The 72,089-nt window shown below is 34.5% G+C and overlaps 4 protein-coding genes across 9 annotated transcripts; all 4 read right to left on the bottom strand.

Annotated features, from left to right (window-relative positions):
- Positions 1–27,241: 27,241 nt before the first annotated feature.
- LOC120081360 (uncharacterized) lies at positions 27,242–31,005 on the bottom strand. Its single transcript, XM_039036152.2, has 2 exons — positions 30,785–31,005; positions 27,242–29,315 (listed from the first exon to the last, which is right to left on the bottom strand). The coding sequence occupies exon 2, from the start codon at positions 29,296–29,298 to the stop codon at positions 27,361–27,363; it is 1,938 nt and encodes a 645-aa protein (XP_038892080.1). The 5' UTR covers positions 29,299–29,315; positions 30,785–31,005; the 3' UTR covers positions 27,242–27,360.
- A 4,656-nt stretch (positions 31,006–35,661) lies between these two features.
- LOC120081433 (uncharacterized) lies at positions 35,662–51,842 on the bottom strand. 6 transcript variants are annotated; one of them, XM_039036285.2, is made up of 13 exons: positions 51,733–51,842; positions 46,585–46,885; positions 45,879–45,933; positions 45,504–45,539; positions 45,353–45,397; positions 45,039–45,122; positions 42,351–42,413; positions 42,175–42,213; positions 41,524–41,623; positions 39,512–39,662; positions 38,214–38,331; positions 37,204–37,298; positions 35,662–35,913 (listed from the first exon to the last, which is right to left on the bottom strand). In XM_039036285.2, exons 2-11 carry the CDS (start codon positions 46,761–46,763, stop codon positions 38,295–38,297), a joined length of 789 nt encoding a protein of 262 aa, XP_038892213.1. In that variant the 5' UTR covers positions 46,764–46,885; positions 51,733–51,842; the 3' UTR covers positions 35,662–35,913; positions 37,204–37,298; positions 38,214–38,294. The 6 variants fall into 6 exon arrangements, with proteins under 6 accessions (XP_038892213.1, XP_090171882.1, XP_038892214.1 ...); XM_090315756.1 differs by lacking the exon at positions 51,733–51,842 and having other exon boundaries at positions 45,879–45,928; XM_039036286.2 differs by lacking the exon at positions 35,662–35,913 and having other exon boundaries at positions 37,078–37,298.
- LOC150035198 (Tetratricopeptide repeat (TPR)-like superfamily protein) lies at positions 48,790–51,469 on the bottom strand. Its single transcript, XM_090315754.1, has one exon. The coding sequence runs from the start codon at positions 51,237–51,239 to the stop codon at positions 48,924–48,926; it is 2,316 nt and encodes a 771-aa protein (XP_090171880.1). The 5' UTR covers positions 51,240–51,469; the 3' UTR covers positions 48,790–48,923.
- Positions 51,843–53,908: 2,066 nt separating the features above from the next.
- LOC150035197 (uncharacterized) lies at positions 53,909–55,296 on the bottom strand. Its single transcript, XM_090315264.1, has 5 exons — positions 55,179–55,296; positions 55,054–55,115; positions 54,574–54,961; positions 54,322–54,417; positions 53,909–54,168 (listed from the first exon to the last, which is right to left on the bottom strand). The coding sequence occupies exons 1-5, from the start codon at positions 55,294–55,296 to the stop codon at positions 53,909–53,911; spliced, it is 924 nt and encodes a 307-aa protein (XP_090171390.1).
- Between the last annotated feature and the right edge of the window lie 16,793 nt (positions 55,297–72,089).

Here is a 72,089-nt window from a genome sequence, read left to right as displayed (position 1 = left end):
TATTATAGCGCTAAGTTATAAAATAATGCAGGATTACGATGGTAAAAATATACAATATTGCATCCAAAAGCACTAAGTTCACAACATTGCGATTGCATGCGTCCATCGCATTAAAACAACTAACTTATGTATTTTATGCAGAAAATATGTTGACGCAAGACGGAAATGCGATCCAAAGAAATTAACGTCCGAACACATAAGAGATTGCAACTGCAAGGCTATGCGATCGTTTGCACTCGCGAACATCTACTCAAGATTGCAACCATAAGGCTACGCGGTCATTTGTGATAAAAAATCTGCTCGGGATTGCGACCGCAAGGTTATACGATCGTTTGCGTTCGAAAATCTGCTTGAGAAGATGGCTGCATAGAGTCGGCACATCAAGGTGGTCATATCTAGGTGAAAGCTATATAAATCACGATGGGACAGAAAGCTGATGACGGTCGATTCCAAATTAAGTTAACAAGTCATTAACGACCTACTGTAGCAAGTACACTCAACTTTTTGGTGACAATTATTCGGCACATCAGACAGAGAATTAATGTCCTCCCATCAGTGCAATCATAAGAGAGAAGAAGCTTCTCACCCTGAATCTCTATAAATACAGAGGGCCATCTTCAGTGAAGGAGTTCGTGCAGTTAGTTAGTTCGCCCAGTCTTAGAGTTCTTGTTCTTAGAAGGCGGAAGCGAGAGAAGGGAAAAGACACCGGAAGATCGTCCTGGTTAGCTCGAGAGAGAACCCAAGAGGTATGGAAACACAGAGAGAGGGCCAACTCTTACAAGAGCAAGAATATCTTTTGAGCAGAGTAGAGAAGAACGGTGTAAAAGCCCTGAGAAGCAAGAAATTGCTACCAGGCTCTTTATTCTTATTCCGCCTTATCATTCTGTACTTCGATTATATATCTATAAAATGGAACTTGCTTATCTACATTTGTTCACTCTCTTTAAAATACACATGAGTAGTTAAATCTATCGAATGGGTTTAGAAGTACTTAACTAACATGACCTAGGATCTTTATTGCATGCGATCATCTTGTCTTATGTTGCGCCCAACACCCCTTTAGAGGTACTCGAGAGAGAGTCTAAAGAAAGAACCTAAGATTTGAGAGAGCTAGGTTAGAATCTAGACTCGAGAGAGCAAGATTAGATCTGCATAAGCAAGAGATAGGGACTTAGAGATAAGCACTGTTTACCAACATGCATCACATGCACCCTAGAGATAGGTTATAGTAGTATGTAGGGGTGGAAACGACTCGGTTTGGTTCGGTTTGGTGGCCAAACCGATCTATTGGTTCAAACCGAACTGAACCGAACTGCATATTTCGGTTTCAAATTCGATTTTGCCATTTTTAAAAAATCCATGTTATATTCTTTTTTTAATTAAGAGCAGTTCGATTTTAAATTCGGTTTTGTTCTTTAAATTAAAAGTGGTTCGGTTTTACTCTTTTTTTAAATATATATATATTAGTTAAAAATGGTTCGGTTTGGTTTCAAATTCGGTTTTCGAAAGTGAAACCGAACTGAACCGAATTTTTTGATTTCACTGAGTTTTCGATTTAGTTTTTAGAAACGGTTCGGTTTTTGCGGTTTGAATGACCACCCCTAGTAGTATGCAGTCGCCTTGTATGTGTGTGTGTCAATCATCATCGCATAGACAAGAATAGAGGCTTATGTGTAAGTCCTATAGACATCATCGCATATATCACATCGTTCTAAAACTAGAAGCCGTAGCATTTACATTGAGAGATGGTTTATTGTTGTGTGTATGTAGCATGATCGCATAACAATGAAGGCAATCCTAGGAAGTGTTAGCTAAACCCCTTCTCAACCCGTTCCCCCGCATATTCATCGCATCTTTCGTATTATTAACTATTTTCTTAACTCCGCCGCATACATTTTATACTGTAAATAACAAACCAACCAACCACTTGATTTATTTGTTACCGCAAAGTGATCTAAAAATTACAATCGCATATTGTTTTCCTTAGTCCCTGAGTTCGACCCTGGGCTTACCAGGTAACTCGATAGAATTTATACTTGCATCTTATTGAAAAAACTTGCATGCTCAACGCATTTTCCACCAACGCAATCCTTACCATTATTTCATCGCATATAAAATAACACATCAACCACCGGGAGAATTTAGACACCAATCCGAACAATAATATATTATTATACATGATTAAATTACTTAAAGCATGCTCATGCATCATATAATATAAGAGTTATAATATATGCATGCATTATCACATATCCATGCATCATTTATATTATAAATGTTATAATATAAGGTTGTATTTAGCATGGAATGCTTAGTTCATTACTTTATTATATAAAAGTTATATATTAGTAATGAATGAACATTGCATGAAGCATGACACTTAGGTTTATTTATAAATGTTATAAATAACTTATGTATGTCTAGCTAGCAATGTGGAATGATTTTAGTTATTTCATTTTTTGTAAGAGTTAGTATTAATGAAATCAGAATTAAAATCAACAATAAAGAGTTGCTTACACACCTTAGGCTTTAATCATCTTTTAAAAATGTTTTAAAATTTGATTGATATAGACCTAAGATCACATTTCTAATGAGATTAGAAATCTAAGTTTAATCTTTTAATTCGGTTTAATATGATTAAATTGACTAATAAAAGATTAAATATCTAACAAATGTATCTATAAGGGACCTTTTGGCTAAGGTTGGTTCTTATCTGGAAAGATGAATTAGATAGATTTTTTACATGCATGCAAATTTGATGAAAGTCTATTAAAAAGTTTAATAAGACTTGAATCAAACTTGTTTAATCGTCAAAAGCAATTGTTGTTTTTGAGAAAATTAAACAAACCACTTAGTTAAAATCAGGTGACTTGAGGATGTATAAATCAGTAGACTTAGGAGGTGGAGTGAGTTGAGGATGCACCGCAACAATTAGTTAGTGGAGATTGTGGCATATTTTATGCTAAGATTTTTAGTATGTTGTAACTGTTGGTGTTAACATTTAACAAACGGAAGCACAAACGGGAGCAATTAGGATCTTAAGCACTCTAATTACATCAATTTTAGAGATTAAGCATGCATGTTCATAATGAAAATTAGGGTTTGAGAAAAAACAACCTTTGAAGAACTCAAAATTCTAGTAATCTCTCCTTGAATTCTGATCACCAACTGTTCGTGGACCATTGTAAGAGTCTTCCTTGCTATCCTCCAGCCTTAGAACTGAAGACTCTGTGAAGTTTCGTAGCGGGAGCGGGAATCAGACCAAATTTTAATTTCATAGAACAAAAATTTTATAGAACAAAATTATGCAAAATTTCAGAAATTATATAGCATGCAATTGAAGAAGAAGAAAAAGTAATTAGGGTTTAAAAATAAACATACCCTTGAAGTCATAAAATCTTCACGAATTTCCTCTCCACAAACGATCATGAATAAACAAACAAAATGGCCACCACCATAAGATTTTCCTTTATATTCTCCTTAAGGTGAGAATAAGAGCAAGAGTTGTAGACTTTGCTCTTAACTTTTGTAAATGTGAGGGAGAAGAATTCTTGAGAGGATTTTAGCAAAGATCTTCACAAAAATACACGCAGAGTGTCTGCATGAACTACAAGGGAGAAGGAAGAAGAAGGTTGCATAACTCCCTCTACCTTATCCCACGATTCATGAGAAAAAATAGGGGAGGGAAGTTATTTTAATAACTCCCTCCATTTTTATTTAAATTTAAATTTAAACAAATTTTAATTTAAATAATAAAATATGTTCTGTGTTATATCAAATATAATACATAATATGGTTTATATCATATCAAATATAATATAACCTATAGTTTGTAATACTCTCAATAATTTATGGTATTTGATATTAATCAAATTTATATTAAATACATTCATATGAATCCAATTCATATAATTAATATTAGAATCATATTCAAATATTTATATCCTCTCAATAAACTTTATATTATAATGTATCAAATACATCATGTTAATTTAAATTAATTATATCATATATAATTAATCCCTCAATTAATTTGAATAATTCAAATTAATCCAAAATTAATTTAATTCTTAATAATCCAGTTGAGCTATAGAGGGGACTTTATGGACTTGTAAATTGAAGCTTCAATGATACTCTAATAAATAATTAAACTTCTTTAATTAAATTACTCAACATCCATTAACTGCTGGTCACTCCACTAAAAACTGGAAGTTGCACTTTTCACACTACAGACATATTTTTGTGTCCATTGGATATAACCAGTTAACTATGCGACGACCTTTCACAAATTGCTTGTAAGTATAGCTGGACCAAAATTACCGTTTTGCCCCTGTAGTTACATTTAACTTCTTAAGTACCACTAATCCCTCTAATGAACAATAAATCATAGTTCAACTATGACCAAATCTCTTTCGGGCCAAGAGAGGGTGTTACACCACATTGTTCAAGCCTTGGAATCAGCCCTTAAGGGAGCAATTTATCTACTTACCTAAACATCAGGGAACGAGTGAATTCCGTCTTATGTAGTTGTGTTCCCAGCTCTCCAATCAGACGAATCCCCAAAATTGTAAGCTTGTTGAGTCGACAATCTGATCACTCTCACCCATAGAAATCAAAGGACCACCTTAATAGGCAGGAGTTCACAACTCACTCAGGATTCAGGTCATGTCACCTATGGTCATCTTGGTGAAATGTAAGTCTCTATTGTTAACCGTGTTATCTAATGAGACTAGTCATTTCGTGGTCCAGTCTTATACAAACTCCTTTATATAGAACACCTTCGCTCACATGTCTCTACATGAATGATTAAGATCATATCATTTGTAGTACTTTACAACAATTGTAACATCTACAAAGCAAGCCATATTCGTAGTGTCACAAGGATAAAGTATCCAACCTTACCAATCTACTACAAACCATTTAGGCTATCAATTAAACATGATTCACCTGTATGTCTCTACATACATGTTTAAGATATAGATGATAATCTTGGATCTTAGTTTATTGGTTTGTGGGTTAATGCTACTAAATATCGAATAAAATATCTCATATTTTATTAATAAATAAAATATTTGTACATTACAATTACAAACTACATAACCCACGAGATTTAGGGTATCAACCCCAAGAAGAACGGATTGTGGGATCCAATTTATGGAGAAATTTAAGGGAATTTTGAGGAAAACTGAGTTTTGGTGGTTAATGTTATGAGAAACAATTTCTCTTCTAATTTTTAGTTTTGCATGAGATTTTTTCTCCAATTGAAAATCTTCTATAAGATTTCATGCAATATAATTGCACCAAAAATTGACACAAAATCATATTTAATTAAGTTGGATTTTAGGTATAGATAATAGTGGGTTTTGTGGGATTTTCCCACTATTTCAAATTTCTCCTTTTTAAATTGGTTTTCATAAAATCAACTAAAATGAAATTTGATTTTTTTTAAAATGAACTTCATAAATTCATTTTTTTTATTTTAAATAAAGTTAATTCAAATAATTAATTTTAAATAAAATTAATCATAAATAATTAATTAATTTAATTTAATATCAAATATTAAATTAATAGAAAACCAATGCTGAACGTGAATCTCCATTCACATGTATACTATTTAAATTGAATTTAAATATTTATAACTCTCTAATTTGTTTAATTTATTATTCAAACGTTTTAATTATATCGTATATAATTAATACTTATATTCCCTAAAACAAATTTGAACAATTCAAATTCTCTTAACATATTGTTCCAAAATTTAGTCTGATATGAGCTAGGAGGAGGACCTAATGGACCTACAGATCATGAGCTCCAACGATCCGAGATCAACTGGCCAATCTCATTGACCCAATTAACCAATATTCATTAACTACCAGGACACTCCATTAAGGCCCAGTAGTTGCACTCTCCTTACTATAGATATATCCACTTGATTTAACTATGATTAGTAAGTTGATCCTTCACAGGTTGTTCGTAATCACAGATGGATCAAATTTATCGTTTTACCCCTGTAATTACATCTTGCTTCTTAAGTCCCACTAATCCTCTAATGAATAATTGGTTTGCGGTCCAACCACCAAACTGAGTCCCTCTCAAGCTTTAGAGAGAGCGGGGCCCCTTGTTCAAGACCTAGATTCAGCACTTAAGAGAACAACCTATCCACTAACCCTAGAAGCGGACAAGAGTAAATTCTGTCTTGTAGGACTATGTCTCCAGCTATCTACCCGGTCTTACCCCTAAAATGGGAGGCTTATTGAATTGGCAATGTTGGTCTCTCTCACCCATGCAGATTAAAGGATAATCCCAAATAAACAAGAGTTCCTAATTAGCTCAGGATTAAAATCGAGTTACCTAGGTTATCGATGTTAGGATTGGTGTCCTAATTCTCCCGGAGTCCATTGTTTTGTAAAGATACACATTGTTTAATGAATAAAATAAATGTTATTTAATTCTAGCATTTACTCATATCCAATAAACAAAGCTCTTTGGTTATCTTATGTGAACTTAAGCATGTATATTTGATATACATGTGAATCATGCCTTAAGTGATAACCTAAATAGGTCTGTAGTATAAGGATTAAGGTGGGATATCTGATCCTAGTGACACTACGAATATAGCCTGCTTTGTAGAGGTTTGCAAGTGTTGTAAACTACTACAGATGGTAGATCGTAACCATTCATATGGAGACATGCGAGTGGGGGTATCCTATACAAAGAGTTTGTTTAAGACATGGACTACGAGATGACTAGACTCTGTATATAACACCGTTAATACAAGAGACTTACATCTCACCTAAACGACCATAGGTGACACGACTTCAATCCTGAGTGTTTTAGAAACTCTTGCCTTTGAGGGCAGTCCTTTGATTAGTACGGGTGAGAGTGGCCAGATTTCCAACTCAACATGCCTACCTTTTTGGAGACTTGTCTAATCTGGGAGCTGGGAACTCAATCTACAAAATGGAATTCACTCATTTCCCAAAGCAGGGATAAGTAGAGAGATTGCTCCCTTAAAGGCTTATTCCGGAGATTGAACATAGTGGCCACAACTTCTCTTTGGAAGAGAAGACTCAGTCATAGTAGAACTATGACTTTTGTTCATAAGAGGGATCAGTAGTACTTAAGGAGACAGATGTAACTACAGGAGCATAACGGTTGTTGGTCCAGCTGTACTTACGAGCGATCTATGAAGGGTTGTCGTACTACTGATTGGTTAAGATGGACACATAATATATCTGTAGTAAGAAGAGTTCAGCTGTCGGTCTTTGTGGAGTGCCTGATAGTTAACAGATAGTGGATCCTGTGACTAAAGAGTTTAGTCAGTTATTCACGTATAATTGGAGCTTCGAGTTATAGGTCCATAAGGTCTCCTTGATAGCTCAATGGGTTTAGTTGAAGATTAGTTCTTGGTGTTGATTTGAAATGTTCATATTGACAAGAGGTATTTTAATTATATATGATATAATCGGTTTGATGTATGAGATACATCTAGTAGATGATTGATGTAAATGAGATTTACATTAAGTACCATGGAATAGAAAAAGAACTATGGTTTCTATGTTTCATGAGATGAAATATTAAAACTATAGGTTATAAATATAGTATGATAAGTTGGTTATCATTTATATTTATATAATATTAATTATTGAATAATTAATTCTTTTTCTTTAATAACCAATTGAGTGGGTAGTTATTGGATTCATGGTAACCGTGAGATAAAAGGAAAATGGTTTTCCTAATTTTAGTAAGATTTATAAACTTTTGAAAAATTTTCATAAAAAAGTTTTTAAGATTTCTCTCTCGTGTAAAGGATCTCACGGAGTCGTCAAGTAAATATAGATTTACTAAACGACGGCTAGGGCGAGCTAAACAATCGTGTAGTGACGAGCTAAACGATCGCACAATATTTACCAAATGATCGCATAGTTTTGCTAAACGATCGCATGCCCAAAGTAAACTATCGTGTAGTGTCTGTAGGTGACAGACCGAGCTATGCGATGAGCTAAACGATCGCATAGCTTTTGCTAGACGATCGCTTAGCTTTAGCTAAACTATTGGGTATCGACCTATGCGATAGGTCTCCGCCATCTCCCACTTGCCCAATCGTGTACACAATCAGTGTTTCCTCCTTCGTCTGCCTCATTCCAAGTCCGAACAGAGCCCACCCTCTAGATTCTCACACTGAGAATATCAAGGTAGCCTTGTTGGTGGTGTCAAACTCAACTCGACACCGTCGAGGTGCTGTGGAGGTCGTTCGTGCTGTTGCTAAGGAGTTCATGACCAAGGCAATCGTTGAGGATGAGTGCGAAGTGTTCATGCTGTGTTGAGGTCGTGTAGATCGAGTGTTCGAGGTTACTATTGTTCGAGCGGTCGTGCATAAAGGAGTGTGGAGATGCATCTTCAAATGTTCGTAGAGTATTCTCTTTGTTCATTTGAGTTTTCATGCTGTAATTTCTATATCAATTGCATAACCGTTTGTTTTGAAGTCGACTGTAAATGTAATGTTCATTCATGATTGTAATTTGGAATAATCTTATTTCCGCTGCTCATGGAAATCTTGAGTCCGATTTCCTTCAATCGAATTAAAATAGTCAGTCTTATCAATAAACTGTGTTATAAAGTAAAATTGACTATTTCGTGGTTTGGTCTTATGCAAACTCATTGCATAGGATGCTCCATTTGCATGTGTCCATATGAATGATTTAGGATCACATCATTTGTAATATTTTACAACTATCGTAACAATTATAAAGTGCACCGCATTCATAGTGTCCCCAAGATAAGGTACCCAACCTTATCCTTATACTATAGACCATTTTGGCTACTACTCGAACTTAATCCACTTTTATCTCTCCACATAAAATTCAAGTATTCATGCTATAGCCAGAGGTTCTTAGTTTATTGGATTTAGGTTTAAAAGGTGCAATTCACATATTCAATAACAACTTTACTGAATAAACCTCAACAATATCTTTATTGTAAATAAAAATATGTTTAACGTCTACAAACCACGAGTTGTAGAACATACAACCTAACAGTAATTGGGTGTAATATATCCACGTTGACCCAATCAAATATGGATTTCTTCAGACGTTAGTTTGCTGTACAAATATATGTGAACAAAGCTATTTATTAATACATTTGTTTGTCTTCAACGGTGTTTGTTTTCTATTTAATATTAACACTTCGTTTGAGATAATTAAATTTACACCATCAAGTTAGTTATTTACAGGATGTTACACCGTAAATAACATAAATAAATTGGATTCATGTGTTTGTCAATAATTATCGGCATGTTACTCGATTGTTGCCATGCATACCTCACTTAGTACATTTGTGGATATGAGTGACCTCTCCTACAGATGGTATTCTTATCTCTTGGCGACTGTCAACTTGAGCAACACGCATCGGGGGCAATATCTGGATGTCTTCATAATCATCACCCGAGGCCATTATAAAATAGGATCTACAGAGAAAATGAATTCTGCATATGATCCATACACAACCTGCATGGTGTAACAAGGGGAGCAAAGCGTGTATGGGTCAATGTTCCGGTAACTGGCTGCTGCAATCGCATGGAAGCATGAGATGTCATAATAATCGAAATCTTTGCACATACACGTACACGCATTCAAGTCAACAACTCCACCAAGGTGATTATCAATGACCTAAAAAATGTTTGATCAATCGACCTCACAAAATTCCTTCTAGATCTTTACTCTACTATCGCCATCATCACTTCTGCATAATCTGAAAGCATCTTTGACAACTCGATGTATAGGTTCTTCACCGATGAAACCAGTCTTGCAACAGACCCTTTATGTGATCAAGAAATTTAGTTATTGGCAATGTTCTAGCATCCTTCAATAAAATGTTTAAACTCTCAGCCACATTAGTAGTCATATGATCGAACCTTCGTCCACATTGAAATTCCTAGGCCCACTTTTCAAATCCAATTTTCTCCAAATATTGAGTCACTTCTTTGATTGGGTTCATTTTGGCCCAACGTACTTGAAAAGTAGTCTCACGGGGTGATTTTGCAGCTAGGAGCTAGGAAAAAATCGGGGAAGGGAGCTTTTTTCCCTAAATTCTTGAGTAGGGTTAGACTTATATGATGAATGCAGAAATAATTGAAGACAGAAGGAAATACCTTATTGATTTCCTTGCCAATGCTTGCTTTATTATCCAATACAATGACAGGTTCAAATATAGCCCCAACTGCCTCTTTAACTTGTTAAAAAAAAAAAAACTATGTCCACGCCTCTTCTGTTTCACCATCTATAATGGCCAATGCAATTGGATATATTTGATCATTCCCATCCACTAAATTCGCACTTAACATGACACCTTTAAACTTACCCAGTAAATGTGTCTCGTTAGCAACCAAAACATTCCTTATGCAGTTCAAGAAACCTCGTACTGACGAACCCAAAGCCATGAAGACGTACTTGAAGTACCTATCATCCTGAAGCTTCAATTTTTAAATAGTGTCGAGGTTCGTTATCTTCAAAGCTTCTCCGTAAGCATGTAATTGGTCGAAAGACTCCTCTGAGCTACCTTAGACCATTACTAACGCCTTTTCTCTAGACTTTCAAGCTTTCATATAACTAATATTGACACCATATCCCTCCTGCATATCTTGCATGATGTCCTTCGACCTATATGTCCTACTAACATTCGTGAACTTAGACTTAATCAAATGACCAGCTAACTTGCAACTAGCTTGACGGTGGTCGTGATCCATTAATTGCTATGAGCATGTATGGACATCTTGATACCTTGTTATTTTGTCAACTCTGAATCCTTAAGCTTTTGAGCCTAAATCCTCTAATGACAGGCATCGTGTCTACACTTAACAACCAATAGTGATTTGGTGGATTTGTTAACCCTATGTTCAAAATTCCGACGTATAGCGAAAAGGGACAATGCGAGTGAAAGTTCTTCCTTTGAGAGAATATCTACCCTACCTTAATATCAATGTCCTTGCTCTCAAACATCTGACCTAATGCAATAATTGTCACTTCAGGACATGAACTCGAAGGTTCCGCATGAGTATTTCTTACGTACAGGTTGGTATCCTCCCAATGACAGTTAACACACTTACCTTCCATTCGAATGTCTCTATCATCCTCTTCAGTCATATCATCAAACTCATAAGACTCATTAGATGCATCATCCAATTCCTCTGGCAATTACCATTCGTAGTCTGAATCGTCTTCAGCTATGTTCTTCTCTTGGTTCACATTATCCTCTCCTACACCATGCTAAAAAACCCCTTCAACACACTTTTTCATCTTCTATCTCATTCTCCTCACATACATTATGCCCAAACCCCTCATATGCACAAACATTATCCTCCTCCGTACATTGAGAATGATGGATCATTATCCTCGGGATTGTATAAATAAACAAAGAAACTATCATCAGATAAGTTATATGAGGCAATATTAATATCTAACAGGGTTAGTAATGTAGCATAACCTGATGGATAATTTGTTCTACGGAAGTTTGTGTAGGATAATAAGGGGATGAATATTCTGTTGGGATTAGTGTCCTAATTCTTCTGGAGTCTCGTTGTTTGTTATGATACACATTGTTTTATGAATAAAATAACTATTTTTCATTATGGCATTTACTCATATCCAATAAACAAAGCTCCATGGTTATCTTATGTAAACTTAAACATGTATATGAAATATACAAGTGGATCATGCCTTAAGTGATGACCTAAATAGGTCTGTAGTATAAGGATTAAGATGGGATACCTGATCCTGGTGACACTACGGATACGACCCGCTTTGTAAAGGTTTGCAAGTGTTGTAAACTACGACAGATGGTAGATCCTAACCATCCATGTGGAGACATGCGAGCGGGGGTGTCCTATACAAAGAGTTTGTATAAGATCGGGCCACGAGATGACTAGACTTTGTATATAACGTCGTTGATACTAGAGAATTAAATCTCACCTAAACGACCATAGGTGACACGACCTCAATCCGGAATATTTTGGAAATTCCTGTCTTTGAGGGCGGTTCTTTGATTAGTATGGATGAGAGTGGCCAGATTGCAAACTCAACATGCCTATCTTTTCGGGGACTTGTCTGATTTGGGAGCTGGGAACTCAATACACAAGATGGAATTTACTCATTTCCTGAAGCAGGAATAAGTAGAGAGATTGCTCCCTTAAGGGCTGATTTTGGGGCTTGAACATAGTGGCAACAACTTCTCTTTGGAAGAGAGGACTCAGCCATAATAGAACTATGACTTATGTTCATTAGAGGATTCAGTGGTACTTAAGGAGTTAGATGTAACTATAAGGGCATAACGGTTATTGGCTGAGTTGTACTTACGAGCGATCTGTGAAGGATTGTCGTACTGTTGAATGGTTAAGATGGACACATAATATATCTGTAATAAGGAGAGTTCAATTATCGATCTTTAGTGGAGTGCTTGACAGTTAACGGATGGTGGATCCCATGACTAAAAGATTTAGTCAGTTATTCACATACCGTTGGAGCTTCGAGCTACAGGTCCATAAGGTCCCCTTGGTAGCTCAATGGATTCAAGTTGAGGATCAGTTTTTGGTGTTGATTTGAAATGTTTAAATTGACAAGAGGTAATTCGATTATATATGATATGATCAGTATGATGTATGAGATACATCTAGTGGAGGATTAATGTAAATAGGATTTACATTAAGTGCCATGGAATAGAAAAGAGCTATGGTTTATATGTTTCATGAGATAAAATATTAAAACTATAAGTTATAAATATATTATGGTAAGTTAGTTATTATTTATATTAATATTAATTATTCGATAATTATCTCTTTTTCTCTAATAACAAATTGAGTGGGAGGTTATTGGTAGTTTCATGGTAACCGTGAGATAGAAGGAAAAATGTTTTCCTAATTTTAGTAAGAAAAAGATTTGCAAAATTGTGAATTTGAGATTTTCAATCTCGAAAAAATTCTCACGGATAGTTGTCAAGTAAATTAGATTTACTAAGCGACAGTTTGGAGTTAGCTAAACAATCGTGGAGTGTTCTTAGGTGATAGACACTCAGTTAAGCAATGAGCTATATGATCGCATAGCTTTTGCTAGACGATCGCTTAGCTTTTCCTAAACGATTGTGCATCGACCTATACGATAGGTTCTTCCATCTCCAACTTACTCAATTATACGATTGTGTTTCCTCCTGCTTTTTGCCTCAAACCAAGTCCACACAGAGCCCACCCTCTGGATTCTCACACCGAGAATACCAAGGTAACCTTTTTGGTGGTGTCATACTCAACTCGACACTGTCAAAGTTCTGTGGAGGTTGTTCGTGTTGTTCGGGGTGTTTATGACCAAGGCAATCACTTAATTTGAGTGCGCGGTATTCGTACAGTGTAGTGGTCGTGTTGGACGAGTGTTCGTGTGTTGCTATATAGTTGTGATCGAGCGATCGTGATCAAGGAGCTTTATGATGAGTCGACAAAAGTGTGTTACTGTCCTTGATCATTTGTATAGCATACTATAATTTCTGTTTATTAGTATAACCGTATGTTTCTGTTTGCGATTGTAATTGTAAAGTTCATATACAATTGTAATTTGGAATGATCTTTCCGCTGTTCATGAAAATCCTCGTATTCGATTTCCTTCATATTCTTGAGCTAAATTGTATGGAAAGCTTGGTTGGTATGAGCAACTAGGGTTCTATAAATCATTGTCGCCATACATAGGTTTCGACTTTGTTGATAAATAGATAGGGGGCCTACATGCGTCCTCACCATTTGAAAAGAACCTAAGTTTTTTATCATTTCATATAAGGTACATAAGAACCCTGGATCCAAAAGTGTATAAACATCTTAGGGTGAGATCGTGGTTGTTTGAGTCAATCCCACTTAGGTTATAGCACTCCAATAAGAAGTCCTAAAAGCAAATGTCACTTCTTACGTCCAAAGCCCCTAGATTATCGCCTGCGTATTCTCGCTCATCCTCATTCCAAATACTACCATAGCAAATAAACACACGAGGCATTCTGCAAGTGAAGATAAAACTTACTGGTTGAAAGAAAATGTATAAACAAATAATAAAAAAAAAAAGGAGAAAGTTGACTTAAGTTGACCAAGTCAACTTTATGAGTGAGATGACCTGGTCAACTTTACGAGAAAGTTAACTTGGTCAACTTTCCAAGAAAGTTGACTTAACCAACTTTATGATAAAGTTGACTTAGCCAACTTTATGAGACAGCTTGATTGGTTCAACTTCACAAGACAAAAGTTGAACAAAGGAGCTGTCTCGTAAAGTTGGACAAAGTCATCTTCACGAGATCACGAGACATCTACATTGAACTTTACGCGACAAATCACAGAACACCAATAATAACTTTTCCATGTTCAACCATGTTCCAGCACTTTTCATTTTTTAATTTTCTCTCCATTTTTCTCCTAAAACGTAAAAATTCTCCTTTATAACATAAATATGAGAAAAAAAAAGTAAGAATTTCGTTGGTTACTGAAACTTTCTTTAAAAAGTAATTTTTTGACTCCATTTTGCCGACTTTCTAAAAAAATAAAAGATTACTTTTCAACATACCTATATCTTTTGGAGCTTTCAAAAAGGAAAGAAATTATTCTTCTGAACTTGGGACCCTCTGAAAAGGATTATTCCTATGAAGTTAGGACCCTCACGTAAAACATTTCTATATTGAAAACAAAATGTGAAACTGAAGATTGAAGTTTCTAATTTAAGATATGTCAATTAGGTAAGTTGGATGATTTTATATTTAAGGAACTGAATGACCATTTATTGAGGGGCAAAATGGTATTTTCACGCGATGAGTTCCTCCACTTAAAGACTGAAAAGATGGGAAAAAAGGCTAAAAAAAAGTAGATTTTAAAAATGTGATTACTGTTGAATTGGAAAAAACTTTTTGGGTCAAAATCGGCAATTTTCCAAAGTCTTGTTGATTAATATTTTTTATCTGGATTTCTTTATTATTTTTAAATGACTATTTTGAATAAATAAGACTCCATTTGGTGACCATGTTGTTTTTTTTTTTTTTTTTTAATTAAGCTTATGGATACTACTTTCATCTCCAAGTTTCTTCATTTGTTGTCTACTTTTCATCAATGATTTAAAAAATCAAGCCAAATTTTGAGAAATAAAAAAAAAGTAGTTTTCAAAAAGTTGTTTCTATTTTTGGAATTTGGCTAAGAATTTAACCATTATCCTTAGGAAAGATGCAAATCATTGTAAGAAATGTGATGATATAAGCTTAATTTTAAAAAATAAATAAATAACCAAATGGTTATCAAACGGGACCTAAATTAACTTATGACCTTTTATAAAAGAAAATATTACTTTACTTTTGATATATTGATGATTTAAAAACTTACAATCTTTTTCGTGATTTTATATATGTAATTGAGTGCAAGTTATAAACTGGATTGTCATTATTATTATTATTATTTTCCAAATAGGTGCAATTATCAACTAAATCGTAGGTTTTATTCAAAAAAAAATTATTTAAGGAGTTTATTCCATTAGTATAAACATCGAAGACATTTAATTTTATATATGTTGTGAAATTGAAACTAAAAAACATAATTGATGTATTTTAAAAGCTTAAGACTAAATAGACACAAAATAGAGTGGAATGAAGTTTGTAATTTAACCTTACATTTAATTATATATATGTTGTGAAATTGAGGAGCACAACGGATATGGAGAAAATATAATATAATAATATATAAATATAATATAATATAAGAATAAAATAAAATAACTAAAATTATGAAAATTTAGTGGAAATTTGAAGTGGATTTGTCACCAATGTGTGTGATTTTAAGATCCACCAAATGTCACTATTTATAGGCAAAGTTGCAAGTAGGATGTGGTCTTACATGGACACCAAGCATGAATAACTATAAGACACATGGACAATATGAAGATTGACACATGGCTTTTAGGACACTAAGCAATGAGCATTTATTTATTTGTAGTTATTTACGATTTTGACCTTAGGGTTTAGAGTAGTGCGCTATATAAACTCTCTAACCCTAGAGGCGCCGTTATGATGTAATTTCTAAAAACATTCTCTCAAATAATATTGTTCTCCCTCTGCCCGTGGACGTAGCTAACACACTGTTAGTGAACCATGTATATCTGTGTATCGATCTTCTCTATCTCTACGTTCCTTTTTGTGTTCTTTAATTGTCGATTTCGTAACCATCATAATATTTATAATACTTTTCCTTCGATGCCTAAAATATGCCTAGTTAAAACCTTACTAGGAAAAACCCAACGGGAAAAAACCTAGTAAAGGAAAAAGATTACATATTTCATATAATATATACTTCTAAAAGAATACAATATATTTACTCCCTCTCATGAAAACGTCACTTAAGAACTCTAAGTCGCCGCATTCCAATGTTGTGCACCAATTTTTCAAAAGTTGAGGTTGATGATGCCTTTGTAAATAAGTATGTCAGGTTATCATTCGAACAAATTTGTTGTATAATGATGTCGCCATTTTCTTCAAGATCATGAGTGTAGAAAAGTTTTGGTGAAATATGTTTTGTTCTATCTCCTTTAATATACCCTTTTTTGATTTGGGCTATACAAGCTGTGATGTTTTCGTATAATATTGTTAAAAGATTTTTATTAGAAGACAAGCCACATGTTTCACGAATGTGTTGAGTTATTGATCTTAGCCATACACATTCTCGACTAGCTTCGTGAATTGCAAGAATTTCAGCATGATTTGAAAAAGTGGCCGTTATGGTCTGTTTCATCAATCGCCTGATAAAGTAATTTCTCTATATGTGAATAGATAACCTGTTTGAGATCTAGCTTTGTGTGGATTAGATAAATATCCAGAATCTACATAACCAGGCTACCAGCTAAGTCAAAATTTGGTTTATTTCAATAAAACAAACTCATATCGATTGTTCCTTGAAGATAACAGAGTATATGTTTAATTCTATTCCAATGTCTTTTTGTAGGAAAAAAACTATATATAGCTAATAAATTTACTGAAAATGCAATATATGGTATTCTATTATTAGCAAGATACATAAGTGCACCAATTGCATTAAGATATGGTACTTCAAGACTAAGAAGTTCATTATTGTCTCGAGGTCGAAATATATCTTTCTTTATATCCATGAACAGACTTCCATTGGAATATTTAATGGATATGCTTTGTCCATATAAAATCTTTTCAAAATCTTTCCTATATAAGTTGACTGATGAATAAATATTCCATCAGTTAAATGCTTAGTTTGCAAACCAAGGCAAAATTTTGTTTTTCTGAGATATTTCATCTTAAATTCTTTCTTAAGATATTCTATTGCATTTGAAAGCTCTTCAAAAGTTCCAATTATATTTAAGTCATCAAGATATACAGTTATAATAGCAAATTTTGATTGTGATTTCTTTATAAGAACACATGGACATATTGGATTATTTTGATATCCTTCTTTAATTAAATATCCACTTAGGTGATTATACCACATCCGTCCTGATTGTTTCAATCCATATAGTGATATCTGTAACTTTATTGAATACAATTGAATTTGATGTATATGTTTCAGGTATCTTAAATTCTTATGGGATTCTCATATAAATATCATTATCAAGAGATCCATATAAATATGTTGTGACTACATCCATAAGATGCATATCTAGGCTTTCATACACAGTCAGGCCAATTAAATATCTTAGTGTAATTGCATCCACCACTGGAGAATATTCTCCTCATAATCAATACTAGGTCTTTGTGAAAAAACCTTGTTCAATTACTCTTGCTTTTTATCTTATGACCTCATTATTTTCATTTCTTTTTCTCATAAAAACCCATTTGTATCCCACAGGTTTGACACCTTGTGATATTCATACTATTGGTCTAAACACCTGCCATTTTGAAAGTGAGTTTAATTCTGCCTTGATTGCTTCTTTCTACTAAAGCCAATCTTTTTTATGTCAACATTCTTCAAAAAAATTTAGTTCAGGATCCTTATTTTCAGATACAATATCAAGAGCAATATTATATGCAAAAATGTTGTCAATAACTACATTAGTTTGATTCCATCTTTTTCTTGTCATGACATAGTTTATTGAAATCTCATTATTATCTTTAGGTATTTCACCTTCCTCACTAATCATGTCGAGGATTTCAGGTATTTACATCCTCAACCAAGTCTTTTTTACTATTAATTATTTTTTCGTTTTCAAGGATTTTTATCTTTGGAACCCACTGGTCTATCACTCTTCTAGCGTGTTCCAGACTCATTAGTGACGACTTGTTATGTTGGGATATTAATTTTTTATGGAACATTTGTTGCTGGTATATGTGACTTAGTTACTTTCTTTGCATCTATAAATGCATATGGTAATTAATTTGCTATATTTTGTACATGAATTATTTTCTGAACTTTAAGTTCACATTGATCTGTAAGGAGATCTAAATGAGACAATGACGATGAATTCCATGTAATTTATTTTTCCAATTTCTTAATGCCCCCTAATGTTGAAAATTTTGTCCCATTAAAATGGCAATAAGCAAATTGTATAGTAAATACATCACCCGTCAGGGCTTCAAGATATTTAATAATTGATGGAAAATTATATCCAACATATATTCCTACCATCTTTTAAGGATCCATCTTAAAGAGTTGTGGTGGAGCAATTGGAACATATACTGTACATCCAAAGATTCTCATATGGGAAATAATAGCTCATGACCACAAGATAATTGTAATGATGAATACTTATGATAAACTATTGGCCTAATGCGTACAAGTAACGTTGCATGCAAAATAGCATGTCCCCATACAAATGAAAGAAGCTTAGCTCTCATAAGTAATGGTCTTGCAATTAATTGCAAACGTTTTATAAATGATTATGCTAAACCATTTTGTGTATGAACATGAGCTACATGATGTTCAACACTTACCCATGTTCAACATTTATCCCAATCGACATACAATAATTATCAAAAGCTTGTGATGTAAACTCACCATCTTTATCAAGACGAATGATCTTAATTGTATAATTAGAAAATTGTGCGCTTAACTTAATTATTTGAGTAAGTAATCTTGCAAATGCAAGATTTCGAACTTGATAATAAGCACATGTGTGACCATCTACTAAATGCATATATTAATATCATAAAATATCTAAATGGTTTAGTTGGTGGGTTAATAAGTTCACATATATCACCATGAATTTGTTCTAAAAATGCAGGTGGTTCAGTTTTCACTTTACCTGGTGATGGTCTAATTATTAGTTTTCCTTGAGAGCAAGCATCACATGATAATTCATTAGGTTGAAGAATCTTCTGGCTCTTCAATGGGTGTCCATTTTAATTCTCGATAATTCTTCTCATCATTATAGACCTTGGATGACCCAATCTATCATATCAAATAGTAAATATATCGGGATTCATGAACTTCAAATTCATCGTTGCATATGTTTCAATTACTCAAATATGAGTATAATACAATCCATAAGATAAATCAGACAACTTTTCCAATATACATTTTTCATTTGATAATATAAAGATAATATATAGATATTCCACATTATTTTTACTATCAGTCTCAATATGATAACCATTGCAACGTATATCTTTAAAACTTAGAAGATTTCTCTTTGATTGACTAGAGAACACTGCATTGTCAATAGTAAATTTTGTTCCTTTAGGAAAAATATATTTGCTTTCTAAAACCTTCAATCAAGTTTGCAAAACCCGATATTGTATTTACTTTTGCTTTCAGCATTGTCAATTTAGAAAAGTATTTTTTATTTGTAAGTATTGTCTGTATAGTTATATTGTCTGCTAGACATAAATCTTCTTTACTTATTTTTTTAATCACCCAACATATAAAATGATCCACGTTTCTTCATAAAAGAAAATAATTACAATAAGAAAAATAACACTTGAAATATACAAAAGTTACTAAAAAAACACGAAGATAGATAAAAGAAAACAACAACATTAAGTCTAGATATTCTCAAAGTCAAAAGAAACACTTGAAGCTCCATCAACTGTGCCAATATTCTCTTCGGGAGACTCAAAGAAGTTTGCCACATCCAAATTGTCATATGGAAGGGTCAAATATGTCATTATCCTAGTATGCAAAATTTGCTTCTACATTTTTCTCTATTCCTTTAGGGAGGCTTGATAAAGGTCAACTAAGTGTTTTGACGTATGACAGATACGTGACCAATGCCCAGTCATTCCGCATCGGAAGCATTTATTTTCAACACTCTTTGAATTCTTATATTGTGGAGCTTTTCCTTTGTGATAATCATTTTGTTTGATCCTTTTGAAATTTGAGTGATTTGAATGACCACCAAGAAAATAACAATTATTTCTTCCTCTGCCACGGTCACAACCTCGACCACGAACACGAGCTCGACCACGATTATTAATATTCACAGCATTCACTTTAGAGACTGGTGTTGTCCTAATTGATCGAGATTCGTGGTTCTTTATCAATAACTCGTTATTTTGTTTGCCACTAGAAGACATGAAACTAGTTCAGAATATTGTTTAAAACCTTTCTCTTGATATTGCTATCGTAGGAGCATATTTGAGATATGAAATGTAAAAAATGTCTTCTCTAACATATCAACATCAGTCTTTTTCTCTTCACATAACAACAATTTTGAACTAATTTTAAATAATGCGAAATTGTAATCACTTACTGATTTAAAATCTTGTAACCTTAAATGCATCCACTCATAAGGAGCTTTAGGAAGAATAATTGTTTTTTTATGATCATACCTTTCTTTCAAATTTTTCCACAAGATACAAGGATCTTTTATTGTAAGATACTTCATTTTTAATCTCTCGTGGAGATGATGATGAAGAAAAATCATAGTTTTTGCTTTGTCCTGACTGGATGTCGTATTTTCTTCTTTAATTGTTTCTCCCAAGTTCATAGCATCTAGATGAATTTCGACATCGAGCACCCATGACCAATAATTATTGTCATTAATGTCAAGGGTTGTGAATTCTAATTTTGTAAGGATTGTCATGGAAATACTATCACAAAATATTGTATTTATATTAGAAATTTAATATGTACTAAATATGCAAAATAACATTTAATTTATTAATTATAATAAAAAGAAAAAAAACCGACCTACCTTTAAGACCTACCTTCAGCAATGGAGGCAATAAGAGCTCGTGCTGATAAGGTATTGTGAAATTTAGGAGCACAATAGAACACAACAGATATGGAGAAAATATAGTATAATAATAATAAATGAATGAAATGAAATAATCAAAATTATGAAAATTTGAAGTGGATTTCTCACCAATGTGTATGATTTTAAGATTTACCAGATGTCATTATTTATGACAAGTAGGATGTAATACTACAAGACACATATGAACAACATGAAGACATGACTTTTAGGACACTAAGCAATAAGCATTTATTTATTATTATTATATTTTTTAGGTTAAATTACAAGTTTGACCTTAAAACTTTAAGATTTATGTTTACTTGATGGCTTTCAATTTTGTATCCAGTTATTTGTTAGATATCCAATACAATCATAAATTTACAACTTTTTTTCTAAGTACAATAATTGCAGAGTGGAGAATTGAACCTCTGACATCTAGAGACGATATGCATGTCAATACTATTGAGCCAACAATAAATTTACAATTGAATGTCTAATAAATTCATAAATTATATATAAAAGAGTTTAAATGTGTAATTTAAACAAATTAATAATATATACATGAAAATAAATTATTTATTATAAATATGATAATTTTATAAATGTCCATGCATAACCTCCATAGGATAAAACTCATTCATTAACCTCTCCAATTAATCTTCATAATTATCTTGTCCCGTCTTTATGTTTCATTCTTGTAACCACCTCAATTGTGTATAATACATATATTAAAATAGAGAGAAGAGAAGAACATAAGAGAGAAATGGAGAGAAGAAAGTAGAGAACATATGTATTATACTCAATTGAGGTGGTTACAAGAATGAAACATAAAGACGGGACAAGATAATTATGAGGATTAATTAGTAACCATCTCAATTGAGTATAATACATTTGTTCTTCTCTTCTCTCTATTTTATAACACATTATCAGCACGAGTTTCTACTACTGAAATATTTGTAGAGGTTGGAGTTGGTTCACTAGAACACCAAGAATGTTAAAGACCCACTTGAATTATCTACATATTTTCAAGATATTTAAAACTAAAATTCGAGGAAGGTGAATATTCTATTCTAATCATATGTGTGATTTATATGTTTGAAAGTTGATTGCTAAAATATATTTAATATTAGATTTTACATTTGATCTAAGAAAATTGTAAAACTCATCCAAAGTTTTATGTGAGCATTAGAACTATAATCTTTAGTAGTGGCTTGAAGCATTTATGAGTTTTTTTTTTTTCTTTTGTAGTCTTATTTGCAATTTTGGTTTACATCCTTTGTTGGTTAATTTAAGTCTTTGCATTTTTGGTTGGCTTATTATAAAATTAAAGGACAATCTTTTATAACTATCAATTACTTTGTATTTAAGTGAATTAGACTATTGTTTTCCTCCAAGTTTCTCAAGCATATTGAATTTGTTTAGACATATATTTTTTGAACTCCAAACCCAGTCTCCAAAAATTCACACACTGTATATGTGCATGGGTCTTCATCACAATTTGTTTGCATTGATGGTGAGTATTTAATGAATTATGGGTAAAAGTTAAATTGTTGAGTAATAAGATTTAGGTTTGAGAAACTCAAATAACCTTATTTTGAGTGATCCAAAATAGAAAAGATATTGAAAATAAAATATTTCTTGACTTTAAATTTTTAGTTAAGTTTTATATGGATATATGATATATAATTTTATATGTATGTTTAAAATTGTTGTATAAAATAGACTGTGTGTGTGGGCTACGTGTATGTGCGTGTGCGTATGCGTGTGCGTGCGCGTGCATGAGCATACGTGCGTGCGTGCATATGTGTGTTCCAAATAATATAATATCATTCCCTGAAGTGTATGTTCCAATTTTTAATCATTAATGTTGGAATCATGTTAATAAAGGAAAAAGTAATTATTCTATTAAAACCATACACATATATAATGTTTTGAAGGAAAATTTCATTTTTCAAATGTGATGCAAAAGAGACGATAATCTTGTACCTGTCGTACAATAAGAATTAAAATCCTTATTAATGAAAAAGAAACGATGTGTGGAGGCAAACTTTGAGCATTTATTTGAATCTCTTCATTAGAATCTCGTGAAAAGATTATTATTGTTTTTGAAAACTTGTATATGAGATATTTGGATTTCTTTTAAATCTCCGGAAGAGAATAAAAATAGATAATATTTATGTTTTGTATAGTATATCTATGCATATTATACTTAAAAGTAGACAATATGTTTTCAAAAATTCAAATGCTTGAAGCGAAAAATCAAATATGATATAAAGTCCTGTAGACTTGATTAAAGATTTCGAAAAAGAAAACAATATTTTGACAGAAGAGCAAAATTGGCAATTGATATACTTTATTCTCTTGTAAATCAAAGAGAAGTTTAGTAAATTTGGAAGGTATACGTTGTAATAGATATTATCTAGAAAGATTGATAATAAGAATAATATATGGTATTTATTTGCTATATCTATTATGTCTTCTATGGGAAGTGCATATAGAAAAGTCATGTTTTTCTTCGAATTTGTATTCACACATATTTGTGTAGTTGAAATATATGCAACAATGAACCTGAAGTTCATTGATTCAAATATATTTTCCTTTGACATAATGAGTCATTTTGGGTCAATAGTGAAAATAATTACAGAAAATATACATTGACATCTATTGAAGAACTAAAAGGTTATTCCATCTAATAAATTGGCATGGTGTCATGTTCTCAAGAGACCAATTATCAAACTTTCACTAGCTAAAATTGAAATTTAACTTTTTCTACTTTTGGAATAGATTCATGATTTTATAATTTTTGTTGGCGCATCCAGTTGATGGTCACATACATACTTATTATTTTGTTTTGATAATGCTAGTGAGTTTGCATTCCAAAAATTTGATAATTGATTGGGATAAGTGTTGAATATCCCGTAGCTTATGTTCAAATATCAAAACTTCTAGGTCAAGATATGTTATTGTGTATACTCGACCAATGACTAATGAGCTTATGGCCAGAAGCCAAATATATTTAATCAAGGTATGCAGTGAATATTTTGTTCCACAACAACAATTAAGATGATGAACAATTAAAATTTATGTTGAAATTGAATTTACATCACTTAATTACTTTGAACTTATGACAGGTGAAGTATTTACTACACAATTTAATTGTTATTAATAAGACAAAATTTTCATCTTTAGAGGGAGGAATTAAAGAAATGTTGGAAAAATAAATTGATTAAAATACATAAATTATCTTGTTTTGATCATCATACATACCACTTTGAACCAGAAATTCAAAAGATAATTCATTTGTAAAATATTGTAAATTAATGCTAGATGCATTTACAGAACATTTATTGTTGCAAGAAAATGACTAAATTATAAAAAAATGGTTGTAAATATACCATCTAGAATTGATATCCAAATGCGACTAGTTGTCAATACTAATGAGTCTGCAACATGCTTGAAGTGTGATAGATAAATGGGTTCAAAGATAAAGATCCTCGGAAAATAAGTAGTTAATCAATGACTCAGTTAAGAATATAGATACTTCAGAAGAAATCCTAAATATGAGTACTCATGAGAATCTTGAAGTAAATAAGGATAATAAAGAGATCTCGATAAATTATATGTTAGGACAAGAAAAGATGAAACCATACTTAAATAAGTAAACAACATTTTTGCATACTAATGTTGCTCACGATGTTATTTATGAAAATGAGTATTACATACTCAAATACATTGAGAAATGTCATGACATAGAAATGATTGACTTATGTGGAAAGAAACAATCTAACAGAAATAAATTCATTTTCCAAATCGTGGGAACTAGTAGTTCAACATTAGAGAATGTCAAATATTTGGGGTACAAGTGAGTATTTGTAAGAAAAACAAATAGAGTGGGGTCGCAATATATAAAGCGAGAGAAGTTCTACAATAATTATCGCAAAGAACTGGTATTTATTATGAGGAGACATATTATCCTATGGTAGATACAATACCATGAGATATTTAATTTATCTAACTGTGTATAAAAAACTTAACATGCATCTTATAGATATAGTTAGTACATTTATATGAATCCATTAATAATATATCCTTAAAGGATTAAAGGTACCAAAATCATATAAGTAAAATATTAGAGAATGATATATATATATATATATATATATATATATATATATATCATAGAAATTTTTATAAAACATTCCGGATGAATGTAACATAATCATCTTATTAAATATTTGATGATACGAGGGTATAAAAAGAACCCTATTTGTCCATATGCTTTTATAAAGAAATCGCAACATGAGATTTACTATATATATATATATATATCGATGATGAGTAGAAACTCTTGAAATATTTCAAAGACAATAGAGTTTCTTAAGAAATAAATTGAGATGATAAGTTTTGCCTTAGCCTGCAAATAAAGTATAAACATATGAAATTGCATCAATTTATACATAAAAGATCTTATATGAACCAATTACATTACCATAATGGTTCATTCACTTAGTGTAAAAAAAAAATTATATCATCTGATATAAAAAAGATAATGAATAACCATAATTTTAAGAAATAAGTGCACTTATATCTTTACTAGTCTATACGCTACCTATCATAGCATGAATATAATATTTTTCCAAATAAAGATATTGGAGTAGGGTTAAACATATGTTATGTTTTTATTTGAAAATTAGTTTATATTGATTTATTTTATTCTTATAAATCTAATTGTGATCTAGTTGATTGTGAAAATGCAAGTTACTTATCTAACCTGTTAGAACTAGATCTTAAACAGGTTACTTAGTACATAGAGAAGATTTTTTTATATCATGATAGCTAATGAAGCATATCATAACAACTATTTTAAATCATGTTAAAATCTTGATGATGTACGAGGCTAGCCAATAGTATTCTTATATGAAGATGATAAAGTATAAAGTATTGACATCACTATTTAACAAATTTCTTTAAAAGACGACTTGGGAGACTTATTGGCGAAGGTGTTACCTGCAACAACATTTGAGAAGTTAAACACGCAACACTTATATGTGACAACCAAGAATATCAAGTGATGTTTTCATGAGGGGGAGTAAATATGATGCACTCTTTCTCCCTTAACCATGGTTTTGTCCCACTGGATTTTTCTAGCAAGACTTTTAATGAAGCAGTTATTAAAATATATGAATGATGTACTATTTTTCCTTCACTAGGTTTTTATCTCATTGGATTTTTTCTAGTAAGGTTACGAAGCATATATTCTATACTAAGTATGATAATTATATAGATATCCATGCATAACCTCCGTAGGTTAAAACTCATCCATTACCCTCTCCAGTCAATCCACATAATTGTTTTGTCTACTGTTTATGTTTCATTCTTGTAACCACCATTTTCACTTTATAAATAGAGGTTGTAGAGATCATTTGAAAACACACCTCTATATATGTTATTTACTTTTTTTTCTCTCAATTTCTTTCTTACTTACTTATATTTGTTCTCTCCTCTGTATTTTATAAGATTATTTATACTTTATATATCATGATTAAATATAAAAAGATGAATAGGCAATCATCAACATGTGGTTACAATATGTGAAATAACCATTAGACCTCTAACCTTGAATCTCAAACCAACAAATTGATTAAAAAAAATAATAATAATAAACAAATAAATAAATAATAATAAAATAAAAAAAATAAAGAAAATCATTTTAATAAAATCTTAATGTGATAAAACTGATAAAAAAATTATAGAAATCTATCGATTACAAATAGTTTGACATTTTCTCTACCAATAAAAATTTCCAATAGTTTGACATTTTCTCTACCAATAAAAATTTCCATGGATAAAACATATAAATTACTCAATTTGGTGATCACTAACTTTTTTTGGCCGTAACCAATTGACCTAATACTCAAATTGAGGTTCTAATTTATCAGGTTATATTAAATGAAAGGCATGGTTTTTTATCTAAATAATAATAATATAAGGTAATATTAAAACTAGGGAGCTGATAAAGAAAACATTCAAGGCAGAGGAGGAGAAACACAATAAGATTATTAGCCACACTAGTTGATGCACCTTCTTTCATTTGGCAAACTACAAATAAACAACAGGGAAAGTCCATAGTAACAACAATCAGGCACACATGTTTACACTTATATCTCCCCAAAACCTAAGGAAATGGAGATGTAACAAGCTGCCTGGGTGCACTGAATAGATCATTTCCTGCAAAAGGTGAAGTCCAATCGCGCAATCCACCTGAACCTGACACATCTTTTACACCTCCCCCCCCACCCTGCATCCCAAGTTCACACAGCCTCATTCCAGAACCGTTCCTCAACGAGGATGAAAATCCTGGAGACATCTCGCTCGATCGCGAACTCGGGCTATGCAGAGTCCAGTCTATTCTGTCGTAATCGCAGTACGGCATCAACCCTCCGATATTCCAGTCCATCTGTGACAATAACCCTGTCGTTTGTGCTGATGATCCTTGGCTGAGGTTTGAACTCGATCCATAGGAAGATGGGACTGCAAATGAAGATAGAGTTCCACCACCAGCTTTCCACAAACTTTGCGCTTCGGAAGGAAGCGAGTGCGACGAAGCCGCATTCTCTTTCGCCCACGATACATCTAGCCCTGACGATAGCATTTCAACTGGACCAGACATGAATTGTGGTTGATTATGAACAACCTGATGGTAGATCTGTTCTAGCCTTCTATTTTCTGCACCAAGGATCATCCTGCTATGGTTGTGCAACAATTTGTCACTTGAGATTATATTTTTTATAGTTGGAGCATTGTTTGAATACCATGGAGTTGTTCCAGGAAGCATGGGACTGGAAACTGAGTTTTGCAAACCATTTATGGATTGAGGCTGCTGCTGCATAAAAACAACTGGCTCTACTGGCTGCTCCGGCATCTCTCGCCGAAGATTGATGGCTTCGTTTTTAGAAACACCAATTTGAGACTCTGCCCTTACATATGGATGAGAAGTAACTACAGGCAATGGTGGAATCAAAGTTGACGAAGAAAGGCCTGATCCTACAGCAGGCCACCTCTTCTCCCCTCCCCTTAGCAGTCTCGGTTGATCTGACGTCTTCAAAGACTGCTGTATGCTCCTATTGCCTGCTTCTAACCATGCTGGTACCGTCATTGCAGGACTATTATGGCTAAACTCTCGATCGTTTTTACTCAATTGCATTGTAAAGACTGGTGCAGACCCAGGCATTTCTTGAGCTCTTGCCATACTATTTGTTTCACCAACTACTTCGTGATTCGACTGACTGATAGATTCTTTCTGCTTTTGTTCTCTTAGAATGCCTTCCGCCTTATCAAGATCACCACCAGAAGCAACTACGGCTCTTTCAACCTCCTGCTTTGAGCATTTAAACTGTGCTTCAAGAGACGAAATATGAGCTAGTTCACTGCTAATATCAATCTTCAAGTTACTCCCACTCATAATATTAGCAGCGTCCTTGTTCCGGGGTTCTTCCTCGTTTACTTCAAAGAGCCAGGCGACTGATTCCTCTAGCTTACCCTCGTTTAATATTAGTGCCATGGTAGCTCTTTCCGGAGAGAACCCCATAGCAACCAGTTGCTGAGAAAGAGCTTCGAGCTTTCTAGACATTAGATAGCCTTTGCATCGTTCATGCAACTCCTGAGCCCGTTTCTCTTTCTGTCTCTGGTGTTTCTTCTCATTCTTTAGTCGAATCTTCTCCCGTTTCTCATGGTCACATCCAGATGTCCTCTCTTGCTGGTTCGAAGAATCAACTGTCTTCTCTTTTGGATCCTCCGACTCACCCGAGCAACTACCATTGTTAGAAGACAGATCAAAATCAGATGCTGTACCCCGTGGACTGCTTGAGTGGTCATCCACATCTTCCATGTTCTGGAAGTGACCATTGTCAGAGTGCAACGAGGAAGTGGTTAGTGTTGACGATATTTCAACCGTATGAACCACTTCATCAACTGGATTTTGAGCAGTGGTGGCTGCTGAACTCCTGTTTGAATTTTTAGAAGCAGAGGTTTTTGAAGCCTTCAGCTGTTTCTTAGAAGCAGCCCTTGCAGAAGACTTATCCTTGGAGGCGGACTTGGATTTTGACACCGGCATCTTCCAAGATCAAGTAACTATTGACAAGAAATTGGGAAACAATCATTCGGCTAACAATAATGTAAAAAAACAGAAACAGAACAAGTTACAACATGCATTGAACCAATGCTTAACATATGATTACATTTGCAAATTGATTGTACGGATAAGAGAGACAAAAACCTTTTCACATTCGCTGAATGAGAAGAGCCACAAACATTTCCATACAGTAAGGCCAGTTACTTTATAAATTAACTAGGGAAAAAATCACAAATGCAACAACTTCAAGAACTAATGAGTTTCATCCACCCATAGCAAGAGAACTAAAATGCACAACTAATGCTCTACAAGATGTAACCAAGCCGGTTACACAATCTCTTAGGAATTCTGAGGAAAACTAGCTTGACATAACTAACAAAATAGAAAAAATTGCATGCCATTGTTTATGAGAAACAACACCGCCATTTGCTCTAGTATTCTTTGTGTATATAATATAACCTAGAATTCATAACAGACATGCAATTACATCACAAGAAAAATAGTAAGATAAAAGATTATGGCATCTTCCCTTCCATCTAAAAGCATTTCCCTCCCTTTTTTTTTTCTTCACTATGGAAGATTTCGTGGACACCCAATTAATAACTTTCAGGATCGAAGGCAAAATGAGAAAGTGAGAAAAATAAATTTTCGATATGGAGAGATACCACAAACTATTCTGCACTCATGGAGCAAAACTCAGAAACACAAAATTCGATTCAGATGGAAAGATGATGAACGCAAAAACTTTTAATTCTTACATTGAATGTGATAAAAACGTAATGAGTTACAAAATATACAGACAACAAATGACTGTTTACGAATTCTGCATGTCATTGATTTAACATCAATTTCCCTGCATCTAAGAAATTAAAATACTTCCTCCACATCCAACCTCCACAAGAGTTTTGACGGCTTTTACAGGGAAAACGAAAAGAATTGCCAATCTATACTACGCTTTAGAAATGTTTAAATCAGAACAATTTATCCACCAAAAACGAACTCCAAAACCTAAGAATGATGAATCCGGAAACAAAACCCAGATCAATAAGGATCAAACAATTGGGGGAAAGAAAATCAACAATTCATGCACAAACATAGGAAGTGGAGAAACTGAGGACACATTAACAATTAGTCAAATTCCAAAATGAGACCCAAATCTTCGTTTTAACAAAAACAACAACAGATCAAAACTATCAACCGAAATCATTTCCCTACAGAACAGATCCAAGAATCCAGAGTCCAAATCCCCAATTCAATCAAACCCAACAAAGAAATCCAAAACACCGAATACCCAAGCCCCAACAAGAGATCTCCATTATCCAATCCAAAATTCAGAACAAACCCAGAAAAGAAAACACAAGAAAACACCAAAATGAAGAAAGAAACATCGAGATTCAACAGTACTAAAAGAAGATCGCAGATAAAGAACAAAAGAACATGATTGAAATAGAAGGATCTAGAAACTAACCAGTTAGAGAATTTTGTTGGGCAAAGGAGGGAGAGGAAGAGGAAGAGGAAGAGGAAGAGGAAGAGAGATGGGAAAATGGTGATGACGACAACCGGTATGAGGTCGCCTTCGTTGTCCTTTCTCTCTTTTTTAAGCTCTCTCGACCTTTCTTTGTCCCTTTCTGTTTTCTTTCCTTTCCTTTACTGTTTTCACGTTCTTCTTCTTCTTCTTCGTCCTTTTTCTTTTTTCTTTTTTTCCAATTTTTTCTTTTTTTCCTTTTTTTTTTTTCTCTTTGAATAAAATAAATTAATTAATTAACGATTTCTTTGGGTCAGTTTCGTACACGTGTGAGACAGAACGGTGGCGTCTGGATTTAAATGTCGGTTTGACATTCATAGATTTTTAAATTCTTTTTTTCTCTTTTTTTTTTAAAAAAAATAAATTTTGATGGATTTTCCTTTTTTTTTTTATTTTTTGGTTGAACTTTTTGGGTGAGATTCATTGCTCTTTTCTATTTGTTTTTTTGTTTAATTTCTAGAAGCGACCCCCTACTTGGATTTACAACTCAATGAATTTTTATTTTTATATAAAAATCATTTTATGTAAATATTAGAATCACAATAATATATGTATATATATTCCACAAATACATTCATATATTCGTAAATTGTTGGATTAAATATTAATTAATAAAATTTTAAAAAAATATAATTTTTCAAGTATTTTTAAGACTATTTTCAAATAAAGAAAAACGAATGAACTTAATTAAAATATATCAAAATATCACTCTCACTAACAGACGGTCTATCGCAGTCTATTAGTAATAGACAATGATATTTTGCTATATTTGAAAATATTTTCAACAATTTTATCATTTAAAATAATTATCATATTTTTTTAATTACATTTAAGATTAATTTTAAAATGTCACTTTGTAATAATTTAAAATTAATTAATAACCATTAAAGTTAAAGATTGAAAGCAAATATTTAATTAAAAATCGAGATTAAAAATATAAATGAAATTTAGGATCTAAATTCACAGAAAACTCAAATTTCAACTATTATAACATTTTGAAATTTAGATAAATTGAAATCAAATTTAAAATTCGAAGATTAAAATTATAATATTTTATAACATAGGATTAAATCGAAACTGGGCCTAAAATTTACTGGAAAATAATTAATATTTTTTTCTATTTCATTTTTTAACAATAATTTTTGTTGATTTTTTTATATAATATTTTGGGTGAGATTCATTGCTTGTATATATATAATTAGTAGAAAGTGACCCCCTACTTGGATTTAGAATTCAATGAATTGTTATATAGTAATCATTGTATGTAAATTACGACCACAATTAACGCAGTATAATTTATTGTGAGAGAGAAATAAGTCAAATGAGAGAATGATAAAAACTTCTTTCAAATGTAACACAGTATAAATTGGACACTCTGATGATAAAAATTGAACCTCAAATTTCTTCGAACCTCAAATTTTGAGGTCGATAGTATGAACATTATGTCAATTGAACTATACTTTTGCTGGTTTTGAGGACTCGATTTTTACAATTAAAAGTTTGAGAGTATAATTACTACTACCACTATATTTTAGGGTTTGTTTTTTTATAATTTACCCTAAACAAATTTATGAATTTTATATTACAAAATAATACATTTATGGATCATGTGGCAAAATATTAATGGAAGCAGTAATAGTTATGGTATTAAATTTTCTATATTCTATTTATATTTTCATGGACCAATTGGTGTGAAGTTTTTTTCTTAGTTTAACAATATTAGGATGGAGGATTAATTTACTAGTCGTTTGAACAATTGATTTCATTCCTTCGATTATATTTCAAGGTAGCTTTTAAAATAGGATATTGTGCTTTTATAAAAATCTATGAAATAAGAGTAAAATTATATTGTGCATTTCTGATCGCTTTCTTTGGCTGTTTTATCTTGGAGACGACATTGCATTTTTTAGACCTGTTTGCACACTTGGACAGAATCACTAAATGTCTTAAAGAAAGCAAGCTTCGCACTCAACCTATAACGAGTTTTTGTTTTGTAGGTTTTTACTCTTTGTTTGATCATCGTGTCTTGACCGTTTACTGTTTGTTTTGAGAGTTATGTCATTTCTAACAGAGACAAAGTTTGGATAAATTAATAAATAATTTGTTTTATTAATATTCTTTCACCCTACAAAAGGCCTTAGTTAGCTTTATTGATTTCTTTTTCATGAGATATTTAATGAAAATTCTAATTCTCAATAACTTAATCATTATAAGCGGTAAAGTGCATGAACTGATAATATATCTTTAACTCATATTAGGTTATATTTGAACACATAATATGTGATGTCTAAGTGAAGAAGTGATGTACGAATAAAATGATACTGATAGAGATCTGAGAATATGCAAGTAAAGTTAAGAAAGACTTAAAAAAAATTAATATTTACTAGAGATTTTCACATAAAAGACCTAAAGAATAGACATATATTACATTAATGTCATGCACATTTCATTTTTTTTACAAAATAGACCTATTGGCCTCCATATCTTCATTAATATTAGTGGCTTTTTATAATTTAGCTTTCACCTACATTATATATATATATATTTCTCTCTCCCATGCATATTCTCTTTCCCATACATATATTCTCTCTCTCATAATTCACATCCATTTCTTCCTCTCCCTCTCTTTTCTCCTTCCCCCTACATAATATTTATTGCAAGCGGTAGACGATAACGTGGGGCAAATTGATGGCTTAGCATGAGATGACACGAACGACTTGGGACGAATCGATGGCGTCGATGGTGTGGGGTGAATCGATGGTGACAAATTGAGCATATTTGGTCGACGACATGGCAGGACGAGCAAATTTTTTCAACGACAACGGGGAGAGAGATCCATGGCAACCATGTCGGAAAAAGAAGAAGAGATGAAGACGGAGAGTTATGTATTATAAACCTCCATATGAAGATAGACTTTATTTTTTTTTCTTATTTTTTTATATATAATGTGATATATATATGTACTTTTTTTAAGCTTTTGTAGGGAATTTGATATATACTATGGTATATGCATTCATTTATTTAATATAGACGAGTGTTTTTTTAGACTTATTGTATTATGATATATGTACTATGGTGTAAATGAAATTTATGAAGATTTATATACTGTTGTTCATATATTGGTTTATACTGTGTTTTATGTCAAACATTGAGTCAATCTCTAATTTATAAACTGTAGTATATTTCATATATTGATTAGAATATTTTTAAATACCTAACAAGGTGTATTTAAAATAATCATGAATCCGTCCAAATATTCTAAGGTATATTTAAAATAACCATTAATCTATAAAAAAAAAAAAAAAAACAATAAATTGATATGTAAAAACCAATGTAAATAAAAAATAAAATTTCATTAAATGCTTTTTTTTTTTTCAAATGGGAAAATAGAAAAAAATCAAATAAATACATGTTCTCTCTCCAATTGATAAATGAGAAAAACTAATATTAAATGCATTTTTTCTCTTTATAATAAATGTATTTTCTCTCTCCATCATTAAAGTAGCTTTGAAAATATATATATATATATATATATATATATATATATATATATATATATAACGAATACAAATAAATATAAAAAAGGGTAAAATCGTCCAAAAATAACACTAAAAAATCTTTTTTTAAAACAATCAAATTTAAAGATATTTATAAAAATATATGGCCAAAATATTTACTAAGAAGTTACACTTTCAGTTTGATGACCTAATCATAAGCCCTCGAAAGTTAGTTGTACTTGGTTTGGAGCAAGCTCGTGGAATCTTGAAATTTTTTTCTAGGAATCATATATGGTGAAGACAAAAAAAAATGTTGAAATGACCTGTGATTCATAGGTAAAATACATATTACTATTTTAAAAGTTAATTATTCGATACCTATTCTCCATCATTGTTCAACTAAAGAGGAAAATCAAATCCACCAAAAGTGGTTTAAGATTTATATTTAGAGCTTAGTTATAAGAACTCAATTAAAGAGTAGTTTGTGCACTTTACCATTTATCTTAATCAACCTATAACAACAATTTAATAATCTTAAAGATAATTGTTCAAGCACGATTAGCACTAATGATATGAATAGTGATAACAACAAAAAATGCTAATGTCTCCAATTTGTAAAACATTGGTAAAATATCGATATTGACGAATTATTCTAAAAAAAAAAAAAAGGAAAATGTAGTTCATAAGAAAAGGAATAAGAATATCATTCAAATATTAGAACATCTTGCTATGCTTTCTACAAGAGATCGTGATTCAAATTTCTCGTCCCTATATGTATGTTTTTTGTGTTTCATAAATTTAAATTAACTCTTCATCAAATTCATGAATATGTTGAAGTATCACAAATTCATCCAATTTTAATACCATGAATGTACATTAACCATAACAAATCTTTTAATGTATACCGATGTTAAAAGAGAAAATCTTAACAAATATTTACGCCAATTTTGTTAAAAATATGCTATCTTTTTTTTTTTTCTAAAGATCAGACAGATACACGACGTTAAATTTGGAGAAAATGAAATGTCTCATTTTTCAAAGTTGGATTTTTTTTTAAAACCTTTTACTTATGTCATATTTGAGTAAAATTACCAAAATAAAACATCGTCTAAACAGATTGGACCTCTCAATCTCTCGATCTCCTCTCTCTTGCTCTCGCTCTCGCTCTCGGGTAACCTCACACATCTAATGTTCCAATCCCACTCTGACAATTCCACTACAATGTCCCTATGACCGACAACAAATAGAGAGAGAAAATGGAGAATGATCGATGCAAATGGAAGAAGAAAATTCGAGAAGAGGGAAAAAGAAAATTGAGGGTAATTTTGTAAGCAAGAGGGCAAATTCCTTAAATTTCAAAGAGTGGCAAAAAACCATTTTTTTTTTTTGGGAATTTCATACAATTATTATGTCAATAAATAAGTGAGAATTAAAAATTGAAAATGAAAGGGAAAAAAAGTCTGGAAGCTTCCGAGTTCGACGGCGGTTTTAGGGGGTGCGAGTTAGGGTGTAAGAATCTCAGCCGACCGATCTTCCCCTTTATTCCGCCTTCGGATGTTCCCATGCAATGTCCACCTACATTTTTATTTTTATTCCATTCAATATTCATTTAAAAGTTCTAATTAAATATTTACATGACTTTAAAGCCCTTTTGATTTTATATAAAATTCAACTTTTGAAAGTTAGGAAAAATAAAAATACATGTTGAACTTTCAATCTTTGAAGCAATTGGTTGGCATGTTGCCTTACTTGGTTTATATTTTATTTATTTTTTGAGTTGTGATACTTCGATTTAATTGCATATGTTTGAACTTTTAATATTGAAATTTATAATGCAAAATTCCTTTCTTTTGGTATGTTTCATGTTATAAAATTGGTTCAATTTTGTTAAGTTAAATTATGTAAAAAAAAACAAGTTATAAAATAATAACAGTACAAAATTTATTTGTAGATTAATTAATAATGGTTGAGATTTTTCTCAAAAAAAAAAAAAACAAAAACTAATAATGGTTACATCAATCTACCGAACTATTTTATAATTTATAAATATATATCTTGAAGCTAAGATCTATTATTTTTAGATTTCTGTTTTCAGATTACTAACCAAATACAACCTTAAAATCTTAATAGATACATATTTTAATTTAATATCTAAAAGATTTGTTAATTTTAAGAAAGATTTGATCATATCAAACACATAATTAAAAATCTAAGATTTACCAAAATGAACATAGCTCGACTAGTATAGTATTTGAATTATTAATCTCGATTTCGAAGTTCGATTCCTCTCCTTTACATATTAAATTTAAAAAAAAAAAAAACTATCAAATACCTTATAAAAGCATTAAAAGTCTAGAGCTAAACTTATAATTTTACTTAATCTTAAAGAAACTTTAAAAGATCTTAATTAATTAAAAGAAAATTAAGAATAGTCCAATTGAGGTGTCAAAACTCAAGAAGATGATTGCTTCGTCGCACAAATAACGTAAACTAATTTCTTCACTAATTTCCTAATTTAAATTTTAATGGCTGATTTTTCAGACGTAATATCACAAAAATAACAAAAGACAAATTTAAAAAACTACGTCGCAATCTCAAGTTCAATTAGGTTAAATTGCCAGCACATAAAATCAATGAATATAAAATTGATATATTATTTTCTCCCCCATGTGCATAATTATATTGACTCATGATTAAATAAATTAACGATGAGGTGTCCAAATTACTTCATCTCAAAACTTGAGGGAGAAAGGGGAACATTTTTTGTAATTAAATATAGAAAAAGAAAAATATTTTTACTCTTATACAATGAATCAATATTGACCTTAATTAAGTTAAAGAACCTATTAAATAGAGCAAACTAACCTCTAGCCACTTTGATGCCCCTAGCTTGAGTTACAACTTACACGTTTGTATCATCAGCGCAACGACTTTAAACTTTTAATTCCACAAGTTGAACCCTAGTTTTGATACATCAAAATTAATTGCTCATCAAAACCTAATTAAATTATTACCTATGAACCAAGCAATATATGAATAATACACCATTTATAATCGACAAGGAATTAAATAAGTCATAGCGGTATACAATTACTCCAACCTAACTACAACGTCAAGCAAGTAGAAAAAAACACACAAGTTTAGAAACAAAATACTAAGGGAAGGAAAAACATCACCATAGGCATAACATGATACACAACCGCTCAACGAAAGAAACCATTTTCCATGCTTTATTTTCTCTAAAAAGGCTTCACTACAAAGAAAGAGAAAGAAAATGTTTATCGCACAAAGGAACAACTCTCAAAGTCATGTTTCTCTCATTTTTCAAAGGAACATAATTACTAAGGAGGTATTTGACCGATGGAGTGGAGTTGTGAACTCCAACCCTTGTTTGGTCTAAGGAGTTTGTGGACTCCACGACTAAAAGAATCAACTGTATGCTTTATTATCTCTTATACTAAGTCCTACGACTTCACAACTCCACTCCTTACTCTAAATACCCCTTAACAAAACCATATCCTATAGGAGTCAAAATGGAGTTTCTTAGGCCCGATTTAATAACCGTTGTTTTTAGAATTTGACTAAAAATTTAAATGTTTCATTAAGAAAAATGAAAATCATTGTAGTTATAAAGAAATGGTGAGAAAACAAGTGCAATGTTTAAGTTATCAAACGGAGCCTTAAACTAGTAGTGCTGCAGAAAAACTAAAGTAGACAAATTAACATGAAAATATTTCAATTCTAAGTAGTGCTGCATACAAACTAGAAGACAGAAATGGAGACACAAAACTGCATGCATAAATGCCAGTAGACAATTGAGCAGTCAATTTTACCATTTAGAATAAAATGAAGTAAAGACATGCATTAGTTTTTACCTTGATTTTTCACCCCTACAAGAGTTGAAAGCTTTTGTAATACATCTGAACCAGGTCAAAGCACAAACGGGAAATTGGCTACTAGTGACATGATTCAGTCAATGAAGACTGCTGCTTCCTGTAATGACACATAAGACAGTCGAAGGCTATGAAGCAAATAAAGGCTATTTGCTAATTATGTACCAAATTTGAAGTGAGGCGCATCCAAGGGGTTCTGATATGGTATTGGGAAAAGTCTAGGTTCTGAATTCCCATCAAACGCTTAACAACTTAAAACCATTGTTCTCCCGGAATGAGTGGGTGGGAAATGGTCTAAAATACTTGGTTACATATAAGAAGAAAAGCATTCCAATTGAGACAAATATCCTTAATAGAGTAATTTGAAAAGAGCTTGGACTGCGAACTCCAAGAAAGAATTGTAATATCTGAAATCTTGTTTTGTATTGGATATAATGAGGGTGCTAAAGATGTATCAACCTAATTGAGATATCTGGGTGCATCTCCCGATCCTTAGTAGTTTATTTGGTTCATGTCTCTTTGTAATTTGAGTTGTGCTCTTTCATTTATATCAATGAAAAATTCTGTTTCCATTTAAAAAAAAAAAGAGTGGGGTGGGCAATGACTATGAGCATAATGCAAAGACTAATAAGTTAATTCTAATTGATGCTCTTCTATTTTACATCACACACAAAAGAAGGAAAAAACACAATGGGCAAATAATGGCGTGTTCTTTGTAGGAGAAAGGGAGAGGAAATGGATCATTTGCTTTGGTATATTGTGATTTTGTTAGCTTTTGGTGGAATCGTTTCTTCAAGCCTTTTGGGGTTGTGTCGGCTTGTAATAGTGGGGGGTGTTGTTCGATGTATGAGGTACTCTTGAACACTCCTTTTTGAGTTTATGTGACAAAAGAAAGGTTCTTTAACAGTTTTGTTTTCTTGCCATGATTTTCTTGTAGTCTTACTGGGATCAAGCCTTATATTAGGAAGTATGGGAGGGAGTACTATTATCTTACAACTCCCTTTATTCTGCTTTTTCTGTTGGGACTAGTTCTGGTTTCTATATCCTTATTCTATACTCTTGCAAACGTGCAAATTTGTAGCTGTCGTGCAACTCCTTATTTACGTGGGTATTTAGCTTGAGAGGAAAACTAGAACTTTTTGTGGGGTGGAGAGGTCGGGAGGATCAGGTTTAATTCCTCTTTAAGGACGTCTGTTAATAGAATTTTTTGTACTCCGAAGCAAGTTATGGTGACACATGAATATGATACGCAATAGGCATTGGAGACTAGAAGTCCTCACCATTCTAAAGCTTCCATCGCCACGGAAGCAGCCAACTTAGAAAGTTGAAATATTCCATCAAAGTTTTTTTGGTCCATAAACTCCTTATTAAATATTGCATCAGATAAAACTACTGAAGATGCTCCTTGTCTAATATAATCCCCGGTAGACTCTGAAAAAATTTAGAAGAAACAAATGAATCTCAGAATCGGCTCAAGTTACATCAGACTGATAAAAAGAACTTCCAAAAACTGACTAGCCAGAAAAACAAAGACAGTGAACTGTAAAATGAACAACACGACAAAACAACACAAGCTCAAAATTACTTTGTTTCAAAGATAACCTCAGTCGATTTAAGAAAGAACATGAGTTATAATACGAACAGCAATCTTATGCTACTTTAACACTCTTCCTCGTTAGAGTATTTGAGCATATATCTGAAGGAGTCTTAGCTGTCATGCAAGAAATTACGAATCATATGAGCAACATTAGAGTTGGTCTTACATGAATACCACCGAATAGCTGAAAGAAAAAAAATCTACCAAATAGCTATTTGCATGAATCTATTTGACTCGGTAAATCTGGAAAGATAAAATAGAATTCATAAAGCATATCAAACAGACAGAGTTGCTACTAGATGCTAATACAAAAGGGAAAAATACACTTTTGGTCCCCAAGGTCTGAGATTCGTATCTATTTGGTCCCCAAGGTTTCAAAAAGCACATTTTTGTCCCTGAAGTTTGGAAAATAGTTCTAAAAGGTCATTGAGTTAATTTGACCGTGAGTTGACTAACGAAAATTTAATGTGGCCAATTGAAGTGGCAAAATCTAAATGAGGTGGAAAACTTTACCTAATTTACATTATTTTTAATAGATTACATGGCATTTTTTTAATTATCTTTCATTCGTTTCTCTTCCCCACTCCATTCCTGTTCTTCTCCAATCTCCCTCCTCATCTTCTCCCATGGGCTTCTCTCTCTTACCATGTCTTCTCTCTTCTTTTCTATTTTTATCTTTTCTTCTCTTCATTGACTGCCCCCATCTCTGTCATACCATTACCTTGGTTATAGCCTGAATCCTGAACACCACTGCACCATCACTGGGTTAGTGCCTCTGCTTCAATGTCTACAATGGCATCACTGCCAGTGCCGCCACTATGGTTGCCAGACAACAACAAGAAGTATAAACATTCGGTGAAATACAGCAGCACGTGTCAGACAGCTAGAGAGAGCACTCCAAAATTGCAATCAAAATCCCCAAATCAAAGAGCTCTAATAGTTTAATTCGATCTGAAATTCAATTTTACCTTCCTAATTTCACAGGTTCGAACGGTACCAATGGCCAATTTTACAATCTGAAGACACGATAGGAGGAAAAAAAAAAAACCTAATTTTTCTTCCTAGTTCCAGCAATTGGCACTTGGCAGGGTAGGATGCATTTCTGAATAACCTAGCACTCCCAGAAGTTAATTTATGGAGCCAAATCACAAATGCCAAAAGCTTCAGGTGGAGCAGAAGGATGAGAATTGAAGGATATATTATCTGTGTGAGATCGACGGTGCTGGATTTTTATTGGATTTTGTATGTTTATTCTTACAATGATGGAGTCTTATGCTTTTTCACCGTTCACCCTCCTCTCATCTCCTTCTTTAGAACAAAGTAAAAAAAAAAAAGGAGGAAAAAAAACAAAAAGGAAGGAGAAGAGAAAAGTCAATAGGAGAAGATGGAAAAGAATATAAAGAATAAAGGGTAATTTAAAAAAGAAAATCATGTCTTCTAATAAAACAATATAAAGTAAAGTAAAATTTGCCACCTCAATTTACCACATCAAAATTTCCGTTAGTCAACTAACGGTCAAGTTAACTCAAGAACTTTCTAGAACTATTTTCCAAACCTCGGGGACTAAAATGCACCTTTTGAAACCTTTGAGATCAAATAGACACGAAGCTCAAACTTCTGGGACCAAAAGTGTATTTTACAAAATCAAGTATCCCTCGGGGCTTTAGGAGCAAAGGGTTTAAGCTGAGTACTGACCAATAGTTATGCCCTGAGAAGCAACCATTGAGATATGCGGAAATGGCTTCTTGAGGGCTGATATATATTTAATACCACCTAATGCAGAAACTGGATACACCTATTTTTCAAGTTTAAAAATCAAAAAAAATCTATAAAAAAAATGACAAGGCTAGAACCATATTTTGATGCCAAAAACAAATATAAGCAGGAGAAAAATTTTAAGCACTGAAGCACACAAAGCAAAATAAATTACTTGCATGAGTTTTCTAATTTTATTATTCATAATTGCATACTAATTCCCACTCAGAAATTTTCTTGGGGATTTATTACATAGAAAAACATGAGGGAATAAAAAATAAATGAAAAGTATATTTATGCAGGACATTTATGTTTTTTTTTTCCGTCTAGTATATAGGAAATTATGTTCTCTCTCTCTTTTAATTAAGTAGAGCACAATTTTAATCACGTTCAGTTGCGATAAATGCAGAACTCCAAGAATTCAATTTTTTAAATAAATTTCTAGTCCTCCAAAGAAATGTAATAGTTCCTTGAAAGCTGTATGTGAACGAGCTTGCCATATATCTTAGAGAAATAAGTAGGGAACATGGTGATGGGAAATGATAACCGACTCTCAATGACTTCCCTAAACGAGACAACAAATTTACTTACTTTAACAATCTCAGCGCCAGCTTCATATGCAGTCAGTACCTGCAAAGTTACATATAACTAGGTTACAAAGGTAATTTAAAAGTTCCAAAAATTTTTGTGGCAGAACCAATGATTTCACATGCAAAAAGGAGGAATCCTTGAGAAATAGAAAAGAGCCAAAAGTCTTATCCAATTACTTCTGTTGGGGTCATCACACCAGGTATATATAAGAATTCGCCTTCAATATCATCCATGATACCCTGCAAATCAGTTGAAATAATCTGAAATGAAGAAAATATCTTTATAGTCTCTTTTAGTTTGACTCCCAAGACTTGAAAAATCACGATAGGTAAAAAACATGGAAAAAGATACAAGGTTTCAACGTATACATTTAATGTAAACCCTCGAGTCTTGTTAAAGACAAATCAAGCCAAACTTGGATATTAGGATTAAAGAGGTCTAAATATAAGTTAAGATTATAAGGAGAAAGCTTGAGGATGTTGGGAGAAGGAGGAAAATACTTTAGGGGTCATGAAGCACACAGGTACTAGGTGAAGATGTAGTAGGCTTGGTTAAGGAAGGTAAAATTTGGCTAAATAGGGAACCATGCATTGAAGGCATTGTTGAGGTGTGCAGCAGCTTAAGTAATTTGAGGTTAGTGAGCGAAAGGTGGGTGTTGAGGTAGGTGAAGGCATGACTAAGGGATGGCCGAGAGAGAGGAGGCCTTGCGTTGAAGCCATGCGTTGGCCAAGCCCATGCGAAGGTTAGAAAGTCAAGGTGACGTGCATGGCAAAGGGTTAGGTGACTTAGGCAAGGAGGCGTGAGCGTGCGTTGAGATGCATTGGCTAGACGAGGTAGGCGTGGAGTGGGGCTATGCATCAACTGTGAGGCTAGGCGTTGGGGTGCAAGAGGAGGTATGCGCTGGCCAAATGGGGTATGCGCCCAAGGGAGACTATGCGTGGGAAGGGGTATTCGCCCAAGTATGACTATGTGGCCAAAGAAGAGGTTATGCATCCAAGTAAGGCTAGGCATTGAGTGAGTATGTGGCTAAGGAAGAGAAGTATGTGTTGAGTAGGTAAGCTTGGGAAGCAAGGTTGGGTTGACAGCAAATTGGGTCATGTGGCTGAACGGAGTGGAGTTTGGGCTAAAACAAGGGTGAGGTGGGCGCTTGGTAGAGCATGCAAAGGTGGGAATGACACTTCAAAAGGAAGGCTGTGCATTGGCCTAGGCAAGAAGAAGAAGCTAGCATGCAAAGAGGTGTCAAGTTTGATGCATTGGTACATGCATGCTGAAGGCAGCTTGGACATGCAAGGTTGGAAATGTGTCAAGCACAGGTGGTTTTGGGACTTCTAAAAATGGGGCAACTAGGGGACATTGGTTCTGATCCTAGGCTGCCATTTGATTTGGAGAAGTGAGGAGTGAGGAATTCGTGTTGGAAGACAGAAAGGTCAGCTGGTCGCATAAGGCAGGCGCCCATCGCACATGCCATCGCCCAACGCATAGCGCATGTGTGCACGCGCGCCCTATCACAAGGCGCGCCTTCAGGACGACATGGACGCCCGTTGGCGCGCACATCGCACGGCCCAGCACATGCCCGCGCATGCTACATTGCCCAACCCCTCGCGCGCGGGCTCGCCCACATCCCAGTCGCCACGCTCGTGTCACGCCGTGTCTGTGCGAGGAGTGCCACCCATTTGCGCGCAGCCTTGTGGCCATCCTGCACGCTGACTACCCACCGCCGCCCACCAACCTAGACAATTTACCTAAAAAGTTGTATTTCCGGAAGTTGAACCTATTTTTCAGTAAGTTGTGGTGGGTAAGTCAAAATATTCAATTTGAGGATATATTTAAGACCAAATTTGATTTATTTGAGAAATTAGACTAATTTAGGATTTCCTTGAAATAAGTAGAATTCGAGGAAATAGGATCGAGAGTCGTTCGAGGAAATCAGTAGGAAAAATCACAACAAAAGACTGTGAGTGGCTCCTACTTTCATATGATTTGTGAATTGTGTATATATATGCTATTATACATATATATGTAAGGTTTGGAAATGGGCATGATCGGGAAATGTGTCTTCCTGGCTTTTGTACATTGATTCTAGTGTTGATTGGTTTCTGTTGTTTTGCTAGAATGATTGTTTTACCTTGATTTTGCTGGATAACATGAATTGACAGGAAACTGGGATTGTACCTGGAAAATTGTTAGTGTGTCTCAAGCACGACTAACGGGATATTGTCGACATGTGCACATTCAGCAGGCTAAGTGGGTGTTGGAATTGTTTCCTCGAACTCGTGAATTGTTTCCTCAACTTGCATATTGGGAATAAACGAGAATACTTGGGAAACACATGATCATGCCAAAAGGAGCCAGTTACCAGGCTGGGAGAGTTACATTTTTATGTGTTATGATTGCTTGATTGTGGAATTTGTTTTTCCAAAAATGAATTTCCAAAGCAAAACTTATTTTCTTATAGATTATACCACTCATTGGGCTTTGAGCTCACATTTTCCAATGTTTTATTTTTCTCCTCCCCAAGTAACGGAAAAAGGACGTTCTGGAAGTGACACTCAAGGTCTGAAATTGCCTCTCCCAAAGTAAAATCCTGAGTCTGGTTATTAGAAGTCACTAGGGCTAGCTAGGATCAGGAATGTTTTTAGTATGAACTCTTGAAACTGTCATTAAAAGTTAATTGTAATATACATATTTGTTATCCGATAAGTTAGTTTAAGGACAGACAGTAGGTGTCACAAAGGTGGTGTCTACTGTCTTCATGTCTCCTTTTGGGTTGGGGAATAAACTCGGGAGGGGGTGTGACATTTAAAGTTCACTGTGACATATAAGCAAAAGTAAAAGTGGTATACTGGTCCTCTATCAACGCATACCTTTACCATAGTAGGACTCATTAGAAACTTGGCTCCAGCTTTTACAGCATTCTTTGCATCCTTAATATTAAGAACTGTCCCAACCTGCACAATATTTGGGAATCCTCAGAACTCAACGGGTCAGGTGCCCATCCATCATTTTTTAGGTTAACAAGTTGAATTTTGGTAAGCATTTAGAGTACAGATATAGTTCATCCTTGTTGATCAAAGGTTCAAGGGAAAAAAACTTCACAAATTTTGACCTAGGCGTGCCAAGGATATATTACAAACATTAAGAGATGATCACACCCACGAAAAGCAAAGAAAATAATTACTCCCAATGTTCTTGTAGGATAGTCTTGTAGCAACTGATATAGAACCTGCTTCAAATTTATAACAGAGAAAAAAAGTAAAAAAAAATGAATGAGATAAATACCTAAAATTACTAAGAAATACAATGAAAAAGAAAATATTCTCTACAACAACCTCAAGCACACCTGGCGTCGACATAACAATCTCCAGCTGCATAGCGACGAAAGAGGAAAATAAGATAGAAACCATCAATCAATTCATCAGGAGGAATGGGAGAAAAAAAGCCGTTTCATTCAATAAAATTAATATGCTCTAGTCACTTGCTATGGTTATTACTTTTCATGCACTTACCACTTACAAAAGCGTCATGAGGGCAATTTCTTCAACCTATTAAATTCTACTAATCATTTTGAAAGCATCAGAAATAAGAAATCATATATCAAAAAAATATTTGAAACTACCGATGAATATTGCTCATATCACCAATTCAAATACGATTTTCATTTACAGGTTAATTACGATCGAAAACTTCAAATTAAGAGCACTCACAACTGATATTCCACCATTTAGCGCAGCACAAGCAGCACTCATTGCCAGCTCTGCACTATAGTGAATTTAAAGAAGAGTTAAGGTGCATACCAAGGCTCTTGATAACTCTAGACAAATGATACTGAATTTCTTAACACAAATAAACATCAGTAGCCTAGACTTCTTTGAATTAGAAATAAACATGAAGGTATGTTTGAGGGGTCTCTGAAGGACGCAGGAAGTTTGGCACACTTTGATGCCTTTCTTCGGATCAATATCATTAACATTTTCGGTAATCTATCTTTGATTAGAAATGATTCCGTTGGTAACTAGCTCCTTTAGGCTTTATCTAAACCTAAACTATGTCCATTTCAATTCAATTCGAATAATTTTCTTACTACTTCAAAAAATCTGCAATGATTTCCAAAATTGAGGAGAGATTCTACTTCTGCAAACCAATAAAATAATGAAAATGTATGTTACCATAAGGTTGGTGCTATCTAACCATTTTTAGTAATATAATCATGAAAATGGTTTATACAGATAGAAGTCCTTGATGTCATTTATCAGCTAACCAGTAAAACATACGGAGAAAGTAACAAAGATATTAGGGTTACCTGCTGGCCATCAAGAACTAATAATACAAACTCATGAAGCAGAGAGTTTTAAGAGAATCCAGCACCACCATATTCTAAAATGCAGAAAGTATTCCATAAAAATGGGTTACCTGCTAGCACGAAGGCAAGCAATGACTCCAGAATTGTTAATTGTTCTCAGGGTCTTGTCTTTGGGAGACACAGGTAGCTGACTAGAAGCACAAAAAACTCTAAAGCGAGCAAATGCAAAAGGGTTCCAACACCCTATAGCGGGCAATGACCACATGCTGATGCTCCTAGAAACCAACATGTACTTCAAATACAGTCTTCTGGTCGTTAGTTTATAAGCAGTATTTTATCCCAGCCAATCAGATATACTGATGATGATTGATGATGGATGTCACATCAGCAGTCGAGGATTCAAGGGAATAACTAACATAGGAGAAAATTTTATAATGTTAAACTGTAAAGGAAAAGAAAAGTATTGAACAATATAATAAACAGAATATTAACAGAAAATAAGTTATTCATCAGTTGAAAGTTGGCATAACAATTATACGTGTATAAGCTGCATATTGTTTCAGCTTAATTAAGGAAAATGGACCAGAGGAAAAAATGCTGCCATCCCAATTTATTGATCGAACTAAAGATGCTCACATGGGAACAGGCAAAGCATTTAGGCACGTGGAATGCAACCAAACATTCTACCATGAGAGTAATGTGAAGTAGCACAAGAGGATTACAATAGGACCAAGCTCGTACATATTTTTAAAAGCAGTTAAAGAAACCACTGTTTCAGGAGGAAAAAAAGTGATCAGACAATAAACAATGAAAATAAAGTACAAAATTCAAACAGACGTGAAAACGATTATGGACAAATAATGTGAGCAAAAATATGTCAAATTTACAGACATGTAAACAATCAAAAGTTCTAAATTTCTTTTGCCTCCTTTGAAGTGCAGGAAGGAGGTTTTTGTTCGTTGTTCTTGGCTTCTTTCCGCATGTTCTACAATATTTCCACAGATTCATGTAGATTATTTTCCACGACAGAAGATCAGGGACATGTGCTTAGCAAGCCACTATTACAATGCAATTCAGCAATCGTGAGAATTTGGATTGATCAAAACGGCTAAAACTTTTAAGAGAAAGTTGAGAGGTTCTAGGTTTTGAATATTTACACATTTCTCACCACGAAATCATGTTTCTTAGATAGAAGTGTTGACAAATTTTCATGCCGGTGAAGGCCTATAGGCGGCAATGCTTCCATAAGCTTCATTCATTGCTAGGTTTGTGATGTAGGAGTTATAACACTCTTTTGTTAGTGAATACTTTTAATATTAGTGGATGATTTGATGTAGCTCTTATACCTATGTAAACCGGCAGAAAAGAAGTTGTATTTACCTTCAACAACCGCTTACTTCATATAGATGACCAGTTATCTAGGTGTCCAGTCACCTTCCTTGTATAAATAGGCCTTCATGCCTTCAATTCCAATTATTAATGGAAGATTATTTCTTGATTTCTTGAAGCATACATTAGTTTGGGAGTACCTTGCCTTCCTTCTATGCCAGTATTTCACTCTTCATACATACATATATATATATATATATAGTATTTTTCCACAGGATAAAATAATAATGCCAATAACAAGAAGATATACAAGGAATTACATAACCATTATGAATTTAAGAAACATTTGAAACTAAACTTGAGGTAGTCTGCTGAAGGACAGAAACCAAAGGTCTGTCGAAATCTAGTTAGTTAATATAAAGACAATGATTAAGAAATCCAAAATGAATTAGAAGTTGCACAATGATTGGTAGTTTCGTCATTTATACTCACTAAAATGGAGAAGCTTCTTATTTGCAAATTGGTAAAAGCAACTTCCACAAGTCTGGAATTGGTCTTCCCTGTAATTATCTTGTATTGGGATTTTTTCTTTTTTTAAAAGAGAGAGAGAGTTTCTTTCTTTTTTTTTCTTGGTAATCAAAATGATAACAAGCTGAAGGGGTTTGGCTTTTCCTTCTCTCATATTGGACAAGGATCAATACTTAGAGTCAGAAAACAACGGCCTATCCTTCATGGAGTAAATCATCTAAGGTTGTCCTTGAAAAGGAATATCATCTTGTAGATAAAAAAAAAAAAAATAGTCAAGTACTAATTACCACATTACCTGCTTATAGTATCACTTGCAGTTCAACTAGGTACTGTGGCTGCAACCTTGATGTGGCATCAAACCTTTTGTGTGTACTTAAAAAGTTGTGGTACCATACTTCCAACAAGAAGTAGGGACCAGGACCAACTACGTTCACCTCCTAAAATTTTCTGATCAGTTGTTAAAGGAACTGATAGATTATTGATATAAGTGGCAATGTTATTTTAAACAACTTTATCCCATTCATATTTGAGGCTACAAACTATGGATGTTTCAAGTGGAAACTTAGGTATTTGAATGTTTGACGCCGATTGATTACCAGTAATCATTGCACGAGCATAAACCGGCCATGAAATGATGAAACCGATTAGAGTCTCTAATGACAATCTCCTTCTGAAGTAGCCTTGAAGCTAACTTCATGAAATTATGACAATCTACACAAATTCGAATGTTTTTCATAATCCTTATGGGAGTATCGGCACGAACCAAGTTAAAATCATTCATTACAGAAAAAACCAAAGCCAACTTCTCGCTATGATGATACAGTTGCTCCTCTTTTTGCTCGTGTTCCACATCATGCAGCGCTAAGCTTGTCTCGGGCACATAACCGATCTCCTTTAACCTCCCAATGAGTTCTTCAAGCTCATTCCATATGACCTCCCTCTGTGGATGACGGCAACCTCCAGATGCAAACTCATGCACTTGATTTTCTATTTCTACCCAACTTAATCCAGGTTCCTTTCTCACTCTAGACCCTTTCATTTCCATTCTAATTAAGTCTGCTTCATAAAAACTACCACTGAAGCAATATAGATTTGACATTTGCACATAAGCTAAGGAATTGCCAGGATCTAACTCCTTCAATTTATAAGATGCTAATTTGGCTAATTCTGTTGCACCATGCTTCCTACATGATCCCAGGAATGAACTCCAAACAACAAAATCAGGTTCTATAGGCATCTTACTTATAAAATCATGAGCCTCTTGAATCTGACCAGATCTCCCCAAAATGTCAACCATGCAAGCATAGTGATCTAGTTGACAAACAATACCATAATCTGTAATTGAATTGAAAAGGCTGATCCCTTCTTCCACGAGCCCAGCATGGCTACATGCTGAAAGAAGAGAGACAAATGTAGTAGCATCAGGTGGCACATTCATATTTGTAAAAAGCTGCAATGCAATCTCAGCTTGACCATGGACAGCATAGGCCTTCATCATTGTGTTCCAAGAAACCAAATCATGATGTTTCATTTGATCGAATACTTTCTTAGAGGAAGAAATTGAACCACACCTCCCATAAGCATGAATCAAGGCATTATTAAGGACAGTGTCATCCTCAGACATAGATTTAATTAGCAGTGAATGATACGTTGAGGCATGCTTCTCGGTTAGAAATCCAGCACAAGCCTTCAATACAATTGAAAAAGTGTGTCCATCTGGAGTTAAACCTTCTTGTCGGAACTGACAAAAAAGAGAAAGGGTTTTCCCAGGGTCATGGTCTACGAAAGCTGTCATAATGCTGGTCCATAAAACTATATCCCGATTATACCCACCTTCAACAAAAAGCCTATAACTATCTGCAATATCCCCTCCAAGTTCTGCATTAGTTTTCACTAATGCAGTAATTATTTCAACTTCAGAAATGAAAGCAGTTTTTAATGCTTGACAGTGTATCTGATGACAAAAACCCAGACCGTCCCCAAATTCATCCCAATTGCAGAGACTTGTGGAAGACAAAGTGCTTAAAAGTGTTGCACGATCAAACCCAATTCCTTGATGATTCATTTGCATAAATAAATAGATAGCCTGATGTCCAAGTTTTCGGAAACAAAAGCCTGCAATCATCGAGTTCCATGTTATAAGGTTAGGTTTTTCTATGCTCTTGAACATAGTCCAAGCATCATCTTTACTATCATTGTAAGCACCATCTTTAGAGTAACTCTTGCTATACATGGCAATAAGAGCATTTGCAACATAAACAAAGACATCTAAAGACCTTTTCAAGACAAACCCGTGTATCTGCCGCCCGCGTTCGCCGTCGTGCTCCCCAAATGAGGTAAGCAAACTTGCAACTGTAAACTCATTGGGCCTGTGATCTACCAACATTCGCGAAAATATAAGGAAGCACTCATCCACAAGGCCATACTGAGAAAGTCCCGAGATAAGCACAGTCCAAGAGACAAGATTTCTCCTTGGCATCTCGTTAAATAATTGGTAGGCATAGTCTAAGTGGCCACATTTACAGTACATGTTGATAAGATGGTTGGTAACAAATAGATCAAATGTGTTCATGGGATCATCCCGGGACATCATGTAACGGTGCAGACCCATGCCTTCTTGGAGGCAGCGGAGGCGTGCACAAGCATGAAAGAGATTAGCATAGGTCTGGTGGGAATGAGGTTGTCTAGAGGAGTAGAACAGTGAAAGAGCCTGCCTAAGGTGGCTGCGTGTGGAAATTGGACGAGATTCTAATAGATAGTCATTATCAATATCTTCTGTCCTATGCACAATATCACCTTCTGCCGCCGATCTCCAGCATCTAAATTGGAGACCAAAAGCATGCTTACTTGGGTATGAAACCAAATTCCGTTTGGCAAGAAATGGACAATAAATTGTCGCGAGTTTCATGAGGTCAATGATCCTATCTGCCTATTAAACAGATAAAACATTACTGTACCACTCAGGCATTTCAACAAACATTTAGAACGCAAAACTCACTAGCTCAATTTTCACCAACAAATCAACGAAAAAGAAAACACTCATACTTTTCCAAAAAAAATCCCCAGAAATTCGCTTCCACAAACACAAATATAAAGCTACAAATTACCCTTTCTCACTGACATTCTCTTACCACAATAAGCCACTTAAAAATTCAAACTCTACAAAGAACAGGGTTCGTCTCAAACGTTCTTCCCTTCATAAGAACACATTGGGGCTTAGAGCAGAGGAGTGAAAACAGTATTACATGCACACATATATATTAGGAATAAACAATAAAGAAAGAAGTGTGTAAAGTTGTATAAATAGTGAAAAGAAATGGACTCGAGAGGTGGGGCAGAACATTTGGAAACAAGCAAGAAAGAAAGAAAGCTAAGAATTGAGAGGAGTTGAGGAAGAAGACCTTTAACAGATTTTTTAGCATAGAAAACGGCATTGATTTGCGAGCTCACACAGTCAGAGTTGCAGTTGCGGTTGCGGGAAATAGGAGCTGATGTGGGCCGGTCGATCTTTTGGGCTTCTATTGGAACTCGTCAAGTGGGCCTTGTGGCTTTAAATTAGTCCTTTGGGCTTCTTGAAAACTAGGCCCATCTGCTACCACCTTAGCTATAAAAGGAAAATAATTAAATGGAGATGCACCAATATATTCTACAACCCAAATAACTCCCAATAAAAAACTGTCATTTAGAATTTAAAAATGATTTTTTTCTACCATATACAAGAAAGCGGTCCAACGGATGTATGAGATTAGGTTCAGCCTAAACTATACTTAATCATTGTCCTTTTAGGATAAATTTTAGAATGTACGAAAGAGATTTTATACAAGAGATGCAATTGGTATTTTAAATGTTTGTACTATGTTTACGTTGATTTCTTTTTTCAAAATGAGCATAACTCAACTGTCACAAATACATATACTAACAACTTCAAATTTAATTTTTGGTCAAAATAGGAATAATAACAAAGGTTGACTTTCTTTTCTTTTTCTTTTTTTCTTGAACTACAATACTCAAAAGACATTTTAGAATCTACACAAGTGATGTTTTTTTTTAGAATAGATGATATTATTATACAACAACAAGGAGGATCCCACAGCCCAGGATAAAAAATGCAACAAAGCAACAAAATAGAAGCAAAGACAGGGCATCAAAACCAAAACAAAACCAACATGATAAGAATAGAACAAAACCAACACATAAACGCAAACACGTAAACCACCAGGAAGATAGGCCGAGAGAAAAACCCAAAACCCCATAAACTAGGGGCTACAGCAAAACAGAGAACAATGTGAAGTTCAAAAGGGAAAAAAACATCCGTACACACACTAGATAAGACCAAAAAGGTCAACCCGCCCGGAAGTAGCACGAGCACGAACCGTAGAGACTATAAGGTGAACCAGAGCAGACACCAACCTCGGTCGACCTCCATGCAACCGCCGATTACGCTCCTGCCAGATGTAGTATATGGACGCACACTAGAAAATACGGAACAACTTACTACGCACCCCCTTACCCGACCCCACTCGGCACAACCAACTTAACTCTACATCCCAACCAGCCGCCTGATGCGTCGAACCCAACTAATGCAACACAATAGACCACACCTCTCTCCCAAACCCACACTCAAAAAATAAATGATCCCGCGACTCCACACCTCCCCCACACAGAAGACACCTCCCTCTAACAACACACCCCAACTCCTCAACTAATCCCACGTACCCAACCTGTCCCTCACTACTAACCACGCACAGAAGGAGCGACGCGGAATACCACCCCCCGCCTACAAAATACCAGCCCAAGACACCCTATGACGATAAGGACATATAATCTCCCAAACACTAGCGATAGAGAACTGACCACTAGCATCCGACACCCAAACCCAATAATCCTCTCCCCTCACCTTAGGCCCTACTGCCTGGATAAAACCCTAGATCTCAAGCAGCTCCCAAGACACTGTAGGCCACCTCCAAACTCCCTCACCATCCAAGAACTCCAACAACTACGCTTCTAAACTACTCCTTACATCATGAACCACCGTAGATCCGTATGAATTCAAAATCGCGCCCCCCGGCAGCCAAGGATCCTACCAAACAAAACAAAACTGTCCATCGCCAATCATCAAACGAACTAGATGCTTGAATCTATCTCTACTTCGCAAGATAGCCCTCAAGCACCAAGACATCCCAACCTTACTCCTAATAGCCCACAACAACCGCCCACGCAAAACATACGCCTCCACCCACGCCACCCAAAGTGACCCCGATTTAATTAAGAGAAGCCAGAGCAGCTTCATAATAGCAGCCTGGTTCCAAGAGGCCACATGCTTCACACCTAACCCTCCTTCTCCCAACGGCACACACACCTCATCCCACGCCACCTAGCACCACCCCGACTCACCATACTACCCTTCCATAAATAACTACGAAACAGACGATCAACCTCATGAGTTATACATGCAGGCAACACGAATATGCTACACCAAAAAACCTGAAAGGACTGTAAAACATACCTAACAAGCTGCAACCTCCTAGCAAAGGAGAGGAACCTCACTGCCCAGCTTCTAATACGAGCTGTAATCCTCTATATCAAAGGCGCACAATCCACGGCCCTCAACCGACCTGTCAATAAAGGTAAATCCAGATACCTAACAGGTAATGAACCAAGAGAGACTCCCATATACGCAGCTAGTTCCTCCGCCTCCCTAGATTCCACACCCGCAACAAACATGAACCTCTTCCCAATATTTGCAACTAACCTAGACAACTCTGCAAACTCTGTCAATACCTGCCTCAAAAACTCCAAAGAATCTCTCTTAGCTGCACAGAAAATCATCAAATTGTCTGCAAAAATCAAATGAGTTAGGCCCAAGCGCTCACACAGATCATGGAACCTAAACAACGCATGAGGTTTATTCAACAACCTAGACAAGACCTCTATCACCATCACAAACAAAAAAGAAGACAACGAATCCCCCTGCCTCAACCTTTTCCTACCAGAAAAAAACCCTTCAAGGGAACCATTAATCATCACAGAGAACTTAGGCGAAGTAACATAAGCCCTCACCCAACTAACAAACTGAAGGGGCGTATCTATAGCCAACAATACACCAAACAGAAAATCTCAATTCACTGAATCATAAGCCTTCTGAAGGTCTACCTTTAATACACAGCGTGGATTCCCTCTGCCCTTCTTATAGCTCCCCACGAGCTTCTAACAAAATAAAATCTTATCGAAAATCGACCTACCCGGAACAAACGCAAACTGATTACCACTGATGAAATCAAGCAACCACAACCGCAATCTCTCAGCTAAGATCCTCGAGATACATTTATACATAACATTGCAATATGAAATAGGACAAAACTCCTCCATACGTTCAGCTCCCCACCTCTTAGGGATGAGAGTAATAGCAGTAGAATTAATTCCACCAGGCAGGTAACATGTTTCAAAAAAATTCAGCACAACGTCACAGAAACCATCCCCAACCACACTCCAAGCAGCTCTGTAAAAATCCATCGAAAACCCATCAGGCCTAGGAGCCTTCCCAGACTTCATTGAGAATAAAGCCTTCTGAATCTCCTCCCGACTCACTGGCCGACCAAGTGCCTCCACCCCCTCCTCGGGCCAGCTGAACTGCACAATATCCTCAATTCGGGCAGTAAGATCTATACCTTACATGCTGAGCCCCTAAGCAACCCCAAAAGAATTCTACCCATCCCTGCCACCTTGTCATGCACCGTCTGGCGAGTCCTCCTCAGCATCCACGACCGTAAATAACCCACTGCAGCTGCGATGAGAACGAACTCAACGATGAAAAAAAGTTGTATTCATATCATCTAACTCCAGCCACCTGACCCTGGCCTTCTGCTAGAGCGACGCCTCCTCCAATCTCGCCACTGACCAAATACCTCAGTGGCCCGAGCCGCCTCCGCACACACTGACTCTGAATCAGGATTCCTTTTTACCATAACCTAAGCAGTCTCCATAACCGGCCTAGTCGTCTGCACCTCATCAGCTAACATAGAAATACGCTTACCAAACGATGTACGAAAAACCCGCTTCACTTCCTTTAAATTTCGTAGAGACACATCCTCAGACTTTCTCCACACTGACCTGATAGTATCAAGAAAACCCTCTGCCTCCACCCAATGAGAAAAATAACGAAACGTAGGAGGCGGTATACTCCTCATCTTCCCTGTAGAAACCCGAAGAGGGCTATGATCAGAAATCCCCCACTGACCAACCCTAACCTCCGAATACAGAAAAGCTACCTTCCACGCCTCATTGGACAAGCATCGATCCAAGCGGCGCAAGATACCATTCCCCTGAAGTTTACTAGTCTAGGTAAACCAGTTATCTGTCACACCCAACTCAACCAGATCTGCTTCCAATAACACCTCATCAAACTCCTCCATCTCCCTCAAACTAGGGCAACCACCAAAATCTTCCGAACTACTACGAATAGCATTAAAATCCCCTAAAACAACTCTAGAAAACTGCCACGAGGCACACACATCAATCAACTGAGACCACAAGTTCCTCCTCTCGTTGACATGATTAGAGGCATACACTGCACCAATATGTACCCTAGCACTGGATACAATGTCCACTAAGATTCCAAAAATGAATTAATCCCCATTGACATCAATGGAAAAATTATAGACACTCTTCTGCCACATCACCCAAATCCTCCTAACTCCCTGCACACTATAGCTATACACACAACTCCAGGCATCACCAAACCTACCCATCACCATACCAAAATTTTCACAACAAACCCTCGTCTCAAGCAAACAACAAAAAGTAATAGAGGAGGAAGCCAGAAAGTCTGCCACCACCCTACACTTGACAGGGTTATTCAACCCCCTAACATTCCAGGAACACCAAATCATGAATCTTACAAGAGATCACACCTACCACTTTCCATTAGGCCTTTGCCCAAACTCCCGAACATCCCATCCATAACAAACAACGGATCGGGATTTGCCTATACTAGAGCGAATGCCAACGAGTCTCCCCCTTTATCACACAAAACATCAAACTGATTACGATCATCAACATGCTTTACAAACCTCATAATTCCAGGGGACCCATAAACTACTTTGCTCTTCAAGGACGCTGTACCCGGTGACCCACTACCATCCCTATGCCCTACATCTCCTCTATCATGCCTACGTCGACTAACCATAGTAAATTCTTCAACCCTCTCCGTGCCCTTAATCTCATCCACTAGGCTAGCTCCCCTCGCACCCATACTCAAGTCCTGCCCCTTCCTCACACTCTCAATTCCCCCGTTCTCCTCCAAACATCCCTCATTGACTGCCACCATACACAACTCCTGACCCTTCTCCACACCCTGTTGCTCACACACCGCCCTAGTATGCCCAAAGGAACCACACCAAGAACACCTACGAGGTTTCCACTCATACACTATTGGAATAAAAAACTCCTGACCCCGCATTCTAACAGTGACTGAAGGGGGCATTAACGAATCACCATCCACCTGAACACAAACCCTCGCATACGATAACCATCGCCGCTCTCTTGTTGCAACATCAAAATAGACAGGTTTACCCACGAACTAGCTAACACTACTAAACCCCTATCCGTCCACAACTTCAGGGGAACACACTCCAGTTTAATCCAGATAGGGACATAATAAAAAACAAAGGTTTCAGGAACAATACCTAGAGACCACTGTCGTAATAAGATGAGCTTGCCACCCAAGTGCCACGGACCATTCTCTAGCACCCAATCTTGTGGCTCTACCTTCTGAAAATTAAAGATAATCAAACCGTTATCCAACAAGGTAATAGTTGGCATCTCTACACGTCCCCAAATTCTCTAAATAAGACGAAAAATAAAAAAAATACAGGAGTTCGACATCCACAAACTGACCAACCAGAGATTTCTCCCACACACAGATACCTTCATCAATAATCTCCTCATAAGGTTCGACAATAACTTTATCATTTTCAACCAATGGGGGAATGAACTCCAAATTGCCCATTGATTTAGACCCAAAAAGGGTTGCCCATGACTTTCCCCTTTTCACGTCAGATCTAGAACCACCAGAACCACACCCCTCCTCCAACCAAACCACCTTTGGACCAAACCCCCTAGCTAAACCGGTTTTAGCTACTGGCTCCTCCCGCTCATGAAGAACCTGAATGTCTACCGATCGAACCTCACTTCCACAAAGCCCAACCCGCGAAACCTCCTCACTTCTGACTTCTACCCCCCCCCCCCCCTCGAGCCTCTCAATTTCGGCCCTGTACCATGTGGCCCACCCACCAAAGCTTCCACACCTATCGACCCTTTCCCCAACTCCCCCTACACCAATCCACTCCCTTCACTCAGCCTCAACCCACTTCCAACAGGCCCGCTCATTCCAGCTCCTTCAAGGCCCACGTCAACACCCCTCACAGGGCCCCCAACACCCTCAAGGGTCCCAGACACCCCCTTCACTTCCTATCTATCAACTAACCCAATATCCAGCCCACCCGATTCAACCCTCACAACCCGAATTTCCTTCTTCAACCTAACACTCCCCATACCAGAGCCTTCACCTTCTTTAGAGCGACCATCAGACAACCCAAAATCCTTCACCTCTGAAGAACGAGCAAGCAATCCCAAATCGTTCTCCGGTCTAAGCAAACGAAAGAGTTGACGAGCAACTCGCCCTCTATTCTTCTCCTTCAGCCTTAGAGGCGACTGCTTATGCACCATCATCACCAACTCTCACCGTGTTAAACCCACACATCAATAAGATTGTCACCGTCTTCGAACCAACAGAACCCAACCAGCCTCACCAGTCGACCACGAGCACCTCCACCAGTCAACAAGCCATACAACGAGACCCGTATAGACTCAGTCGCCGGTAACCATCGAACGCAGACCAGACGCGAAACGACGTGAAACGATGACAAACTCAGTCGAATGCAGCTTCGAATCCAATCGAATAGACGCAGAACCAGATTCGCTCAGTCGACGATGGCGGCTCTAGAACACGAAAGGACGACCGGCAGTGAAAGCCCACCTGACACAAACGAAGATGAAGCCCACGCGAAGAGAACCCGACGTGAACGAAGACACCCTAGAACTTTAGGCTACAGTGGCGGCGAACCCTTACACAAATGATGTTGATTGCAAAATATTGATCCTCATTAAAAGGAAAATCGTATTTAAGACTTAAATCAATGTTGGCACAAATTTAGATTTTGATTATTATTTATTGAAAATTTGAATTTATTTTTGTTTGCCAATTAATTATTAAATTTATTATCATACCTAGGGTTGACAACAGGACCGGGGCGGGGCGGGGACGTCCATCGTCCCCGGCCCCATGGGAGAAATTATCCCCCATCCCCACCCCCGTCCCCGCCATTTGAAGGCGAGAACGAGGGCGGGGATTCCCCGTCAGGGAAACGGGGTCCCCGCAGGGTGCCATTCCCCGTTTCTCCGCGGGGATTTTCCACAGCTCATTTGGTGTCCCAAATGGCTATTGGGCCCGGCGGTGCTACTCCGGGCCCAATTTTTGTGCGTGAACTTTTCGGCGGGTGAAAACGCGAAAACGGACCCTGGGGCTAAGAACGATGAAAAAAAGTCATGCGCCAGACAGTTTTATGAACGGAGCTCATTTGGTGCCCCAAATGGCCCCAAAAAAAAATTTGATTAGCCCACAAAAAATCCATTAAATAAGTTTATCGAATTCCTCGTTTTTTAATTCAAGTGATTTTATTTGAAATTTGACTAGTGCACAACAAATGAACAAAAAAAATAGACTATTCTATGAAATAAACAAAATTGACAATTTAAAAGCTAACAAATCCATTAAATAAGTTTACCTCTTAAAATTTAATAAAGTTTGAATAAGGAAGTCAATTAAAGGCAAACATCTTATACATTCAAATAAGTTTACAACTTAAAATTCAATAAATATCGTCCTTCTCTCTTTAACGATGACTTCACAATCAAATCTTTCTCCTTTCTTGGCATCATCCCATCCTTAGATGTATTCATTCCTACATTTAAAATGTAATAAATAAATAATGTCACAAAAAAAAAAAAAAAAAAACTAGACCACGAAATAATGTTAATCCTTGAGCATACCTTAGTCACCACGCCATCTTCATCAGAATCGTCTGTATCTTCTAAAAAAATTGCTAAATGTTTAACCATTTCTTTTACCGTGCTACTACCTTACATTGTCAAATATTTATAACAAAAGAAAATATTTATTAATATATTAATGATAAAAAGATGTAAAACAAAATAAACAAACTAACCTGTCAAAACTTCAGTTGCAATCCAATTTTGAGCACACATCAAAGCCTCTATCGTCTTTGGATGAAGTTTGTTACGACGTAGGCTTACAATCCTAGCACAGGTACTAAAAGCATACTCTGATGCAACACTAGAAAACGGGATGGCTAATATGTCTCTTGCAATTTCTTGTAAAATTGGATATTTGACACCATTCAATTTCCACCAACTTAAAATGTCAAAATCGGATGTTCGAGGTAAGACAAGTTCATCCAAATATGTATCAAACAGTTGCTTCTGATTCATATTATTGGAGTTTGATATAAACAAGTCATAATCATTAAAATCATCAAATTCTATATTCTGTGAGGATCCATCTAAATTTCTAGCGTGATAATCATCACCTTCACCTTCATGCTTCAGCTGATATTCTATTTCCAAATCTGAACAAATTTTTTTAATCCTTTCCACTTCAAGAAAATAACTATCTCCATAAATTCTAGGGAAGTAAACTCAATTAACTTTAATTTGTAATGTGGATCTAAAACTGCAGCTATGACCATTACCCCATGAATTTTCTTCCAATACTTATCAAACTTTGACATCATATTTAAAGCCATGTCTCTTATCTCTTGAATGTCAGAATTAGTCCACTTAGAAATAATTTCAATTTACAAATTTTGGGAAAAAAAGATTAGCAGTAGGATATTTGGATCCAGAAAATATTTCAATCGCGTGATGAAATATTTTCAGTTTCTCACATAGGTAAATATTTGTACTTTGGTTCTCGTTGTTTTAATTGATAAAAAACAGCCTTGTACTTTAATGTAGTGGCTAACATAAAATATGTAGAATTTCACCTAGTACAACAATCAAGACTCAACATCTTACCATCACAAACATTCAACTGTTGAGCAGTTTCCTCAAATTTCTCCTTCTTTTTTTTTGTGTATGCACCCAAAAAGACACACTACTACGTACTCTTTCGATCCCATCACCTATCACTGCCAACCCATCTTTTATAATCAAGTTCAGAATATGAGCACAACATCACATATGAAATAAACTCCCATCCAATATTAAGTTTCCACACAAACTATCAACAAGTATATTAACCATGGAGTCATTGGTACTACAATTATCTACAGTTACTGATGACAATTTTCGATCAATATTCTAATCTAACAGACGTTCCATTATTTCTTCATGAAGCATCTCAGAAGTGTGTGGAGAAGGGACATATATAAACCTAATTTTTGTTTGCAATAATTACAAACTGCCTTGTCTACTTCATCTATTTTTTGTTTCTTAAAATGGTTCCAAACAGTCGATATCAATCTCCTCTTTAAAGATCCCTTCTCAATATCCTCATCAAGAATAACACAATTATCAACATTCAAATTATCATCATTCGATGAGCATGGGGTTAAATTTGGGGTTGAATTTGGGATTGGATTTAGAGAATCCTTATTTGTAGAAGGTGATGAAGACATTGTTTTCAACCTACCAAAGATTTAATTTAAAAACCCTTCTTTAGACTTGGACTTCATTTTCAAAGCATTCAACCCAAAATTGAAAGCATTCAAATTTCAAAACGACCCCAAAAGCATTCAAACATATTCAAGCCTAAAATTCAAAACATTCAAATATCAAACATACACAAACATATTTTTCAAGCATATTCAAGCCTAAAATTCAAAACATTCAAATATCAAACATACACAAACATATTTTTCAAACATATTCAAGCCTAAAATTCAAATATCAAACATACACAAACATATTTTTCAAACATATTCAAGCCTAAAATTCAAAACATTCAAATATCAAACATACACAAACATATTTTTCAAACATATTATTTACTAATTTCAAGCATACTTTTCAAAAATATCAAACGACCAAATAGGAGAACGAAAGGAAATTTTTACCGGCTTGAACAGCAGCAAATCTCAGACGACATCGGCTTAAAGTCTTGAAAGTTGAATGGACAGATCTCGCCTCTCAGAACAGCACAAAGTCTATTTTTTTCAAAAGAAAAACAACACAAAATAGTCAAAATATATAAAACAAAGACTCATGATCTAAACAAATTTTGGATCTACCTAAACAATTAATTATTTTATATTATTCCTCTATCCTAAATAAGTCTTCACACTCACAGTCTTTAGTCTCCACGACGTTGGACCTGGAAGTGGACGTTGGTACTCTTCAGTCAAGCTTCATGGCAGACGACACCGAAATCTCAAAGCACTCAATGGCGGACATAGACCTGGACGTTGGTACTCTTCAGTCAAGCTTCACGGCAGACGGCAGGACGACACTGAAATCTCAAAGCACTCAATGCAGATGCGAACCTGGACGCAGGGCAGGTTGTTGGTACTCTTCGTCTTCAGTCAGTCTTCACGGCGAACCTGGACGTTGAGGTGGCGTTCACACTTCACAAGTGAGGACCTGAGGCTGAGGAGAGGTGGCGTTATGTTGGCTGTTGAGGGATTTAGGGCAGTCGAGTTGGCTGATTCTCAAATCTCAAAGCAAAGAAAGACTTAACAACTCAATGAAGATGATTTTCTCATTTTCGGCAGAAGGAAGGAGGAGAGGAGAAGATTTAGGGCTTTTTACTTTTTCATTTTGGGTTTTTTTTTTATTTTTTTTTTATTTTTTTTTATAAACGTATATACAAATTAATTATTTTATATTATTCTAAATATATATTTATAAAAAAATTATATATAAAATCGGGGTTGGGGTGGGGATACTGTCCCCGTCCCCAGACGGGGCCTCGAACAAATTCCCCGATTTGACCCCGTCCCCAGTCAAACCGGGGAATCTCTGACCCGAATGGGTCGGGTCCCCCCGAGTTTTTTTTTTTTTTTTTTTGCTAACCCTATCTATTAGGCAATTAAAAAATTTAAAGACGGAATGGACACCGATATTAAACTTTTGATCTAAGCATTCATATTTTAGCTCCTCAAAAAAGGGAAAAATCCGAAGAAAGGAAATAAAAAAAAGGGGGGGGGGGGGGAAGAAGCAAAAACCGAATAAAGGGAAAAAAAACAGAAGAAGTAAAAATCAAAGAAAGAAAAAAAATAAAAAAGAAAAAAAAGAAAGTGAAGAAGAAAAACCAGAGAAAAGAAAGAAAATAAAGAAAGAAAATAAATGAAAGAAGCAAAAATCGAAGAAAAGAAAAAATAAAAAAAATAAAAATAAAAATAAAAGAAAGGGAAGAAGAAGATGTGCAACAAGACAAGACTTGGAAGGCGAAATTAAAAAAAAAAAAAAAAAATCAAAAGTTGACTAGACAACACTTCTATATTTGCAAATATTTCAAAAAGGTGATATATTTTTAGAAATTTCCCTTTATTTCTATTACAAAGATCCTTGCAAAAACCAACTTTGAAATATGGTGTTTTGCAATTACATCCTTAAATGTTATTGTAAAAATCAAACCATCAAACTTATACCAATGTTAAAATTGGGTCAAGCATTCAAATTGACATAATTATATATATTTATATAAGTTTGTGAGTCAAATTTCTACTATTATCATAAGCTTGAGGTCCAATTTTAATACTAATAGAAGTTTATGGGCCCAAATTTTCATAATTGGAAATTTGACAGTGTAATTACAATACCACCATGCTCTAGGAGTGGTTTTTACGGTTAAGCAACACAATCAAATAGATAGATGAAAATGTGACTCAATCCAAGTTCCAAAACACAACAAAAACTAAAAAACGGAGCCAAAGGGCCAACGATTACAGAGACATCAACAAAAAGCGATTAAATGAATACGAATTTTAGTATTTATACTTTTAACAAATTTGATTAAATTAGTTAAATAATAATAATAAGGTTAAAATAAAATTTTTGGTCCTTATACTTTGGAACCAATTTTAGTTTTCTTTCAATAAATCTTAAATTTAGTCATTCAAAGTTAATTCTTATCAAAATTGATTAAATGTAATAATAATTTGCACACAAGAAAGGAAAAGGTTAATTTCAAATAGAGGAAGATAAACTAAATTATTTATAAATATAGCAAAATTTCAATGATAGACTGTCATAGATATCTATCTGTGATTATAATAGATGTTTATCGCAATCTATCACGGTCTATCACTTGATAGACAGTAACATTTTGCTATACCTGAGAATATCTTCACTAATTTTACCATTTTAGGCAATTACCCAAAAATATACTATGTGAATATATTTTTAAAATTTATAGTTAAAAGACTAATAAATAATAAAAAAAAACTTTTGAAAAATTAGCAATAAACTAAATATGGACTAAATTTAAGACCCATTTAAAGTACATTGATTGATATTCGACATTTAAAAGTATATGTACTAAAATTGAATAAGTCTCGAATTATAGGGGCCAAAATAATATTTTAATCTAATAATAATTTTCATGCAAGGTAATCAATATATGAATGTGCCTACAAAATTTATAGTGAAAATATTGATAGATAATAAAAACAAAATTATAAATCAACAATATAATAGCCGTAGATACTAAAATTAAGATTTATTGAAATTTCATAAACTAAAATTTGATATTTGTAAGTACATTAACTAAAATTGAACAAGTCTTTAAAGTATGACTAAAATGTTATTTTAATAGAAAAAAGTTTATTCATGTTTGGAATGAAAATAGATAAATACATTTATTGTATATGGAGGTATAGGAAATTGGTTTTTCAACTTTAAGTGAAGTAGTAGATGCCAATTAACTATATTGGTCACGTCAACAATAACTATTTATATACTATGTTTTCACTTTTGTTTGAACTAGATTTTTCATATGTGCATTGCAGCAGAATCCTGTAGGGATCGAATCCTGCAGCAGAAGCATTCTCGTTAGAGATCACCTTGCAATAAAGAAAATCATTGTACTAGACTGAATAAATAAATGTGCATTGTGATTCAACATTTTACAATAAAGAAAATCGTTGTACTAGATGAAATAAATAAACACGTAAATTAGCATGCTATTAGGGAAAGGGTTAGAACAATTTTTATGTCTGTAGATTCCTTGATGCCACGAACAAATCTCTCTAAGGTACCAACAAATAGATCTCCAAACGGTCTTGATCACGAACAACTGTTGAACAATCTCGAACACTACCACAAGAGAAAACCTCGTTATTCTCTTATGATTCTAATAGATGATAGGTTTTCGAAGAGTAGAGAGGCTTACAGAAAATTTTGCACAATAACACTAGGGAGTTGTATATTGTCAAAATATCTCTACAATGAGACTGTATTGTATTGTGTTTTGCAAAGGGTCATAGGGAGGTCTTTATATAAGGAAGGGCCTAGGTATTTCTCTAATATATTTTCCTTTTCCTAATATATATTTTTCTTTTCTATAATTAATTAAATAACATTTATTTAATTAATAGCCCAATTAAATAACACATATGTAATTTGCACAATTAAATAACACTTATCTAATTTTAATTTGCACAATAATTAAATAACCAACCATACATTGAATCCAATTTAATGTATATATTTAATTATCATGTACATCGCATATATATATGTCATACCTCTTTATTAATTAATTCTTTTTTAATCTAATTCACTTGAATTAATTAATTTGAATCTTATTCAAATATTACTTTCTAATTTAATTATATATCATATCCATAATTAATTATATATTAATCACATTAATATATAATTTCCTCAAATTAATTTGAATAATTCAAATTATCCCTTTTAAGTATCCTCTAGTAAGTTAACGAGAGGACCTGGTGGACCTGTAGATCAAAAGCTCCAATGATATGAGATTAATTGGCTAAACTCATTAATCAAATTAATCAATATCCGTTAACTGTGGATACACTTCACTAAAGACTCACAACTGCACTCTTCTCACTATAGATATATTTTTGTGTCATGGAAATAAACCAATACTAGCAAGTTAGTTCTTCATGAGTGTTCGTAACTTCAATTGAGTCAAATTACCGTTTTACCCTTGGGTTACCTCTGGCTTCTTAAGTACCAGCGCTCCTCTAATGAACAACCAATTTATGGGCCAACCAATAAACAAAAATCCCTCTCGGGCCAATGAGAGGGTAAGGCCCTTTATTTCAGCCTCAGAAACACCACTTAAGAGAACACTCATCTACTTACCCTTAAGGTGAAAAAGAGCGAATTCCATCTTGTATTATTATGTTCCCAGCTCCCTACTTGGTCTTGTCCCCAAAATAGTAGATATATTGGGTCGGCGAACTGACCACCCTCACCCATGCAAATAAAATGAAAATCCCTCGGGAACAGGAGTTCATAATATACTCAAGATTAAGACAAAGTCGCCTAGGTCATCCTATTGAAATATAAACTTGACTAGTCAATAGTGTTACATGTTGGGAATGTTCTAAAACTCGCAGTTCGTATTGTTTAAACATATTCTATCTTTTGCAATAAAAGTATTATTGAAACTTTATTCAATAAAAGTTTTTATTGAAATTGTATTTTGTTATAAAATCCAATAAACGAACTCATGGCTATAGTATGAATACTTTAACTTTATGTTGAGACATAAAAGAGGTCAGGTTTTAGTTTATTGCCAAAAAGGTCTATAAGTATATGGATGAGATTGGGTACCTCATCCTGGGGACACTACGGATGCGGTCCATGTGTTCCTAAAATCGTTCATGTGGAGATATGCGAGTGAAGGCATTCTATGCAAAAGAGGTTTGCATAAGACCGGACTACGAAATTGTCACTTTTATTTATAACAACTGTTTACTGTTAAAATTGACTATTACAAATTGATGACCTAAGATAACTCAATCTTAATCTTGAGTTAACTATGAACTCCTATTTATTTTGGATTATCGTTTGATCTGCATAGGTGAGAGTGGTTCAACATCACCGCTCAATAAGCCTCCCATTTTGGGGCTAAAACCAAATAGATAGCTGGAGACATCGTCCTGCAAGATGGAACTCACTCCTATCCATCTTAGGGTTAGTAGATAGGTTGTTTCCTTAAGGATTGATTCCTGGACTTGAACAAAGGGGCCTCGCTCTCTCATGACAGAGAGGGATATGGTTTATTAGTTAGACTATAAACCAATTATTCAATAGATAATCAGCAGAGACTTAAGGTGCAAGATGTATTTACATGGGTAAAATAATATTTTCTGACCTAACTGTAAATACGAATGACCTATGAAGGATTGACTTACTGATTATGGCTAAATCAAGTGGACAAAAAATATATCTATAGTGAGGATAGTGCAACTATTGAGCTATAGTGGTATGTCTCGGTAGTTAACGAATATTGATTAATTCGGTTTAAAGAGTTCAACCAATTAATCTCAAATCGTTGGAGCTCATGATTTGTAGGTCCATAAAATCCCTCTACTAGCTCGTAAAATATTAAACCTTATATTAGAATATTGAGTGAATTTGAAATGTTCAAACTCAATTTAGGGTTTGGATAATTATATTCGATATAATTAACGTTTAAATTTATTGAAACAAAACGTATTTGGAGAGTTCAATATGTTTAAATAATGATTTATATATTGATTATATGAATAGGATTCATCTTTGAATTAGGTGTTTTATTAATTTAATATTTGATATTCAATTATTATTTAATTAATTAAATTAATTTCAATTGAAAATAAATTCAAATTTAAAAATTGAATTTAAATTATGTTTAACTTAGTTTTAAATTAAATTTAATTAAAATTGGAAATTAATTGTGTTAGTGGATTTGTCCAAATTCACTTTCATAGTGAATTTTTCCCTAAATTATCACATAGCTCACTCATATAGTGTTATTTGAAGTGTCAAATAGTTGATTAAATGAGTGCTTGCATGTTTAGGTTTATTAAATACTTATAATTTGATTAGATTGAGTGGCATGCAATTGAATTTTTGAGAGAAAATTCTACTAGATTTTTTGTTCTCTCAAACTTTCCAAATTACTTCAAATTCATTTTCCACCACTCAATCCAAGGTTGAGAATAGTGGAGAAGATTCTCTTGGTAGTCTACTGAAGAAATTGAAGGTCAATTTCATGGAGATTACAAGGAACAAGTGGAAATCATCAGAGGTATTCAAGTTGAAACCCTATTCTTTGAAAAACTGTGTTTTTAGCATGCTGGTTACTCAAATTAATTATAATTAGAGTTACTCAAATTTATTGGGAGTTCTCAACTCTTAATCAGACGAATCTCCAAAGTGGTTAATCTGGCCACTCGTACCCATGCAAATCAAAGGACTGCCCTTATAGGCAGGAGTTCTCAACTCACTCAGGATTAAGGTCATGTTACCTATGGTCATCCTAGTGAAATGAAAGTCTCTGTCATGAATGACATTATATAACGAGACTAAACATTTCGTGGTCCGGTCTTATACAAACTCCTTTGTATAGGACACCCCTGCTCACATGTCTCCACATGAATGATCAGGATCAGACCATCTATAGCACTTTACAACACTTGTAACATCTACAAAGCGGGTCGTATCCATAGTGTCACCAGGATAAGGTTTCCTTCCTTTATCTATACATTACAAACCATTTAGGTTATCACTTAAGGCATGATCCACTTATACGTCTCCACATACATGCTTAAGTTACAAAAATAATCAGAGATCTTAGTTTATTAGTTTGTGGTAAATGCAATTAAAATATCTCATATTTCATAAACAACAGTGAAGAAAATATCTCATATTATTACATCACAAGATTTGTTCATACAGGTGTTTACAAACTACAGAACCCTACGAGATTTAGGACATCAACCCCAACAAAAAGCATGCACAAGACTTTATCTAGGATTGTTCAATTAAAATTTCTAGCCAATTCATTTTGTTGAGGGTCCCAGAAACAGTTAGATGTCTTTGTATTCCAAATTCTTTACACAAATTTACTAAATTTTTGATTCAAATATTCATGACCATTTTCAGCCATGAGAGTCTTAATCTTTCTATTAGTAGAATTTTCAATCAAATTTTCCATTCAACAAATTTTGTAAACACTTCATCTTTGGTTTTCAATAGAAAAATTTATAATTTTCTAGAGAAATTATCTATTAGAGTGAGAATGTACCCTGCACCGCTGTAAATTTGAGCCTTCGATGGCCCTTAAAATTCTGAGTGAATATAGTCTAGCTTCCCTTCAGAATTGTAGTTTCTTTTACTTAAGCTGAGTCTAGTTGATTTTCCCATAATGCAATGATCACAAAAATCTAGCCCTGTAGGCTTATATTTTTCAATATGAAAAATGAAATAGGCACTCGATATTCCAGATGGTTCAAAGTGTTTGAAGCCGGTTCCAGGAAGCTGGTTGCTGATTTCTGTAATAAATTAGTTATTTTTTTGTTTTTAATACCAAAATCGGTCCACTTTAGTGTTGTTTACCTATTATGCATGTGAGTATAATGTTGTTTGATTATGTGTGCATAGAGTGTGCCATATAGTTTTAAAACCCCACCATAGAAAAAGCATGTGACATGCATTTGTTATATGTTATAAGTGTTATAAAATATATACTATGCATGCTTAGTTTTAATATAAGTGTTATATTAAAGCATGTTTGATTGAAGGAAACATGTTATAGATGAATGCTCTAGGGTTATAATTGTTATAAAATAACCTAGAATTCTAAAATCTATAATACAGATAAGATGTATGCTCACTTAGGCTTAACTATCGAGCAATCCCATTTTTCATAGAAAATAGGTCGATATCTTGTAAAACCGAAGTTACAAGAAAAATCATTCGACAAGATCTTGGCAAAAAGTCAGATAAGATGACTAAGGTTGAAGGTTTTTAAGTTGACGATTCACGGAACACCTATTACCTAGAGATCGAGTCGACGTCTGAGTTAGGTTAAACTGGTTTTATGAGCATGCGTGAGTGGTGTAAAGTAATAAAATTTGTTTATCACCTAGACATCGTAGGTCAAAAATCCAGTATAAAAGTTATACTTGGATGAATCATCTAGAATTAGGATATGTTTAAGTTCGCCGAAATGTATCCTAAGTATTTTATACCCTAACCGTTTAGAACACTTCAGCTGGAGAGAAGTAATGTAGTTTTAGCTCTAGCGTCCCTAAGAGTTCACACCGTGAGATTCATGTTTGGCTTTGGGCCGCCCTGGGAGTGGACTCCATTCGGAGAGGGAAGTGTGTCAACACATCCTACGGTCTCTTCCATTAGGTCGCATCATGAGATTCCTATAATGCGTCTACATGTCTGTCCTGGAGCGACCTTACCAATTGGAGGGCTGTATTATAGGATTTGAAACTCCGCGAACTCTAGAAATTGATAGGGTCTCTCAGGTCCATTTTCATTCTTGTCTTTCCAACTTCGGGAGCATAATGATTCCGATCTTCGAGGTCTGAAAATGAAGGGTCACACTTACGAGAATTACCAAGTGTTAGTAAGTTCTCGACCAAAGTAGCGATAACTAAAGTGCTATAGGAATAAGAGTTATTTTTGTGATAGTATCTAGTCAAGATAGTCTTGGTTCAATGGAGGAATAGTCTATCACCCCTCGGTGAAGGTTATTCTAGACCGTTGAAATATCGTTACAAATATAAATAATGATAGGTACATTATTTTTTGCTAAACTTGATTTGATTTAAAAGATTAATGTTTTTACTAAAAAGGATATGTTTTTTCTTTTCAGCATGACTAGCTCTTTAGTTCAACTATTAGCTTCTGTAAAACTAAACGGCGAAAACTACTCAACATGGAAAACAAATCTGAATTCAACACTAGTAATAGATGACTTGAGATTTGTCTTAACTGAGGAATGTCCTCAAGCCCCTGCCTCGAAAGAAGCACAAGGTAAATATGATTTACTAGTTGCTGAAACATGTTTAGTGGAGTATGATACCTCAACCTGGATATTGGATTCAGGAGCCACTAATCATATTTGCTTCTCTTTTCAGGAAACTAGTTCCTGGAAAAAGCTTGAAGAAGGCGAGATGACCCTCAAGGTTGGAACAGGAGAGGTTGTCTCGGCTGAAGCAGTGGGAGGCTTGAAGTTGTTTTTCAATGATAGATATATCATACTTAAAAATGTTTTGTATGCTCCTAAAATGAGACAGAATTTAATATCTATCACATGTATATTGGAACGAATGTATTAAATATCTTTTGAAGTTAATGAAGCGTTCATTTTTAGAAAAGGTATTCAAATTTGTTCTGCTATACTTGAAAACAACTTATATAAGTTAAGACCAACTAAAGCAAAATTTGTCTTAAATGCTGAGATGTTTAGAACAGCCGAAACTCAGAATAAAAGACAAAAAGTTTCTTCTAATGCCTATCTATGACATTTAAGACTTGGCCACATAAATCTCAAAAGGATTGAAAGATTGGTTAAGAATGGACTCCTAAATAAGTTAGAAGACAATTTTTTACCTCCATGTGAGTCTTGTCTTGAAGGAAAAATGACTAAGAGATCTTTTACTGGAAAAGGTCTCAGAGCCACAATACACTTAGAGCTCGTACATTCGGACCTCTGTGATCGATGAATGTCAAAGCTTGAGGTGGGTATGAAAATTTCATCAGTTTTATTGATGATTATTCAAGGTATGGTCATATTTACCTAATGCGTCACAAGTCTGATTCTTTTGAAAAATTCAAAGAATATAAGGCTGAGGTTGAGAACCAGTTAGGTAAAACAATTAAGACACTATGATCAGATCGAGGTGGGGAGTACATGGACTTAAGATTCCATGACTATATGATCAAACACGAAATCAAGTCACAACTCTCTGCATCCAATATGCCTCAGCAGAATGGTGTATCTGAAAGAAGAAACAGAACCTTGTTGGACATGGTTCGCTCAATGATGAGCTTTGCTAAGTTACCTGATTCCTTATGGGGACATGCATTAGAAACTGCTGTCTATATTTTGAATAATGTTCCCTCTAAAAGTGTTTTAGAAACACCTTATGAGCTATGGAAAGGGCGTAAAGACAATTTACGTCACTTTAGGATTTGGGGATGAATCCTAAAAAATTGGAACGTCGTTCAAAACTATGCCTATTTGTAGGTTATCCAAAAGAAACAAAAGGTGATCTATTTTACGATCCTTAAGAGAATAAGGTATTTGTATCGACAAATTTCACATTCTTAGAGGAGGACCACATAAGAAGTCATCAACCTCGCAGTAGACTAGTATTGAATGAAATTTCCAAAGACGCTACAGATAGAGCTAGTTCATCTACTAAAGTAGTAGATAAAACTAGTACATTTGGTCAGTCACATCCTTCTCAAGAGTTAAGAATACCTCGACGTAGTGGGAGGGTTGTTCATCAGCCTGACCGTTACTTGGGTTTAACAGAAATACAAGTCGTCATACCTGATGACGGCATAGAGGATCCATCGACCTATAAATAGGCGATGAAAGATGTGGACTGTGATCAGTGGGTCAAAGCCATGGACCTCGAAATGGAGTCTATGTACTTCAATTCTGTCTGGAAACTTGTAGATCAACTAAATA

The sequence above is a fragment of the Benincasa hispida genome, chromosome 7, assembly GCF_027475165.1.
Source record: "Benincasa hispida cultivar pf3 chromosome 7, pf3_genome.v1.1, whole genome shotgun sequence".
NCBI lineage: Eukaryota > Viridiplantae > Streptophyta > Magnoliopsida > Cucurbitales > Cucurbitaceae > Benincasa > Benincasa hispida.
This window is presented reverse-complemented; position numbering and strand designations above follow the sequence as displayed.

Coding starts and splice junctions, on each gene's coding strand:
- LOC120081360 (XM_039036152.2), bottom strand. CDS start 29,298: ATGCCGGTGTCAAAATCCAAGTCCGCCTCCAAGGATAAGTCTTCTGCA.
- LOC150035198 (XM_090315754.1), bottom strand. CDS start 51,239: ATGAAACTCGCGACAATTTATTGTCCATTTCTTGCCAAACGGAATTTG.
- LOC120081433 (XM_039036285.2), bottom strand. CDS start 46,763: ATGTTGGTTTCTAGGAGCATCAGCATGTGGTCATTGCCCGCTATAGGG. Junction 45,123..45,352: donor ATCCTACAAGAACATTGGGA/GTAATTATTTTC, acceptor AATATTGTGCAG/GTTGGGACAGTTCTTAATAT. Junction 38,332..39,511: donor GCGATGGAAGCTTTAGAATG/GTGAGGACTTCT, acceptor GTGTCATTACAG/GAAGCAGCAGTCTTCATTGA.
- LOC150035197 (XM_090315264.1), bottom strand. CDS start 55,296: ATGGTAAAAAGGAATCCTGATTCAGAGTCAGTGTGTGCGGAGGCGGCT. Junction 54,962..55,053: donor GCCAGACGGTGCATGACAAG/GTGGCAGGGATG, acceptor GATATTGTGCAG/TTCAGCTGGCCCGAGGAGGG. Junction 54,418..54,573: donor TCAGTTTGCGTTTGTTCCGG/GTAGGTCGATTT, acceptor TGTTGGCTATAG/ATACGCCCCTTCAGTTTGTT.